At 53.2% G+C, this 70,150-nt stretch overlaps 1 protein-coding gene and 1 long non-coding RNA gene across 2 annotated transcripts; one reads left to right on the top strand and one right to left on the bottom strand.

Moving 5' to 3' along the window:
* Positions 1 to 29,630: 29,630 nt before the first annotated feature.
* LOC144247745 (uncharacterized) lies at positions 29,631 to 55,893 on the bottom strand. Its single transcript, XM_077789298.1, has 4 exons — positions 55,727 to 55,893; positions 38,308 to 38,396; positions 37,591 to 37,740; positions 29,631 to 30,011 (listed from the first exon to the last, which is right to left on the bottom strand). Exons 1-4 carry the CDS (start codon positions 55,891 to 55,893, stop codon positions 29,908 to 29,910), a joined length of 510 nt encoding a protein of 169 aa, XP_077645424.1. The 3' UTR covers positions 29,631 to 29,907.
* Positions 55,894 to 60,806: 4,913 nt separating this feature from the next.
* On the top strand, positions 60,807 to 63,134 carry LOC116184480 (uncharacterized). The gene is made up of 2 exons (XR_004149239.2): positions 60,807 to 61,126; positions 62,863 to 63,134. It is a non-coding gene; the product is annotated as an uncharacterized LOC116184480 (long non-coding RNA).
* The last annotated feature ends 7,016 nt before the right edge of the window (positions 63,135 to 70,150 follow it).

Raw genomic sequence — 70,150 nt, 5'->3', positions numbered from 1 at the left:
CGTTGCATCAGTTGCATCTCCCTCAGCAATGCCTCAGCTCCCCGTTGCATCTCCCTCAGCAATGCCTCATCTCCCCGTTGCATCTCCCTCAGCAATGCCTCATCTCCCCGTTGCAGCTCTCAGCAATGCCTCATCTCCCCATTGCAGCTCTCAGCAATGTCTCAGCTCCCCGTTGCAGCTCCCTCAGCAATGCCTCATCTCCCCGTTGCAGCTCTCAGCAATGCCTCATCTCCCCATTGCAGCTCTCAGCAATGCCTCAGCTCCCCGTTGCAGCTCTCTCAGCAATGCCTCATCTCCCCGTTGCATCTCCCTCAGCAATGCCTCAGCTCCCTGTTGCAGCTCTCAGCAATGCCTCAGCTCCCCGTTGCAGCTCTCAGCAATGCCTCATCTCCCCATTGCAGCTCTCTCAGCAATGCCTCATCTCCCCGTTGCATCTCCCTCAGCAATGCCTCAGCTCCCCATTGCAGCTCTCTCAGCACTGCCTCAGCTCCCTGTTGCATCTCCCTCAGCAATGCCTCAGCTCCCCGTTGCATCTCTCTCAGCAATGCCTCAGCTCCCTGTTGCAGCTCCCTCAGCAGTGCCTCAGCTCCCCATTGCAGCTCCCTCAGCAATGCCTCAGCTCCCCGTTGCAGCTCTCAGCAATGTCTCAGCTCCCCATTGCAGCTCTCTCAACAATGCCTGAGCTCCCCATTGCAGCTCTCTCAGCAATGCCTCAGCTCCCCGTTGCATCAGTTGCATCTCCGTCAGCAATGCCTCAGCTCCATGTTGCAGCTCTCAGCAATGTCTCAGCTCCCCATTGCAACTCTCAGCAATGCCTCATCTCCCCGTTGCATCTCCCTCAGCAATGCCTCAGCTCCCCGTTGCAGCTCTCAGCAATGCCTCAGCTCCCTGTTGCAGCTCCCTCAGCAATGCCTCCAGCTCCCCGTTGCATCAGTTGCATCTCTCTCAGCACTGCCTCATCTCCCCGTTGCAGCTCTCTCAGCAATGCCTCATCTCCCCATTGCAGCTCTCAGCAATGCCTCAGCTCCCCATTGCAGCTCTCAGCAATGCCTCATCTCCCCATTGCAGCTCTCTCAGCAATGCCTCATCTCCCCATTGCAGCTCTCTCAGCAATGCCTCAGCTCCCCATTGCAGCTCTCAGCAATGCCTCATCTCCCCATTGCAGCTCTCAGCAATGCCTCAGCTCCCCGTTGCAGCTCTCTCAGCAATGCCTCATCTCCCCGTTGCATCTCCCTCAGCAATGCCTCAGCTCCCTGTTGCAGCTCTCAGCAATGCCTCAGCTCCCCGTTGCAGCTCTCAGCAATGCCTCATCTCCCCATTGCAGCTCTCTCAGCAATGCCTCATCTCCCCGTTGCATCTCCCTCAGCAATGCCTCAGCTCCCCATTGCAGCTCTCTCAGCACTGCCTCAGCTCCCTGTTGCATCTCCCTCAGCAATGCCTCAGCTCCCCGTTGCATCTCTCTCAGCAATGCCTCAGCTCCCTGTTGCAGCTCCCTCAGCAGTGCCTCAGCTCCCCATTGCAGCTCCCTCAGCAATGCCTCAGCTCCCCGTTGCAGCTCTCAGCAATGTCTCAGCTCCCCATTGCAGCTCTCTCAACAATGCCTGAGCTCCCCATTGCAGCTCTCTCAGCAATGCCTCAGCTCCCCGTTGCATCAGTTGCATCTCCGTCAGCAATGCCTCAGCTCCATGTTGCAGCTCTCAGCAATGTCTCAGCTCCCCATTGCAACTCTCAGCAATGCCTCATCTCCCCGTTGCATCTCCCTCAGCAATGCCTCAGCTCCCCGTTGCAGCTCTCAGCAATGCCTCAGCTCCCTGTTGCAGCTCCCTCAGCAATGCCTCCAGCTCCCCGTTGCATCAGTTGCATCTCTCTCAGCACTGCCTCATCTCCCCGTTGCAGCTCTCTCAGCAATGCCTCATCTCCCCATTGCAGCTCTCAGCAATGCCTCAGCTCCCCATTGCAGCTCTCAGCAATGCCTCATCTCCCCATTGCAGCTCTCTCAGCAATGCCTCATCTCCCCATTGCAGCTCTCTCAGCAATGCCTCAGCTCCCCATTGCAGCTCTCAGCAATGCCTCAGCTCCCCACTGCAGCTCTCTCAGCAATGCCTCAGCTCCCCATTGCAGCTCTCAGCAATGCCTGAGCTCCCCATTGCAGCTCTCTCAGCAATGCCTCATCTCCCCATTGCAGCTCTCTCAGCAATGCCTCAGCTCCCCATTGCAGCTCTCTCAGCAATGCCTCAGCTCCCCATTGCAGCTCTCAGCAATGCCTCAGCTCCCCGTTGCAGCTCTCAGCAATGCCTCATCTCCCCGTTGCATCTCCCTCAGCAATGCCTCAGCTCCCCGTTGCAGCTCTCAGCAATGCCTCAGCTCCCCATTGCAGCTCTCAGCAATGCCTGAGCTCCCCATTGCAGCTCTCTCAGCAATGCCTCAGCTCCACATTGCAGTTCTCAGCAATGCCTCAGCTCCCCATTGCAGCTCTCAGCAATTCCTCAGCTCCCCACTGCAGCTCTCAGCAATGCCTCAGCTCCACATTGCAGCTCTCAGCAATGCCTCAGCTCCCCATTGCAGCTCCCTCAGCAGTGCCTCAGCTCCCCATTGCAGCTCCCTCAGCAATGCCTCAGCTCCCCGTTGCAGCTCTCAGCAATGTCTCAGCTCCCCATTGCAGCTCTCAGCAATGCCTCATCTCCCTGTTGCAGCTCTGTCCCTGCAGCCACCTGCCCCGTGCCACCCTGGCCACGCTGCAGGGACCCGACTGAAAGTGCTGTTGGCGGGGTGACCCTCGGGGACAGCAGGTCTTGGCCGCAGTGACCTCGGAGGGCGAGTGATTCTTGCAGCAACAAAGAGCCCCTGTGTGCCGACGGGCCGGAGTTGGTGTGCAATTAACTCCGGACAAACCAAGCAGAGCGAGCTGACGAGGCTGCGAGCAGCTCGGAGTTTGTGGACTTCGAGGGAAGGGGGATCAGCAGCCCCTGAGCTGCGCAGCCAGGATGAAGAGAGCCCTGGACACAAAGCAGGGTAGGAAGGGGAGCAAAACGAGGATTACAGCATGTCGGAACTCAAATATCCCTCAGACATTTTTGGAGGTTCCGGGCCCAGGTCAGAAGCATTTGAGCCCCTGGCAGGCAGCTGGAAACAGCTGTGATTTTGGGTTTGATCCGTGGAATGATTTACCAACCTTGCAGGAAGAGCAAGAAGTCACAAAAGTTTAGATATTAGAGTAGAAATAGTCACAAAGTAAAGAAAAGAATTTTTGAGTGCTGTACAGGGGGGTTTTAACTCCTGTACTGGGGGGTTTCTGTTTTGTACATGGGGGTCAGAGGGTTTAAGATGGATTTGGGATTTGGGCCTGCCCTGTCGTCCCTCTTTCTTCTTCCTCACCTCCATGTTCTTGGTGATGTTGGCACTCACAGATTGGTTTAGAGTGGAAAAGCACCATTTAATATAGGTAATAGGCATTGGGGAAAAACTGTAAACATGTAACATGTAATGTACCATATAAAAGATAGAAAAGCACCATTTAATATAGGTAATAGGCATTGGGGGAAAACTGTAAACATGTAACACGTAATGTACCATATAAAAGACAGCAGCAGCCCTGGGCGGGGAGAGAAGAAGCAGTCGGGAGTCAGAGAGGATGTCAGGGTGTGTGTGTGCCTCAAGCAGCCCAAGGAGAAAATCTTTTAGATAACTTGCAATAAACAACCATGAGATTGAACAACAGAGACTGCTGAGCCTTTCTTTGGAAGCACGGCTTGGAGGAGAAGTTTTCCACCACACGGAGCCACCCTGACCCAGGGTGAGCTCCGGCAACAGCAGGGTTTGGCTGACAGTGTCAGGCAGCAGGAGCATTTGGGGGGAAGAGCTGGAAGAAAAGGATCCCTTTAATTATCAATGGTTGGGCATCAGAGGAGGAAACACCTCATGGCTGAAGGGATGAGAGGGTCGGTGGAACATCCTCAGGGTCACGAGTGGGAAGGGTGGAAAAACCCAGGTTCTGCCACAATCTGTGGCCGGCCCTGAGCCGGGCACAGAGGGGTTGTTTCACCTCTCGACCTGCCCAGCACTGGGATCATCCAAATTGTATCCAGCCAGAGAAAAAAGAGGAGCTCAACATCACAAATGGTCCCCTTCCTCCCCAACACATCTGTCTCAAATGGCATCTTTTCCTCCTAACATACAGGGAAGGAAAAAAAGTTAAACTTGCTGAGTGGAATTCCTCAAGAGTTCTCATGCAGGAGCAACAAAGTATTTGGATTTGAATTGCACTGAAACGTGACGATTGCATGCAGAACTTTCAATTATTTGTGCAGTATGGCGTCACTGGAGGGGCAACAGACAGCAGAAGTTTACTGAAAGTTAAGCACTAAAGTACTTTATGATATGTTATGCTACCAGTCCTCAAGAAACACAGTGGAATATCATTTTACTGGGGTTATTCTGCTGCTGACAAGGAAATATTCACGTAAAATGCATCAATTTCATATCACCAACAATATGAACACGTCCTCTCCTGTCAGCCCTGAGCTGCTCCAAGCACAAATGAGCTCCACTGGGCTGCACCAAGAGGCCTCAGACCCCAGAAATGCCCTCAAACCCACCTTGCCCCCTTCTCTCACACGAACTGCATGCTCCAGCCGCAGCCCTGACCATCCCCTGCAGCACCCTTCCTTCAGGTGACACTTTGGGACAAAGCCACAACGCCAGTGATTCCAATCCCCAGCTTCGAATAATTTCCCTCAAATATTTTGCCTTTTTTGACTCATGACAACAAGATACATCCATGGAAGAAAATCAGAGGAAGAGAGAAGGCTGGAGAAAACAACCCCAGACCTTTGCTTCTTTTCGAAGCGATTTTTAATTAATTAATTAATTTTTTAGCACCCATTTCCTGGCTACTTGGCAAATCTGGGACTGCGGGTTCGGCTGGAGCCATGCCACGTCCCTGAGCACCGCTCCCCCTCTTCGCAGCCCCTCTGCAGCCCCCCAAAACGCCGAGCCCTTCGCCCAGCGCCGCTCTTTGTCCCCGGCGTGGAGGTTGGCACCGAGGCGTGGGAAGCGCGGCGGCAGCTGTGCGCCCTGCCAGGCCCCTGCGCCCCCAGCCCGGCGCCATCCCCAGCCCAGGGGCAGCTGGGCATCCTCGGGGAAGAACTGGAGCGAGGGCGGGTGAAAAGAGGAGCGGGGAAGGAAAAGAAAGGGAAAAGAGCCCCCTTTAAAATAAAGAGGAGGAGGAGAGAGCAAAGGGTGGTGGTGGTGGGGGGGGGTGGTGTAAAAATCGTTAGCACTAATTATCAGGCGCAGGGACAAACGATTAATTTGCAAGTCAATTAGTCTCAGATAGGTTCACGTTTCCTGTTCTCAGCCACTGAGGGGGAAAGAAAGAGGGAGACACAACTGCGGCCTTAATCCTCCTCAGAGGCGGCCATGGCGGGGCTGCCTGCCCGTGCCAAGGGGAGGGAGGGGGGCACAGCTGGCACGGCCGTGGCGAGGGGCGGCCGTGGCCGGGCCGTTATGTGCCAGTCATTGTGTGCCCTCAGAGCGGCCTGGCACCGCGCCGGGCCCTTCCCGCCGCCCGGCCGCCATTTGGGAGCCCCCGGCGCCATTTTGTCCGCGCCCAGCGAGAGCGGCCGCTGAGGCGGATCTGCCGCGCTCGGAGGCCGCTGCCTCCGTCCATCCCTCAGCGAGGGTGCTCCTGCCTTGTCCATTCCTCTATCCCTCAGCGAGGGTGCTGCTGCCTCCCTCCATCCCTCACCGGGGGTGCTGCTGCCTTGTCCATTCCTCCATCCCTTGCCGAGGGTGCTGCTGCCTCCCTCCATCCGTCAGCGAGGGTGCTGCTGCCTTGTCCATTCCTCTATCCCTCAGCGAGGGTGCTGCTGCCTTGTCCATTCCTCTATCCCTCAGCGAGGGTGCTGCTGCCTTGTCCATTCCTCTATCCCTCACCGAGGGTGCTGCTGCCTCCCTCCATCCCTCACCGGGGGTGCTGCTGCCTCCCTCCATCCCTCCATCCCTCCATCCCTCAGCGAGGGTGCTGCTGCCTCCCTCCACCCCTCCATCCCTCACCGAGGGTGTTCCTGTCTCCCTCCATCCCTCACCGAGTGTGCTGTTGCCTCCCTCCATCCCTCCATCCCCCACTGAGGGTGCTCCTGCCTTGTCCATCCCTCACCGAGGGTGCCCTGCCTCCCTCCATCCCTCACTGAGGGTGCTGCTGCCTCCCTCCATCCCTCCATCCCTCACCAAGGGTGCTCCTGCCTTGTCCATCCCTCACCAGGGGTGCTCCTGCTTCCCTCCATCCCTCTATCCCTCACCGAGGGTGCTCCTGCCTCCCTCCATCCCTCACCGAGGGTGCTCCTGCCTCCTTCCATCCCTCACTGAGAGTGCTCCTGCCTTGTCCATCCCTCAGCGAGGGTGCTCCTGCCTTCCTCCATCCCTCCATCCCTCCATCCCTCCATCCCTCCATCCCTCCATCCCTCCGTCCCTCCATCCCTCCATCCCTCTCTGAGGGTGCTGCTGCCTTGTCCATCCCCCACTGAGGGTGCTCCTGCCTTGTCCATCCCTCACCGAGGGTGCCCTGCCTCCCTCCATCCCTCACCGAGGGTGCTCCTGCCTCCCTCCATCCCTCACCGAGGGTGCTCCTGCCTTGTCCATCCCTCACCGAGGGTGCTCCTGCCTTCCTCCATCCCTCCATCCCTCCATCCCTCCATCCCTCCATCCCTCACCGAGGGTGCTCCTGTCTCCCTCCATCCCTCCATCCCTCCGTCCCTCCATCCCTCCATCCCTCCATCCCTCCATCCCTCCATCCCTCACTGGGGGTGCTCCTGCCTTCCTCCACCCCTTGCTGCCAGGCTCATGCAGCTGATTGTGGTGTTTGGAGGTACGGAATGAGCCAGCCAGGCCTGTGGGGACAGGCAGAGCTCTTGTCATCAGGGGCCCTGTGCTGCCAGTGCCCAAAGAAGTGGGGCTTCACCCAAAGTTGCCCTCTGAGATGCAGCAAAGAACCCCCGGGCTCCAGGCTCAGGATTTGGGGGGAGGAGACATGGGTGGTCAGTGTGTCCCCTGTTGTGGCCCTTGGTGTCACTAATTGCAGCACATCTCACCAAACCAGCAGATAAATCAGTAAAACAGACATTTCCTAGGGATGGCTTGAGGAGCCGATCAAACATCACCCATTCCTGAGAAACACGGGTGTAAAACTGAAAAAAGAAACGGCTCAAAGGATGGGTGAAAGCAACAGGGGAGGGAACTCCAGCAGCCTCCAGCTCCCTCCTGCAGGACAGGCAGCGCCCAGGACTCTGCCTACATGGTGGGGGTAGTGTCCAGAGCAGAACAGAGGATGAACATCTCTTCAGATTTCTCTCCAAGCTGATTTATTTAATTTCTCACCGGGTGCATCCGTTTTACGTGCTGCGTGTGAGGTCACACGCTGATTTGCCAGGTGAGATTGCAGAGGGGAATCTCCAAGCAGACTCCCTCGCTGCTCCAGTCGACAAATATTCAATTCCAGGAGCGGGCACCTGCAGGCACCCTGATTCCAGGCAGCCTGAGCGCCCGTGGCAGCCCCAGGGGAGGTTTGCGGTGGCAGTGCCCCTGCGCCTGTGAGCGCCAGCTGAACGTGCCCCGCGCTCCCCACGCTCTGCGCAGGGATATTTGTGTGCCTGTGGACACAACATGTCTGGGACCTGACAAAAGGCATCTGATTGACACAGAAAAGGGGGCTGACAAAAGGCCGAGCGGGGCTGCAGAGCCCTGCACAATGCCGGGCAAGGCTGGGGGATCCGGGCGGGCAGAGGGTGGCTTTTAAGGACACCTCCGCCTTCCACGTTAAAAAAAATGAAATAAATGCATGAAGAATCGTTCAGCTTCGCTGATGTGCAGAGTGGGGACGCTTGCGCTTGGCCAGGGAGGTTGGTAACACCATCCTCAGCGGTGCCAGGGACACAGGGAGCCCGCTGTGCCAGGTGAAACGCACGCCCAGAGGCATCACCCCCTGCCCGAAGCGTGCTGCAGCTTTTACAGCTCTTCCACGGGGTAAAATCCAAAAAAACCAAAGCAGAGCGGAGTGGCCTGAACGTGCTTCAAGCGCCTCTGGATCGGAAGCTGCCAAGCTCCTCTCCGGAGGGGCTGCAGCCTCCAGCCCACTGCCGTGCCCACCCGTCCCCTCCAAAGTCCCCTGTCCCCTCCAAAGGCCTCCGGTGCACTGGGTGGGCGAGAAAAAACATCCATTTTTTGGTTCTTTTTCTTGCAACTCCTGGAGCAAGGACCTAGCTGAATCCCTGGGAATATTTGCATTTTTCTAAGAAAATTTCTCAAAACTTTTTGAAGTTGTTTTTTTCTTTTAATTTTTACCCCCCTTTTCCTTAATGAGAGACAAAAGTATTTGAGAATTCCACTGCTGGAACGGCTTTGCTGCACGAGCTGCTGAGCAAGGACAGTGAAAGACACTATATATATTTAAAAAGTAAAAACTTCCCCCACTTTTTATTCTTTTGCTTTAATTGCAGTATGAAAATTGCAACCAGCTTCAGAACAGATTAACAGATGGTTTCAAGGATTGTTTGGCAATTAAAACTGGTTCTGAGCAGGACTGACACGCGTTTGAAAACTTTTGTTCAACCACACACCTGAGATCTCCTGTTTCTGTGTATGCGTGGAATAAGTTCCAAAACACAAACTCAATTTTTAAATTTTTTTTTAACTTTTTTTTTTCCAAGAGAAAAAATGTGAACACTAAGAAAATGTTTTGTTCACAATAAAGAATCAATCCAAATTCCTAAGAATAATAGGAAATACCCTGGGATGATGCTACACAAAGGAGCTAAATTGGTTCCCACCAGCTCAGGACCCTGTAAAAGCCCTGTTAAGAATTTTTTTTTTAAATGTGGATATTTAAAAATGTAATTTCAAATACGGTATCCTACTAAAAATAATTTCTAATGAAATGCTGAAATTTTAGTGCTTTCAAACATTTCTCAAATACTGTTCATTCTGTAAATGCACAAACATTCGCGGCAGGAATAATAAAGTGGCTAAAATCCTTTTTTTTTTTTTTTTAACTTCTGGGGGCAAATGATCGCTGCCGTTTATGCCCCCGGTGAAAAGTTTGGGGTTTTTTTCGGTTGCTAAATGAAGAGGCAAAGTGGGAGAATTACATTTAGTAACGGGCTTAAAACGGGATCCTGCTTGACCCGACAAATCCCGGGTAACAAGAGGCTTTGTCTGAGCGTGTGGCACGGGACATTTTACACTTCCTCCGCACAGAGCTGGGAGCAGACCCAAAACCACACGAAATTCCCCCAAACTTCCCCTCTTGGCTTTCAGGGGAGAAAATTCCACTTCAACGATTTTTAGAGTTAAAAAAATTAAATTAAATTAAAACACGGGTTGGATCCACTGAAAGAGTTTTTTGCTCTATTTGACGGGATGGGAAATTGAGGGGAGAAAAGGCAGAAAACGACGCTGAAGTTGGGCTGGGGAGGGTGGGGGCGTGGGAAAGTTCCCAAAATTCTCCCCAATCCCTCGCAGCTCCAGGAGGAGCGAATCCCGCCCGGGACGGTGCGGGGAGGCTCCTCCGTGAGAAATAAATGTTAAAAAAATAATAATAAAGAGAGAAAGAGGGAGAGAGAGAGAAAAGAAATGCCAAGGAATATTTTAAAAGGAGGGGCCGCGGGTCGGGCAGGGGAGATCGGGCTCGGCGCTTTGCACCCCCCCAAAAAATGCCATTTTTCTGCAGATTTTGGGTTTAACCCGGGCTAAACCAACTCCGCTCCTGCGAGTTCAACGCGGATCTTTTCGCTGCCGGCAGAACCTTGTTTGCAAATGAATTCTTTGAATTATTTGAATTATTTGAATGCACCCCTCACCCCCATTCCCGGCTCTGCTCCCCTCGGGACCCCCCCAACAACCCCGGAGGTTGCACCAAAAAAGGGAAGATCCCACAACTTTTGTGCCCTTTGTTATTTTTATTTTTTATGTTTTCCTCGTTCATAGGTTGAGTTTACTCCGACCAACTGCGTATCAACTAATTTAATTTAAAAAAAGCTTATTTTATAATCTGATTTGGGAGGGGGAAATCTCCATTTATGATTTTTTCCCCCCTCCCAGCCTGTCGGACGCTATCATTATTCTTGCATTTTCTAATGAAAAGCAAGATTACAAATTAATTGAATTGCTTCCCCTCCCCGGCCACCCCCTTCAGTCTGTCGTGTCTGGTAAATTTGGGGCTAATCGTAAATAAATTGCAAATATCCACGGCGAGGATGGAGGGTGGTTTATTTTTAGTTTTTGCTTTGGTTCGGTTTGCAGCAGCTCTCGGGGAAATCCCTGCATGCAGAATCCCCTCAGCCCGCAGGTCCCTCCCAGGCTGCCTCCCCATCCCTTCAGGGGGGAACGGCGCGAAAAAACACGGGGAAAAAAAAAATTAAAAAGGTTTGAAGGGCTGGAAGATGGAAATCGAGTTTCTCTTTTGGTTTTTGGGGGTATTTAGAGTTTTTTTGGTTGGGTTTTGTTGGGTTTTTTGTTGTTGTTTGGGTTTTTTTTTTTTTTTGTTGTTTTGTTTTGGTTTGTTTATTTTTTTTTTTAATAAACCGCACAACCACGGGGATTTTAGCCGATTACACAAAACACCCGGAGCAGCTCCGAAATGGTCCCAAAAGCTGCGACCCCCCCGAGCCGCCGGCGGAGCCGCCGCGGTCCCGGCGGGTCCCTCCCGTCCGAGCTCAGCGCCCCAAAAACCTCCCAAAATAATAAAATAAAATGTATTCATCAGTTCGTCATTTCCAGCTGGAAATGCTGGGAAATGGTAGATGATTTGGGGAGTTTTAGCTTGCCGTTTGGTCCTCTAATAGAAATGTCATTTATTTTAATTTTGCTCTCTATTTTTTGTAACATACCTAAATACAGGTCCTATATTTATAATCATAGGGATTAAATCTGGAGTGAATAATAATAATAATAATAATAATAATAATAATAACAATAATAATAATAATGCTATTATCATTATTATTATTACTTCTATTATTATTATTACCACAACTACTACCTCTTTTTTTTTTACACATCTGTTAGAAAACACTGCACCAAGATTCTTTTCATTTTATTTTCACAAAAAGCTTCGAATCTGTCCATTTTGCTTGCTGATATATTCAGTCGCTGTTTGATTAGACTTACTGCAAACATGGCATCGTTTTATATCACATAAAGAATCGCTAAATGTGATGAAAAGTTGTTTCTCCACCACACAACCCAGCACTGAAGCAAGAGGCAGGGTTGTGCCTCTACGCTCACGGCAGAGAATTTCACATTTCTGCCCGATTTATTCCATTGGCCTCGAATGAACGATTTTTCACCTTTAACCAAAAATCAGCGTGTTCCAGGATAGGAAATCCTTTGATAAATATATATATTGCTGCGAATTTTTGCTGCTGCTTCCCGGGAAGAGGCAGGAACGTCGTGTTTTCACTCTTGCAAGCAGCAGAAATTCAGTTTCTGGCAGAAGCGTCCCCCTGCAGGGCCGGGAGGTGTCCCCGCTCCCTCCGCATCCCCAGCTCCGAGCTTTTCACTCCAGGAACACTTGCCAGTTTTTTTTTTTTTTGCCCTCTTTTCCCTCTCCCTGCTTCTGTACAAACCCATTTTCTACTAAAATCTGTCACCAATAAGAGGGGGGGAAAAAAATAAATGAGATATTCTGAGTCCTGCAATGCCCGGCCCTGGGATGGGGGGAGCACCCTCCCTGCAGGGCTTTTTTACTACAGAGAATTCTTCCACCCCGTATAAATGCCACTGAATATTTGCTTCGAAAGTAAGGAAAACTGAACATTCAGCAAGTGTCATTTAGGGAAGCACTGGAAAGGCAGCACCTCCAAAATTTCTAGGATTTTAAATGTGGATTTTAATGTTTCCTTTGGAAAGTTTAGACATTTTTTTTAAGCTGAAGTGACTTGGAAACCGAGCATTGCTCCCAGCAGAGCTCAGCTGAGGGGTCACTAGTGCCCCCACAAAGCCAGCCCCGCATTTCCCCCTAAAATGGATTTTTAGAAAAGCCCAGCCTCAGGCTCACAAAGTCCCTGCCTCAGCCTGAGCCCTCTTTTCCTCTCTGGAAGTGCTGAACCACAGGCAAGAGTTTCACCTGGAGTCCATAGGGATTTGGGAGGAGGATTTGGGATTCCCCAGGACAGAGAGGAAAAGCTCAGGACAAGATCTGCTCCCTCTGAGCCCACACCAGCACCCACTGGCGCCTTTTTGTTCTCCTCGGACTGCTCCTCCTCTTCTGTGCCCTGAACCCCTTTTTTCCCTAATTCCCCCTTCGAAAGGAATTAAAAATCCATCCTCACGGGGAAGAGGATGAAGTCACACAGGCCATTTAATCATAGAGAAGGGATTTGAGGTTCTGATTTCTGTTCAGGGCTCCTGGGAGGTGTCCATGAGCACAGTGAGGTTCTGATTTCTCTGCAGGACTCCTGGGAGGTGTCCATGGGCACAGTGAGGTTCTGATTTCTGTTCAGAGCTCCTGGGAGGTGTCCATGGGCACAGTGAGGTTCTGATTTCTGTTCTGGCTCCTGGGAGGTGTCCATGAGCACAGTGAGGTTCTGATTTCTGTTCAGGGCTCCTGGGAGGTGTCCATGAACACAATGAGGTTCTGATTTCTCTGCAGAGCTCCTGGGAGGTGTCCATGAGCACAGTGAGGTTCTGATTTCTGTTCAGAGCTCCTGGGAGGTGTCCATGAGCACAGTGAGGTTCTGACTTCTCTGCAGAGCTCCTGGGAGGTGTCCATGAGCACAGTGAGGTTCTGATTTCTGTTCAGGACTCCTGGGAGGTGTCCATGAGCACAGTGAGGTTCTGATTTCTGTTCAGAGCTCCTGGGAGGTGTCCATGAGCACAGTGAGGTTCTGATTTCTCTGCAGGACTCCTGGGAGGTGTCCATGGGCACAGTGAGGTTCTGATTTCTGTTCAGGACTCCTGGGAGGTGTCCATGAGCACAGTGAGGTTGATTTCTGTTCAGAGCTCCTGGGAGGTGTCCATGAGCACAGTGAGGTTCTGATTTCTGTTCTGGCTCCTGGGAGGTGTCCATGAGCACAGTGAGGTTCTGATTTCTCTGCAGGACTCCTGGGAGGTGTCCATGAGTACAGTGAGGTTCTGATTTCTGTTCAGAGCTCATGGGAGGCAGCACCAAAACCTTTCTGGGGAATGAATAAAGCCCAATAATTTACACCAAAGGCATTTCTCAGCAGGGTGCTGCTTACCTGGGGATTTCCTCGGGTCAGTCTGACATCCTCCGGAGGCTCCCCCCCTCCCCACAGCGCTCCTGCTCCGGCCCCAGCTCTGGGATTTCGCACACAGGGGCTGCCCCTATCCCATGGAACTTCTGCAAGCTGGCAGGGAGATGCTGCGGGGCCGGGGATCGGGCACAGTGCAGGAGCCACGACCCCAGAGCCAGGGAGAGGTGGCACACACGGGGAGGGTGGAGGAGCCTCTTTCTCCATGCCCACCCTGTGGGAATCCAGAGCTTCCCTCTGGCTGCTCTGGGACCCTGGCAGGGGTCAGAACCCCCCTGGACAGAGCCCCCAGAGACACTGGCTGTGATCTCTGTCCATGGAAAAGAGCTTTCAATCCTACAGGATGAATTGCCAGCTCTGAGTGTTTGATATAAGTAATAATTAAGTGTGGCATGGGTGCAAAAGTAAAATTTTAGGATTCTAGATGAGGGGTCCAAAGGGGACAAGATGGAGGAAATTGGGTGTGCCTTGTCCTTTCTCTCCTTCTTCATGCCCTCCATGTCTCACTGTGGTGTTGGCATTTTTCTGTTGGTTTAAGCTAAGGACACACTGTTCAACGTAGATAATAGATATTGGACATTATAGACATTATAGACATTATTATAAATAGTGCACACATAGTTTATAATATATAATGTTTGTAACACCCCACTGAGGGATGTTACATTGGCACATTATTGTAAATCCAGCACAGGTAGTTTGTGGTGTATAATGTTTGTGACATTATGTACCAGATAAAATGTTTGTAACATTATATATCAGAAACTGGGGACTGGGTTTAGGCTGGGGACACACTGTCCAACGCAGGTGACAGATATTGGCACGTTCTTGTAAATCCAGCCCAGGGAGTTTCTGGTATTTAATGTTTGTAACATCCCACTGAGGGCAGAGCCCCACACGCTGCCCTGCAGGACAGAGCTGGGCAGGGCAGCAGAACATGTGAGAGATAAACAGAATAAACAACCTTGGAACCAGCACAGACCAATTATGGCTTCTGCTTTAGCAACAGAGCAAAAAGACAGAAACTTTTTACAATCTGAGAATCATCAATACCTCAAATTCGGACACCACCGCACTGAGCTGAGCACAGGCAGGAGGTCGCAGGAGCCTCTTTCTCCGTGCCCACTGCCCTGAGCTGCCCCACAGCCGGGTCTCAGGGCCCTGCCCGTGGGCTGGGGCACAGCTCTGGATTCCTGTGAAGCTCCCGGACTGTGGGGTCACTTAGTGGGGTGGAGGATTGCGTGGTGACCCCCAAATCCCAGCACACAGGGGGTCACCCCCCGAGGATGGCCCTGACCCCGCCGGGAGCGGGACCATCCCACACCCGCCCCAAACCCTGCAAAGAGTGGGCAGCTTTCCCTGAGGAGCCCTGGAAAACCCCAAAAACCCCGTGGAGGGGATGGCTGCAGACACCACCCCGAAAGCTCAGTGGGACCATCCTCTCCCCGCCGAACCCAGCGGCGTTGCCCGTGCCAGCAGCGCAGGGAACAGAGGGCAGCAGCTGCCAGGCAGTGCCCAAGCCGTGCCAGCTACTGGGGGGGTCGATGGGGGCAGCCGGTGATGATTTTTTTTTATCTTTTTTTTTTTAATTCATCTTCCTTTAAATAAGATTGCTCCAATTAACAAAGCGCTCGGCCAGAACAGGTGTGGGAGGAGAGGAGGAGGCGCAGGACGCGCCAGCCCCCCACACAAACAGCCTAAAAAAAGAGGAGCCCAAATCTATTTTTACGTGTCTGTCTCTCGCCTGAGCCGATCCACCAGCCTGGCACGGAGGCTGCGGGCGGGATTTCGGATTTCACCTCCGGGAGGTGCCCAGCTCATGGGCAGGGCGATGCCCGGGATGGTGCCAGCCCTGCATCCCTCTCCGAGCCCCTCTTGCTGTACCTGCCTGGGCCTTTTGTCTCCTGGCCCAGCAGCAGGAGTGGCCGGAGCTTCGGTGCCATCAATGTCCAGAAAATAAATGGAAAATAAACTCTGTTCACAGCCGAATCACCACATCCCACCGCCAGCCCCCCGCCCCATTCATACAACGCTGAGCCACTGACAAATATTCCCTTTAAAAATGCCAGCGCACTTGGAAAGGGATTTGTTTTCATTTAGGGGAGATGGGTGATTTTTGTTTTCATAAGTGTTTCTCCTCGTTTACGCTGCAATAGGATATTTATGAGGGGTCACTGGGTATCAGAGCCGTGGCAGCAGCAGCACAAACGGTGGCAGGGCTGCCGTGCTCTGTGCCTCAAAACCAGCTCAACACTCTATTATGCTCTACTCAAAGATTTATTAATACTTCATCATATCTAAAAATTATTAATTTTTGAATTATTCTACCTAGGGAGCACAGGGAATTGCACAGCAATTGGTTATATTTAGAGCTGGTCAAAATATTTTCAGTTTTGTTTTTTTTTTTTGGTGTTTTTCCTATATTTGTGCCAAATGCTAACTAGGATTATGTGGCTATTGCATGGCCAAAAAAAAAAAAAAAATCTGGTTTACTCAAGGAGATTTTTTCCTAGTTTAAATACAGGAAACTATTGATTTTTTTCTTAACAAAACTTTAACAGAATTCCTGTGTTCCATTAAAAAAATTTAACTGACATCCCCCTGTCTCCTCCTTGCCACTTTTTTTTTTTTCCCCGAATTTTTTTGCAGGTGAAGAGAGGGATCTGCTGCCTCACTTGGAAGAATTATTTCAGCAATTCCAACAATATTCCCAACCCTGCCCTCTCACAGCTGTAGCTGCTCTCTGTGCAGCAGAGCCCTTCCTCCTCTTTCCCCTGGCATTTGGGGTCTCTTTTTCCCTGACATTTGGGGTGTCTTTTCCTGTGGAATTTGGTTTCCTTTCCCCTGGAATTTGGGGTTTTGTTTTCCCTGGAATTTGGGGTCCCCTTTCCCCTGGCATTTGGGGTGTCTTTTCCCCTGGAATTTGGGGGTTTGTTTCCCCTGGCATTTGGGGTTTTTTTCCCCTGGCATTTGGGGTGTCTTTTCCTCTGGAATTTGCATTTGGGTGTTTTCCCCTGGCATTTGGGGTTTCTTTTTCCCCTGGAATTTGGGGGTTCTTTTCCCCTGACATTTGGGATTTCCTTTCCCCTGGCATTTGGGGTTTCATTTCCTCGGGAATTTGGGATTTTGTTTCCCCTGGCATTTGGGGTCTCTTTTCCTCTGGAATTTGGGGCTTCTTTTCCCCTGGCATTTGGGGGTCTCTTTTCCTCCGGAGTTTTGGGTTTTTCTTCCCCTGGCATTTGTGGTTTCCTTTCCCCTGGCATTTGGGGTCCCCTTTCCCCTGGCATTTGGGGTTTCCTTTCCCCTGGCATTTGGGGTCCCCTTTCCCCTGGCATTTGGGGGTTTTCCCCTGGCATTTGGGGTTTCCTTTCCCCTGGCATTTGGGATCCCATTTGCCCTGGCATTTGGGGTTTCTTTTCCCCTGGCATTTGGGGTCCCCTTTCCCCTGGCATTTGGGATCCCATTTGCCCTGGCATTTGGGGTTTCTTTTCCCCTGGCATTTGGGGTCCCCTTTCCCCTGGCATTTGGGGTTTCCTTTCCCCTGGCATTTGGGGTTTCTTCTCCCCTGGCATTTGGGATCCCATTTGCCCTGGCATTTGGGGTTTCTTTTCCCCTGGCATTTGGGGTCCCCTTTCCCCTGGCATTTGGGGGTTTTCCCCTGGCATTTGGGGTTTCCTTTCCCCTGGCATTTGGGGTCCCTTTTCCCCTGGCATTTGGGGTTTCCTTTCCCCTGGCATTTGGGGTCCCATTTCCCCTGGCATTTGGGGTTTCCCCTCGATTTTTCCCTGTGAGGATTCCGGCTGCACTGCAGCTCCAGGGCCAGGGCCAGCAGAGGCTCCCAGAGCCGCCTCCTGCCCTGCCTGCTGCTCTGGGCAGCTGTGCCACCTCCCCAGCCCCAAACTGGGAACCCCACACGGGGCACCCCAACACCAGGCGGGGTTTTGGGGCTGTGCAGCACGGGAGAAGCAGCCAGCCCCCTCCTCGATGGCACAAAGCCACCACTGCTGCTCCGCTCCCCACTTTTTAGATCTTCTGTTGTCAGCCAAAGGGCTCAAATATTGGGGAATAGGAAGGCACAGCCCCATCTGTTTCCCATCTGATTTTTTTGGGGAAAACCAGACAGTTAGGCCTTTAAAAAATAAACCTGTCTCTGCACCGAGTCAAGCATTTGGCAAGAAGAACTGAGAGAGTGCTGGGCGTTCCTGCTGAGAGCTGCTCCCTGCTTTCTGGAGGTGATTTTTGTCCAGCTTTTGCCTTCCCCATGCCCAGGTTGGGTTTGGGCTCTCTCAGAGGACACAGCTCGGCAGGGTCTCGTGCTGGGGCACAGAATGAGCCCTCCCTGCACTCTTCAGGTGCTCAGAGGTGCCCAGACAGGCAGGAAATGGTGCAGCCCCATCGCATCCCTTCCACCCCAAACCCTGGAGCACTGCTGAGGTCACAGTGGGGACACCAAAAGTGGCTCTTTTGGTGACCTGGGTAGCTTCAGTTGCCCATTAGGGAATGAGCACAAAAACCTTCAGGAATCACCTTCCCTGAGCCCGGAGCTGCTCAATCCTTCCCAAACCTGACAGAGGCGTGAGGGCAGCACCATTTCCTGCAGCCGCGGGGCCAGCTGAGCATTCCAGGTGCTGCAGAGGTGGAGAAGTGCTCACAGACCACCGGAGTCCAGAGGTGAAAACATCTGAGTTTGGACACAAACATCCCAAACCCAGCCGAGGCTCAGCACCCCGAAAATACCCCGGCACTATTTTGGATTTTGCTGGTGTCCACTTGGGGATCCAGCTCCAGCCTGGTGGAGGGGTGGCAGCAATCTTTTAATCCTTCCCAGGGGACTGAGGAGCTCCCCTCTGCAGCTGCTGGGATATCACCAGGGAACGGCTTAGTGGGTGGAGCTGGCGGGACATTTTTCTGATGGAAAATGACAATTCATCAAAAGCAAGATGTCATGCCTAAACACAGTCCGTTCCTACAAAGAGCTTGTTTTGAAAGAGAGATGGTGAGGGGAGAAGCACTGAAACGAGATCAACACATTTTGCTTTGGGCTTTTCAAGAAGGAACACTGAGCTTGTTGAAAAAAAAATCACTTTTCGTTTTAGTATTTCACATTATAGAGTCTAAAGTAATTTACTTTGCAATTTCACTCTGAGAAAAACATTGAAGTTTCATCTCTTGTTCTTCCTCAGAAGTGGAAGAAAGGGGGAAGGAGAAGGGAAGAAAAACTTCAAGTATTGCCAATGAATTTAAAACATCCTCTTCCCCTTCCGGCTGTCTTAATGAGATCAGGAACCCCGCTCAGGAAAAATCTCATTCCAAATATTTTCTCAACAACAACAAAAGATTAGGGATGGAGATGCCCACGGGAAAGGAGCAAGTTGGTGACCATTTTTTTGGTGAGGGAGCTTTTGGCGAGGACGAGGTCCCCTGGGATGGGGGAAGGGCCCATCTGGAACCACTTGTGGTCGATCCAACATCACAGCAGATGAAGCGTGTGGGGATGCACCAAACCCCCTCCCTTCAGTGGGAACAGCCCTGAACCATGAACAAAACCAGCCCAGGGCTCACCCAGCCCTTTCCCTTTGGAGGAACCAGCCCTGAACCATGAACAAAACCAGCCCAGGGCTCACCCAAACTCCCTCCCTTCAGTGGGAACAGCCCTGAACCATGAACAAAACCAGCCCAGGGCTCACCCAAACTCCCTCCCTTCAGTGGGAGCAGCCCTGAACCACGAACCAAAACCAGCCCAGGGCTCACCCAACCCTTTCCCTTTGGTGGGAGCAGCCCTGAATCACCCACCAAAACCAGCCCAGGGCTCACCCCAAGCGCAGCACTTCTGTCTCTGGCTGCACCCGGGAGCACCAGCTCCAAACCTTCAGCCCAGGGAGCTGCTGATGGAATAGGAAGCGTTGGAGAAAAGCAAAGTGCTCCTGGATGAGGTGGAGCAGCAACTCAACCTGCAGCTGCTGGAGAGGCAGCAGCTGAGCAGGGCCTGCTCCAGCTGCTTCCTTGAAGGAGGATGCCACAAGATGTTGGAGATCTGCGGCAAAATTGTGCCCAGGTGGGTGATCAGGAGCTGTGCTCAGGCTGCTGCATCCCTGAGGACAGAGCTGGGGCTCCTTTCCACCCAAAGTGCCACCGTCACACCTTCTCAGATCCCAGGAGAAAGCACTGGGGACAAGGAGGTGCTTGCTCCTTCCCACGGAAGGATTCAGTGCCAGGCAGCCCCAGGAGGAGCCGTGCAAGAGGAGAAACAATCCGCCAAACCAACGCTTTCAGCTGATCCTCTTTTGGGAGAACACTCCCAACCACGGGCAGTAAAACACGAGAGAACTGGAGGGACGGGCAAGCCCTGGCAGACACGGTGCCCTGCTCCTCCTCGCCAGCACCTGCCTGGGGGCAGCTCTGCCTCCTGCTTCCCCGGCACATTGTCACCACCACAATGGCTCGGGCACCGGTGCCGGGCCGGTGCCAGGCACATCCCGGGCTGAAGCTGCCACCCCTTTTGTCCGAGGCCATTAAAACCCCAGAAACGTTGGGGCGGCGGTGGGGGACCGGGGGCTGTCAGCGCGTGATGAGTGGCTGAGCGGCGTTGCCCGTCTGGCAGCGGTGCCCCTCGCCGCCAATGCCATTGGCACGGCTCTGCACAAACAGCTTTTCAGGGCTCGCCTGGCTCTCCCGGCTGCCATAGAAACCCCCGTTCAGCTGGAAGTGTATTAAAGGGTGGCGCTGAATTCATCACATTGTATTCCGCTAGGGGAGCAAAGGGAAGAAAGCCCACCCCTTTGTGCCTCTGCCTTCGCTTTCTCCGGCCGAGGGAGATGGTCCCCCTCGGGTCCATTTGGTGTTTGCGGCTCCGTGCCCCTCTCCCCAGGCGTGGCACAGCCCTGGGAAAGACAGCTTCACCCCATCAGGCCTCCTCACACTACATCTCCTCAAACGGCACCAAAATGTTCCTCAGAATAATTGAAAAAAGCAGATAATTGAAAACGTGGCAGTAAATCCCTCCTTACTCCTCCGGCCTGCTCTTCTCCATCCTTCCTCCCCAGTGCTGCACACAGCCGTAGGATACAGGGGGAGCTGCAGCCAACGGGTCCCAACAGGGGTTTTTGGGAAGCAGAGACATTTGGGCACACACATCCCCGTCCTTACAGAACCAGGCTGAGCGGGAAATTTCCAGCTTGAACAGCAGCTAAACTGCCATGGAGCACGCCTCAAATACAGATGAAATGATACAATTTGAAGAGGAATAAACTCGATTTTGCCCAGCTGCTGAGCAAGATGCCCCCCTGAGCTCCAAAGCCTCTCGGAGCTGTGCGGAGCAGCTTTGCCCAGGGGAGCCTGGGGGCAGCCCAGAGGTAATTTAGTCATTTCAGGCACATGGCGGCGCGAGCTGGGAGTCACCAATTCAAGCGGATTTCATGCCCTGCCACTGCCCGAATCTCTCTATCAGGGAGGCCAGCAGAGACCCTGCAATCCATGGTGGAACTTCATCCTCCCCGGCACCACCGAGCCCTCGTTGCACCCCAGCCAAAGCCCGGTGAGCCCCAGGACGTTCCACACTCACACCGAGTCGGAGGAGTCCAACTGTGAGAGTGCAAACCCGGCACTTTGGGGTTATAACTGAGCTTTCGCTCGCAGAAAGGGAAAACCTCCCCGTTTCTTGCAGAGTTTGCTCGTGTTTTTTAACAAATTCTCCTCCAGTGTCGTCATGTCCCGTTCCACCCCCGCCCCCCGCCCCGAGGATTTAATTTTTGTTGGATAATTCCTCCCAAGGCTTTCCACTCCTGCAAAAAGGAATCAGTTTTGCTCAAATTGATTAGCCTTTGTTTTTAGCCAGAGCAGTCCTCAACCCTAAACTGACCTCACTCCTCATTGCTTACGCCAGCGCCCACAGAGGTGCCTGAGCGCAGTCGCTGCCTCAAATCTGCCGTGAAAGCATTGCTTAAATTTAAAAAAACCCTGGCACCAATTTAATTTTTAAACCATTTATTTTACCTCCACCGACAATAAAAGCAGAAAGGATCAAAGCCAAGCCCTTTTGTGGCTCGGGGTGCCCCTTCCATCAGCGCGCTTTGTTTGAAACACCCTCAAAGAAACTCTCATTTTGGTCAAGAGCCAATTATAAAAATTGGGTTGGGGGTTTGCTTAGCTTTAGAGGTGCAAAATTGTCATCACATCTGTAAAGCTATCAAATGGCCCTGCATAGGCGGTGCAGGAGGCAGAGGGAGGGGAGGGTGTGGATGGAGGGGATGCTCAAAGGCCGGTGCAGGAAGGCAATTTCTCCTCCGTCCTCATCCCTCCCGCACGGCAGCATCTCCCCTTCCAGGGCTGCCTCCTCAGGACCGCAGCACGGAGTTTCTGGCCTCTGGCAGCTCCGTTGATCCCCACGGACACCCTGGGGGTCTCAAGGTGGAAAGAGGTCCCACGTCAGCGCGCACAGCCCCGCAGAGCCCAGCAGCAGCAGCAGGAATGGCCCGACACGGGTGCTGCAAAGGCTCACGCGTGGCCAGGGGGTGCTGGTGGATGCCCAAGGGCCCATCCCACGGCCAGACTCGCTGCCAGGACATTTGTGCCCCGAATGGTTTTGGTAACTCGCCCCCCTTTGTGCCACACCTGCGACCGCCACCCCATGAGCCCGCAGAGGGCAGAGCCCGGGGTCCCCCCGTGTGCCAGGGGGGCACAGGAGCCCCACTCGGGGCCATGCCGGCACATCGCCCGGCTCCACGTCACCGTGGGGGGACCCTGCCACGCTCGTCTGGCCGCTCTCCGCCCATCTGCATCACAAAAGCTCCATTCTTGTGAACTTGGGCGACCTCCCGACCTCGCCAGCTCGGGGAGTGAATGGCTTTAGTCTGCCACGACCATCATGTCACTTTGATTAGTGCGTGAATAAACTCTCAATCCCGGCCTGGGGGAGGCAGGGCTAGCAGCAGCCGCTCCGCTCGCCGCGCTCGCAGTCCCGCACCCCGGGGTGGCCCCGCACCCTCCGCACCTTCCCCCCTCTAAAACCACAGCGCCCTGCCCTGCCCGCACCCATGCCCAGCCCAGCCTCTCCCAGCGCTGCCCGTGGCACATCCCCGGGCAGCGGGGCGGGCAGGGTGAAATGCTGGAGGATGCGCAGGGAGATGCTCCGAGTCTCCCTCATCGGCTCAGGGCTCCAAACTCAGGCGGCGGCAGCTCCCAAAGCACCGAGGGAAGCTCCCTGTGCGAGCAGCCTGCGCTGGAGCCACCCAAATTTCCAACCAGCACCTGGAGGGGTTTGCAAAGGAGCCTCTGAAGCGTCGGACTTTCCCAAATTGCACAGGGGGAGGGCAGCCAGGGCATCCACCTCTGCCCATGCCAGGGCAGGATCTCCTGAGCACTCGGGTGCTCTGGGTCGGGGTGAGGTTTTTGGGACAGCAGGCAGCCAGTGCCGCTCCCCCAGAGGAGGGATGGGTGCTGTGGGGTGCTCCAAAAACGCTTTCAGCTCCTCCACATCCAGCAGCCATTCCCAGCTCCACAGGAATGGCCACACACCCCCCCTCCAGCAGCTTCCTCTGAAAAATCCAGCATCATCCAGGGCATCGAAAATCCCCCAGGAGCTTCTGGCCAGGCAGACATTGGTGCTTTTGGGGGAAAACCTGGGAATCTCATCTTCCAGAGATGCACCTCAATTCAGAAGCCAGGCTGCAGAGCGTTACCAGGCTGCTTTTGAGGAAAAGCTGAACTCCCGCGTGTCCCTCCCACGCGGAGCACGCACCACAATATCTCATAAAGCCCGAGTTGCTCAACACCCATCAAACCTGCCAAAATATCACCATTTTTAAGTCTAAAAATGCAAGATCTGTAGAAAAGGGTGAGGAAGACAGTAAATTAGGCCCTGCACGAAGGGTTCTACATGGGAAGCTAATGACCTTTTGTCTCTCCTGTCTGCAGACGGGCCTCATTTGCATGTATGCAGTTGGAATAATCTCGTCCATATTTCAAGCGTGTGGCTGCATCCCTTCGTCCTCCTCCAGAGAGGTTCCCTCCCGCTGTGCATGCCATTATCTGAGTGCAGCCACTTCAGGCTGCCTTTAAAGCCACCTAGACACCAGGCAGCCTTCTCCAGCCCCACAGGAGCCCCTCCCTGTGGTGGGGAAAGAGTTGGAGCCCCCAAATGTGGCAAAACAGAGGAGCCCTGATAAAACCTGACACCCCGAGCTGCGAGACCCCAAGAGCAGTGCCCACACCTCAGCTCCGGGGAGCATCCCTGGGCTCTGGGGGAGCTGCCCCAACCAACAGCCACCCCTCTCCTCCCCTGGGGGCTGATCTCAGGTTTGTGGGCTCCAAACATCTCACCAGATCCCTCTGCTGCGAGCTGAAGTCCTGGCATGCCCTTTGTTTGGTGCTTTGAGGATAATTTTGGTGCGGTTCCCAAAGGCCAGGATGGAAGTAGAAAATCCGGGTGTCACTTGAGGTCTCTCCTCACCTCTCCCTCCTCACACTGCTCTTCCTCAAAGCCTCTCAGAGCTGGTTTGGGAGCCCAGGGGGAAGCTGTGACCCTGCCTGGGGCCGGCTGATGTTTTCTGAGGCCAAAGCAGCTTCTTGCAATGTCCACAAACGCAATACCCGCTCAAGGTGAGGGGCAGCCAGGTGATTTTGGCAGGGCACACCTGGCCCAGCAGAGCCCCTGGCAGCTCTTGGCCTCTGCCAGCCTCACCCACCCGCCCAGAGAAGGATCAGCCCCAGCTCAGAGCACCCCGGGCTGCAAGAACCAGAGAAATGCCACCCCTGGAGCACCCTCTGTGCCAGCACCCCAAAACTCTGAGCCTCAGTTCCTCCCCAGCGCTTTCCAAGGCTTCCAGCAATAAAGAGAAAATCGTTCCTATTTTGGGGTGTTCCAGCGAGCCCCAGGAGCTGGGCAGAGCCCTGGCCGTGGGGGCACAGAGCACCCTGCTAACAACGACTCCTAAAAATAAAATTGTTCCCATTTTGGAGAGTTCCAGTGAGCCCCAGGAGCCGGGCACAGCCCAGCTGTGGGGGCACAGAGCACCCCACTAACAATGACTCCTAAAGATAAAATTGTTCCTATTTTGGGGTGCTCCAGCGAGCCCCAGGAGCCGGGCACAGCCCCAGCTGTGGGGGCACAGAGCACCCCATTAACAACGACTCCTAAAGATAAACTCACTCCCATTTTGGGGTGCTCCAGCGAGCCCCAGGAGCCGGGCACAGCCCCAGCTGTGGGGGCACAGAGCACCCCATTAACAACGACTCCTAAAGATAAACTCACTCCCATTTTGGGGTGCTCCAGCGAGCCCCAGGAGCCAGGCACATCCCAGCCATGGGGGCACAGAGCACCCCACTAACAATGTCTCCTCCATCCTGGTGCTGGGAAGGCAGCGCCCTGGCAAACACAAACCCTCAGACAGGCAGAGCTGTCAATCTGGCCCCCATCTCTCAAAAGATTGATTAAGGACAAAAAAAAAAAAAAAAAAGAAAAAAAAAAAAGAAAAAAAAAAAAAAAACAAACAAAAGAGAAAGGAGAACTTATGGACATGAGCTGAGAGGCGGGGAAAGAGGGGAGGGGAAATGAGCCGGGCCAAGTTAAAATTCCGACAGAGAAGTTGCAGCTGAACTATAGAGTCTAGACAAGCATTCACAGCCCCGGCCCCGATTGTTATAGAGCCTCTATTGTCTTAATTAACCATTTTAGCTGCAATGGAAGCAGACAAACCTTTTCTTCTCCATCCCACCCCTCCTCTGCTGCACACTCATGCAGACAAACACCACCAAGTCAAGTGCTTTGATTTAAAAACCCCTCGGCATATCCACACACACCTTCTTTCGGGGCAGAGCTTTGCGAGGTTCGTTGAGAAAATCGCTCACCAAACAAGCGAGGGGAGAGGGCCGAGCTGGAGGTGGGGAAAAAAAGAAATGCAAATCCTGACGCAACATGAATGGGAACAAATGGGTTGATTCTTTTAATCTCCTAATGTGCTTAATAAAGCATTATTGCAATGCAAATTTTATTTTAATGCTGTACATATTTTATTTGACATGCTGGTAATTTTAGTTGGCTGAACAACCCGTTGCTTTGTTTTACTGAGTTATTTCTGTTTGGGGGGATATTTTTGAGGGTATCATGGGACCTCTGCCAACCAATACCCCCTGGGAATCTCTGCAGCACTCTCTTCAGAGGCTTAAGCTAAGAAAAAAATAAATAATTAAGAGGGCCAAATTCTCCTCTCGTGACCCCGATAGAAATGCAGGAGCAATGCAGGAGCACATCTCACCCCCCTCTCTGAACCCTCACGAGCTTCACAGCCACTTTTCACTCATCCCACTTTGCCCTCCTGCCATCCCATCCCATTTGCACTCTTTAAGTGAGTTGAGTGGGAAAAGCCTGATGGTTCCTCCTGCCAAGGGCACCAGTGAGGATCTACCCCAGGTGCCCAGGGAAGGGGCACCTACCCAGAGCCCTGCTGGTCCTGGGATGCTCCAGCCCAAACCACAGGCAGGGAAGAGACTTCCCTCCCCAAATCCAGCCTTCTCTAGGGTGGGTTTGGGACTTGTCTGCTCATGAGTGTGACTGCCCCTGCAGAAGGGGTTTGCACGATGCATTCCCAGTCCCTGCCCACAGTGGTATTAATATTGTCCCTCTCCCACCATCAACCAAAACTTGACATCAGCAGCAGCTTCCCTGAAAGAAATCAGGGGCTACAAACATTTCGAGAGCCAACCTCGCCTCGAACGGGGGGAATCTGCCTCATTTGATGCCACAGTGTCAAGGTACAAACCTGATTGCTAAAGAAAGAAATTAGTGACAATTATAATCATCGTGCTGGGCTGCAGCTCTCTAATAGAAAACTGTCACTTTGGGATAAATACAGCTCAGGAGCTCTGTGTGTGTGTGTGTGTGTGTGTAAGCCTGGGAGCACTCCTGAGTCCACTCAGAACGGAGCTTTATTCAGGACAGCTGAGCATGAAACAGCCTCCCACAAGTGAGAACTTTACATTTGATATAAGGAAGGAGGTTTTTACAATGAGGGTGCTGAGGTCCTGGCACGGCTTGCCCAGAGAAGGCTGTCCCACCTCTGGAAGTGTCCAAGGCTTGGTTGGACAGGGCTTGGAGCAGCCTGAGATACTGGAAGAATGAGATGGGTTTCACAGCACCTTCCAACCCCCACCATTCCATGATTCCATCACTGAACTCAGGGATTGCTCTTCTCCCACATGAGATGAGCTGAAGGCCAGAGAAAAACCACATGAAGCACTTTAGGAGACGCGAGGTGGAGAAGCACAGGAAAGGGATGCAAAAGCACGTGTGGGATCCTGGAGCTTGAGATCCCTACAGCAGAGTCTGCAACCCCTTCCCATGTCACTGAACTCCTCCTGCCACCTCTTCAGGGTAGGTGCAAGCACAGCCAAATCTTTTGCAAAGGGCTGGAGTGCAGAGGGAGAATTCCTTTCTGTAAGCCGGGAAATCCAGCCCCCAAATTTGCGTTTGGGGTCAGTCAGGAATCTCTCCCTGTCCTCCACTCGGTGCCCAGGCCTTGCAGCAGGAGGTGTGGAGACCAGAGGCACACAGGGAGGCAGTGCTGCTCCCTGGCTCTGAGGAGCTGGGATCCCTCTTCAGCCAGCTGCAGCAGTTTAGAAATGTGGCAGGAAGCCTTTCAGTGCCTGAGCACCAGCAGGGAAGGGCTGCAGGAAGGATTAAGGGGATTAACGTGGTCCCGGAGCTACTTCCAAGAGATTTGCCACATTGGAGAAATCTGGGCTGCAGTGCAGGAGGGCTGAGCAGGGACCCTTGCCCTTGCAGAGGGAGCGGGGAGTTTCAGAATCCAAAGAGGTCCAAAACACATCCTGCCCTGTACTGGTCCTCCCTTAAGACCTGCCACAGATGTTCAAAGGCACTGAGCTGCCACTGGTGAGCCCAGGACGCAGAGCAGCATTTCTGGGGAGGAAAATCCAGTTCTGCCTAGCCACGTTCACAGCCACGTCTGCAAACCTGTGAATTCCCACACGCGTTGTTCCTGCAGGAACGAGGAGCAGAGAGACTCCTCACTTTGTGCTGGGGAGGTTGGGGAGCACGAGCCCAAAGGTGCGAGCTTGGCCTCCAGCCACCCACTACAGGGCAGCCAACAAGCCCAGCTGGCACGTCCCTTCCCACCCACATCACCTTCTCTAGCTGGTGGCCACTCCTAGCGCACCAAAAGAAATTTCCTGATGGTCTTCCAGAAGTGGAAATCCTAGAGAAAAGATTGGGGTCATCAGCACCCTCAGTACAACCTTTGACACCATCCTCAACACCAGCCAGAGCCTTTAGATCACAGAAACAGAGCGGGGAGAGTTGTGGTTCTGGACAGGCTACGGCATGGACACCCACCAGGGCATGGACACGCACCACGGCATGGACACCCACCAGAGCATGGACACCTACCATGGCCTGGAAACCCACCAGAGCATGGATACCCACCATGGCATGGAAACCCACCACGGCATGGACACCCACCATGGCATGGACACCCACCATAACATGGACACCCACCATGGCATGGACACCCACCACGGCATGGACATCCACCATGGCATGGACACCCACCACGGCATGGACACCCACCACGGCATGGACACCCATCACAGCATGGACACCTAGCACAGCATGGACACACCACCACGGCATGGACACCCACCATGGCATGAACATCCACCATGGCCTGGACACCCACCATGGCCTAGACATCCACCATGGCCTGAACACTCACCATGGCCTGGAAACCCGCCACAGCATGGACACCCACCATAACATGGACATCCACCATGGCATGGACATCCACCACCGCATGGACACCCACCACGGCATGGACACCCACCATAACATGGACATCCACCATGGCCTGGACACTCACCATGGCCTGGAAACCCACCACAGCATGGACACCCACCATAACATGGACATCCACCATGGCCTGCAGCATGGCCAGAGACCCACCATGCCTTCCTGACAATCAGGCAGGCCCTTGCCATGATGGTTCGTGGGTCCTAGGTGGCATCTCCTCAGACCCACAGGTGGGATCACAGCGTTTTTCTGCCACCCAGCTGCTGGCCCTCTGCTCAGTGACCACCCAGAGGCGTGCTGGGGGCCCGGAGCAGGTGGACTGACCATCACATGCAAGGTCCATTGTGTGCATGCTGCAACCACCATGTGTGTTCCACCTGTTCCGTGTGTCCCATCTGTTCCGTGTGTCCTCCAACCTCTACTTGTGTGCTCCATCCAACACATGTGTGCTTGGTTACGTTCATGCTCCACCAATTACATGTTCTCCTGTCACCACGAGTGTTCTCCAACCATTGCACACACGTTCCAACCCTCACGTTCATGTTCCATTGACCACCTGCATTCCCCAACCATCACATCCATCCTCCAACCAACACATCCATCCTCCAAACATCACATCCATCCTCCAAGCAACACATCCATCCTCCAATCATCACATCCATCCTGCAACCATCACATCCATCGTCCAACCAACACATCCATCCTGCAACCATCACATCCATCGTCCAACCAACACATCCATCCTGCAACCAACAGATCCATCCTGAAACCATAACATCCATCCTCCAATCATCACATCCGTCCTCCAACCATCAAATCCATCTTCCAACTAAAACATCCATCCTCCACCCACCACATCCATCCTGCAACCATCACATCCATCCTCCAACCATTGTGGGCATCCTCCAATCATCATGGGCATCCTCCAATCATCACATCCATCCTCCAACCATTACATCCATCCTCCAACCATCACAACCATCCTCCATCCATCACATCCATACTCCAACCATCACATCCATCCTCCAACCATCACAATCATCCTGAAACCATCACATCCATCCTCCAACCATCATGGGCATCCTCCAACCATCACATCCATCCTGCAACCATCACATCCATCCCCCACCACATCCATCCTCCAACCATCCCATCCATCCTCCAACCATCACATCCATCCTCCAACCATCCTGAGCATCCTGCAATCATCACATCCATCCTTCAACCATTGTGTGCATCCTCCAACCATCCCATCCGTCCTGCAACCATCATAATCATCCTCCAACCATCCCATCCATCCGGGCCTGGCCTGGGGAGAGCACAGACAAGTCCTCTGCCCTGCAGAGGGGCTGGAGGAGCCCAGAGGATGGCAAGGCTGTTGTTGGTCCTGCACGGTGCATGAGACGTTTCATCTTTGCTGAAGCCTCCGGGCATGCTCTTAATGTTACCCCTCTAATAATAATATTTCATCTGCCTTATCTGATTAGGTTATGCTCATTTGATTTTTGCAAAACACCTTTAATCACCTTGCAAATTCCCCATCATTGCAAACAGAACCACCACAAACATTATCGGCAATCTGAGTTTTATTTTCAGCAATCTTTTTTTTTTCATATGGAAGAAAGACAGTTGTAAAAAAAAAAAATTTAAAAATATGAACAAGACAGAGGCTGAGAAAACATTAACAAGGCCCTATGCTTTCTGCTAAAGTGCCTTCATTTCATTATCATTAAATTTGCCTAGTAATTAGATTTCGGTGCATGAATATTTTAAAAAAATGTAACAGACAGGCTGTCAAAAAAAAGCACGACAACATCAATTCGATAATTTTTTAGACAGAGACATTCATAAGCAATTAACACAGATTTCCTGGGGTTGGCGACTCTTTTTCTTTCTTTTCTTCTTTTTTGTAAAAAATTTTCCTATTCTTCCAGCCTTCCGTTCTTCACCTGAAATTACAAGAAAAATAAAATTACTGTAAACATCAGCCCATTCTGCCCTTTTTCCCTGTTTGCTAACATGATTCCAGTGCCATTTCCCCCTCGCTTAGCATGCTCCAGCACTCCTCCCCCCTCCTCCCAGCCCAGCCTTGCTAAACACGGGCAGGCACAAGGTTGGGTCATCCATCAGACCTCCCCACTCCTGCAGGACCAGATTAAATTAAGGTTGCATGAAGCTTCTGTCTTGATCTTCAGGCATTTCTGCTGAAAACAGTGATTTTGATCACTATTTGCATAATGTACAGTTACGTATTCACCGGCTCCCTAATTATACGATCTGTGTTCGACACCGCTGCAGACGCGGGGAGGCTTGTGCAGGGCATACCAACCACTGCTCACGGCATTCCTGCTCCTGCTCCGGCTCCAGGTGAGCCCAGGAGGATCCATCCCCTCCCCACAGGCCTCCCTGCAGGCCCGAGCCACCGGCCAGGGGTGGCCACGGCCCCGTCCGCCCTTCCCACCTTGTTTGTGGGTGACACACCGAGAGCGGTGCCGGTCCCTGCCTTACAGCTGCCAAAACAGAGCCATTGTCCCCTCATTTTCGTCCTCTCATTTTCGTCCTCTCATTTTCCTCCTCTCATTTTCATCCTCTCATTTTCATCCTTTCATTTTCATCCTCTCATTTTCGTCCTCTCATTTTCATCCTCTGGGATGCACAGGAGGCCCACAAGCCTCTCTTGCTCATCCTGCACTTTTCCAACAGCTTCAGAAGGTGGATGGAAAGCAGCACAGTCCCAGTTTCCCCCCTTTTTTATCTCCTCAGCAGAAGCTCACATCCCAGAAGAAAACTCAGCCAGGGGCTGTTTGCTGAGATGATTCCAGGTCCGAGCTGCTTTGGAGGTGGGAGGAGCACATGGGAGGTTGAGTCCACGGACCCCAGCCCACATTTCCAACACGACTGATGCGGTGCCACTGAGCCCATGGAGATGCCCAGAAGGAGCTGGTTGCTCACCAGCAGCTTCTTGCACCTGCAGGAGCCAAGTTCCCACTCCCTCCTCAACTCTTCATTTGGAAACCAGCGACATTTGCAGGGATTTTCGTAGAATTGTGGAATGGTTTGGGTTGGAAGGGACCTTAAAGCTCATCTCATTCTACCCTCTGCCATGTCCAGCCTGGCCTTGGACTTCCAGGGATGGGGCAGCCACAATCTGTTTCATTTCAGACAGAGCTTCCCAAATCCCTGTGTTTAGTACTAAATCAGATCCAACACCTGAAATACTCCAAAGACCCTCTGCACAGGTCCAGCCCAAACTTCAGTGGAGCCCTTGGAATGCCAGCAGACCTGGTGTGAGGTGTGTGGTGAGCCCAACCTGGGTCAAAATTACCTTTTCAAGTGTTCAAGAGTATGAGCCAGAGCTACAAGGTGTGCTGAGAAGACAAAAAACAAGACCCCAAACCACAATTATTTGACCTAAACATAGATAGATGTTTAAAAGCCGTTGTTTGTGTTATTTTTTTTATTATTGTTATCATCATGATCATCATCTCTGGCAAATTAGGAATTCACAAAACAGCCACACACAAAGAAAATCCCAGACCTCAACTCAGGTCATGCCTTCCTAAAATCTCCTTTGCAAGGTTTTATCGGCAAGAGCAGGGAGTAGAAGCAGTTGGTACAAGCAGCTGAAAGACCAAATCAAAAGCATGTGAGCAGATTAAAGAATCAATCTCTCCGTTTGATGCAGAGGAAATCCCACTAATTATAAAGAAGGGGCTTATTTCCTGGAGTCACTCTGTTTGAAGTCATCAAAACTAGTAATACTTAATTACTCTACTTTATGGAATATATAACATCGAGGCCCTCCGCCACTCGCCAGCCCACTGCTGCCATTTCTGGCGCTGGGTTTGCAGGGGGCTGTGGTGATGTTCCTCCTCTACCTATGCCCTTATTTATTCAAATGAAGCCCTTAACAGCCCCCACATGAGCCTGCGGGGAAGCATTTAAATGTGCTTTAAAAGGAGGTTGTAATGAAAAAAAGCCTGGAGTGATTTAGCCCTGCGAGTTACCTGGCTATTAGTGAGATGTGTGTGTGCCAGCAGACTCCTGCAGAATCAGGTACTGAGGATTAAACCAGACTGAAGGTATTTGCCTCATCCTAATCCTTGAGAAGGGAAGGGAACTGACAGGGCTGTGACTGAAACACGGCCCTGCAGACCTTGCTGAGCCAGCTTTGAAGGTCCAAGAGCGAGCTGCCAGCTTCTGCTTCATGGACACATCCAGGTGGCATCCATGGATGGGTGAAAAAGCACAGTCAGGTGTCCTGAGGAAATGAAAGGAGGCACAAAATCTTCTCAGAAGTGCTATGAGGAGATCTAAAATGGAGGACACGCAGGGAAAATCTGGTTGGATGGGCCAACACCCCCCAGTCTCCTCACACACCATGGCAAAGCTTGATTTTCGGGCACTGGGTGATTTGCATAGAGGGGAATCACAGATTCCATTAAAAAGTAGTGATGATCCTATTTCTACAGGTTGAGAAAAACCTTGGAAAATGTGACCCAAGAGGTTCAGGCAGGGAAAGGAAAGTAAGTTCCTTTTTGCCATTCCTGGTGTGGTCTCAAGCAGATCTGAGTATTCCCAATTGCATCCCTGGCCCCGATGCTGCTCCCAGCACCTGAGTCTGCAAGCAACGACTTTCCTGATATGGGAGCAAAATCCCAAAACTCTCTCCCAGGATACCATGAGGTTCCTTAAGTCCAAAACTCTTCTAAAGGCAAACTGCAGGGAGCAGGTATGGTGAAGAGCTGCCCAATTTCCGTGGCTGAGGAGCACCAGAAAAAGCCAGGTATGGGTTTGACGTGCTCAGGTCTGGCTGGTTATGAGACTTTTCCCAAATTGCTCTTTTTCCAGCTAAGCTGGTAAATGTTGCAGGGGAGGGACAGGAGCACAACTTCTCCTTCATCAGCACCTGCACACACCCACCTGGGGCTGTAGGAGCTGCACAGGCACCACCATTGGCAGTGGCAATGCCAATTATTACCAATGGCAATAATGAGTCTCCTGCTCCATCCTGGAGCTTCTTGCAAATAACTGAGTCCAGCAGGGAGAGCACATGGAGGTGTGGAGCCATGAGCCTCTGTCTGAAATCCTGCACATACCATGGCATCAGGAATGTCCCAGGAATGCTGCTTTGGAGTCATGAGGCCTCGCAGCCAGGAATTGTGGGTGAAAAGGGTTTATTTCCCCTAAGACAGAAGGGAAAGAAATCTGCTAAGCCTTGGTTTGACCTGACTGGGAAATACAACTGGGCTCCAGACTAGCTCGGCTGGCCTGAAAAATCCCTGTTAAGATGTCTGAGCCTTGTAGAAGCATAACATGTCTCCAAAAAAACTTCTGCCTGCATGAGGCCCCTTGCAATTCTGCTGCTGCTGGGAGGATGGGTGGGTGCCATGCTGAACAGCACCCACAGGACAGGGAGCATCAGCCCCTGCTGCTCCCCCTGCTCTTGGCTGTGCTCTCTCTTGGTGGGGATCAGGCTCCAGAGAGCACTGCTGGGCTCCGTGGGAGGATGGGAGTGCACTGAGGCATCCACAGAGATCTGGGGGATGAGGACCTAGTGGCCAGCCTGGTCACAGCCTGGTCTGCTCTGGCCCTAGCAGGACCTTCCCTGCTCGGTGCTCTCCTTTGGAGAGCAGGAATCCATCTGGAGGGGCACAGCTCAGAGCTGTCTTTTCTCTTTTACATGCTTGAGGGTTATGAATCAAAATATTTCCCCAAGCAACATAGAGAATTCCAGCATTTCACCCGTTGCGGGTGGTGGGAATAGTTCAAGCAGGACCTGAAATAAAACTCTCACATTTCAGTCCCTCTGGAACTGAGAAACACCCACAACAAGCCTAGAGCTGATTTTTTTTTTTTTTTTTTTTTTTTTTTTTTTTTTGCCTCATTTCATCAGCTCTAAGATATCAAAGGAGAAAAAGGATCTGCTGCAAGGCAAATATTCCTATCTTTGCTGGCTGGCAAGAGACCAGCCAGGAAGGAGCTGTGTTTTATCCAAAGAGGCTTTCTAGGGCTGGACACGGCCTCCCCTGTGATCTGTCATGGCTCAGGCAGGAGCGAGGGGCAGACACAGACTGCTCTGGGACTCAGCCCTGCATCTCCACCGCAGCCGTGGCAGGGATGACCTGCTGCAGGTGGGCAGGAGCCTGGGCTGCATCCCTCAGGGCTCTGGGCACAAGGATGGATTCAAACCCCTGGTTCTAGCCCTGTCCTAGGTCAGAGCTCCGAGTTGCTCTAACAGCAGAGCACAAACAAAACTTTGGGGGCTGCTGCTCTGAGACCACAGGCAATGGACTTTTTTTTTCTCTACACCCTCAAAAGGTGGGCTCAGGCACAAGTGGGTTCTGTGCCTGCAAAACAAACACGCCCACAAGAGCTAAACCTTCCTGCAAGGGAAGGACAAGGACGTAAATGCTCTGCTCAGAGGTGTGCAAGGGGGTCCGGCTCTCCTGCTGGCTGTCCCCGGAGGAAGGGGTGAGCTGGTCCCCATCACAGAGTGAGGACCTCGCCACAGCTCGCTGAGGTCTGTTTGTCACTTTTCCTTCATTATTTGCAGTTTGTACACAGGCGTCATTAGGGATTCATTCGGTTTCCCTAGCAGCAGGCATTAGTCTGGCTTCCCTTTCCCCCTTCCCTCGCCAGCGCCCTTTATTTTTAGTGTCTTATTTACAGTTTGACAGAGTAACTGTAACCCTTGCAAGCTACTCCAGCGGCTTTAATCGGGGGAATAATGAGTCCTGTCTGGCGATGAATAGAATTTAGGGGACAGATTGTTCCACACTCGCCCGGTGGGGTAATTTATTTATGTGCGCACTTGTCAGGAGGAGAAAGGGACGGGGGATCTGTATGCGCCGAGGACATCGCCGGCGCTGAAAGGGAAGGGAGAATGGAGCCAAGCGCCCCAGCTCCCGCTCACCCCCCTGCCCCTCCGGCAGCTGAATGCCTCCGGTGGCCGTGAACTTGGATGGGCCGAAAGGCGCATTCCCAGGCCCCCGGCACGTCGGCGGGGCCGGCGGGCAGCGGCACCGGGCCGGGGCTCCAGATGGGTCCGGCCGCGGCCGCCGCCCTCCCCGGCGCTGCCCGCATAGCCGCGCCGCGGCCCGCGGCCCCATAGCAACCGTACAGTAGCGGCGGCGCAGCGGGGGTCTGGGAAGGGAGGCAAAGCCCTCGGAAAAATACAGGATGGGTCCAGACAATGGCTCTCTCTCTCTCATATCATAAATTACACGGCAGCGACAAAAAAAAAAAAAAAAAAAAGCAAGCAGCGGATCCTGCCCCTCTTCCCCCGCCGCTCCCACAGCCCGGAGCTCGCTGCACGCCACCGCTGGGCATCCCCCGGGCATGGGGACAGCACCAGGGCTGGCCGAAGGGGAGGTGGAGGCATTGCACCTCCCAGCCCACAGCATCCCCTTCACCTTTTCCCTGTCCCCTCAAAGCACATTTCCTTTGCTCCACAGTTGTTTGGGGTTTTTTTGTACCATGACTCTGGTCCTTCAGCCAGTGCTGGCCGTGCCCAGGATCGGGGAGAAGCAGCTCCTGGTCCAGAAGCAGGAGGGTTTCTCCTTCTTCTGCTCTCCAGGGAAAAGGCCCTTTCACTCCCTTTTCATTCTCCCTGTCTCAAGGCTGGGAGCGTTCTGCATCGAGAGGCGAGGGCAGCAAGGTCCCAGCTCAGTGTCTTCCAGGAGATGGCTGGAGCTGGATCAGCTGCACTGCAGCATCCCTGGGCTCCCGTGCAAAGGAGGACACTGGGATCCACCAAGCTTCGAGGCCACCTCAGCCAGGAGATGGCCACCACTAGCAGGAAGGATCCACCTGGCAGAGACACCGACAAGAGGCAGCACAGGAGTGCAGGGGGTCTCTTTGCACCCCCAACTGCCAGGGTAAAAGGGGGGGGCTCAGGCTGCTCACCCCCACTCAGACGTGGAGGGGCTCAAGCTCCACCTGAGCTTGTTGCTGATGTCCCTTAAACCTCCCCCTGCTTGGCCCAGCTCCCACCTACACTTGGTAACTTTCCCTTACAAAACCTCAAAGTTAGTCTAGAATTACATTTTCTACCTAAGTGAGAACACATTTTAAGTAGCCGGTGTGGCATCAGGACACTCCTGCCCTGGCACCCTTTTCGCACCCTTTTCACACCAGTGTAGCCGTTCTGGCTGCAGGGATTTCTTTCACTGCTCTGTCAGTAGAGTCAGGAATGAAGCAGCCGCAGCCACAGACTGATCCTGGTTACCGTGATGGTGCAGAGAGCATCTTCCTGTTCCTGGATTTTACCAGTTTACCGGCATACTGGGAGAGGACTGGGTGAGCCACATGGCTCTGAGCCCAAGCAGTCACCCAGACACACGTCACCCAGCTGGGGTTCCTCTCACAAGGACCACGGCTTTGGGCTACCTTGAACTTCAAACCATGGAAGCAGCAAGTTAGTGGCCAGCACAGAGGACTAGGCCAGGTAGAAAGCACTGACATCACATCTCCAAGCCACGGAACAGAGAACTACTCTGCTCTGCATGTTCACTGGAGTAGAAGTCGTGTGATGGTCCTGGCACTTTGTCACCACAGCCTGGGGCCGAGGGCGATACAGCAGCTGCTTGGGAGCAAAGCTCTGACCAAGGGTCTCCAGCTGCAGGGAGCCCTCAGCCAGCACAAGCACCTGAGGTGCACCTGGGGGTCTGGCAATATGGGGACAGGGTCTGCCCAGTCCCCCAGGGACCCTGCACCAGCCCCTGGCCCAAGGATGCTCCAGCCCAAGGGCCGGTTCCAGGGCAGCCCCCTTGGCAGAGAGGCTGGAACCTCTCCTTGCTCAGCTGAACTCACGGTGGAAAAGAGTCCTTAAGAAAAGCAAGGAAAGGTCTCGGCACCGGGAACCGGTCTCTGCCCTGCCGAGTGCTCCGGTGGCTGCCCCGGGGCTGTCCCTGCCCTGTCCGTCCTGCCGAGGGAGCCGAGCGGTGCCGGTCCCAGCCAAACCTGCGGCAGCATCGGCCCGGGGAGGGGGAACCTCCTCCGGGTACAATGACTGTCTATTCTGCTGATCACAAGCCTAATCCTCTTTGGTTTTTAATTGGCATTTGGGCTAAGCTGATTTAAACCTCTTCACCTTGTTGGGTCCCCCCTCCCCACTTCTTTCTTTTCTTTTTTTTTTTTCCTTTTTTTTTTCTTTTTTTGTTTTTTTTTCCTGACCAAATAACAACGCTGCCATCACCAAGTCCCCGGCACAATGACAGCTTTGTGCAAGGGCGAGAGGAGAGGAAAGGGAAAGGGAGGGGGAGAAGGGAAATGTGCTGAACACACTCGGAAACAATGCAGAGTTTGTGATTCAGACTTGACCACTGGCAGAGCACCCGCTTCAGCTGCGCCTCCATAATAAACGCACTGTCCCTTCCCAGCACCTCTCCCCTGCCCATCACCTCCTCCTCGGGCCAGCTGCCCACGGTGTGGGCTCTACCTGCCACCCATGGCCATCCCTCGAGGCCACGGCTTCCCCACGCCCCAGCGTGACCCACCACGGTGGCAGCACGTCCCCAGGCTCACCGGCGAGTGGCCCGCAGTGCAGTGGGCAGGGTGGGCACGTCCCGGTGTCCTCTGCAGCCTGGCTGTGTCCCCCGGTGCTGGTCAGCAGCCCTGGGCAGCCTGGACAGGCTCTGCTGTAAATCAGGATCGCATCATGCTCCAGGCCAGGCTCTGCGGGCAGAGCAGGGAGAGGAGGAGGAAGATGAGGTGGGATCAGCCGTGGTGAGGGGCTTCTGCTGAGGGTCCCTGGAGACAAGGTCCTGCTGGCAGCTCCTCGTGCCTTTTGGAGGGTGGGGCTTTGCATCTAACCCCCACTCCTGATTCACAGAGTAATGAGCCAGTCTGAGCTAAAACCAAACACAACAGAAACACCTTTATTATCTCCTTGCCATTTAACAGGTAACCCCCCCTCCCCTGTTTTTGTTTTCCTGGATGAGACAGACCTCTCCCCGGGCTTGGGCATTACGAGTTAACAAACCCACAAAAAAAAAATGTTAAACACAGAAAAAAATCCAGATGCTTGAGACCTTGGGCCAAGTGGTCAGCAAGGAAAGTGCTGGTGGCCACAGAGATTTTGGCTCCTCTTTTTCCCCACGTGGTCACCATGGGCTCTCACTAGTCCCCACACACTTGCCATGGAGGCTCTCAGCCCATCCTGGCAGCCTGTTGGTGCCAGACCCAGGGTAAGTTTAGGAAAACTCTTTCTTAAAAATCCAAATTTTTTTAAAATTCCCTTACCAGGATATGCCCAGTGAACTCTCATGACCAGAGACCTACAATTCATCAGCCAGAAAATGAGCAGCAGGTAGGGTGAACCCACGTCCAGCCTAGCAAGAGAGAGAAAAGAGGATGTGAAATGTCAGCACCGTGTTCTCTGGCTGGATTACACCAGGATAGGGAGATTACAGCCACACTTCTGACACGAAAGGGGAATGAGGAAGAGAGAATTCATCTGGAAAACTCTCAGCATCTCTGAAACTGGGCTGGTTTCCTAACTTGAGATGCCTCTGTGGGGCTTCAGCCTTGTAGGGAGCAAGAGGAGCTGGGGTCTGCTCTGGGGCAATTTGAAATAGCTGTTGGAAATGAAATGAAATTTGAAATGAAATGAAATTTGAAAGTTCTCATTGCCCATTCTAGCCAGCATCTAACAGCAGCTGTGTAGCAAAACCAACTCCAAGTACTAAAAAGCTACCAGCACGACCAAACCCTCTAAATTTAAGTAAAAAAAAACACCTTCTTTGTACTTTTTTTGTCTTCTGGGGAGCTGTGTTCTCCAGGTCTCCCTCCCTGCCCAGGGCAGTGACTGCTCCACCAAGGCCCAAAGGCAAGCCCAGAGCCCCCTGAGGCTGGGGGATTTATCCTGGCTGTCCTGAGCACTTTGCTGTGCCCAAGCACAGGGAGACCCATCCCCAGCCAGAGCCTCACTGAGGAAAGAGTCGTGGATCAAAGTGTGACTGCCACCCTCAATGCAGCAGGAACCACGTGGCAAAGCTCCAGCACTGCTCAACCCTGCTTGAAAATGCCACAGGTGAGCAGCCCTGACCCTTGGGATGCTTTGGAGTATCCTTACAGAATGATTCTATATTTTTATAATATGTTAATAGTCACTTTATGCATTTTCCATGTGTATAAACTCTGTGTAGTGGTTTTGGTTTGTTAATTTAAGATTTCTCTGTCTCCAGCTGTGGCTACTCATGGATTTAGTGCAAAACTGACCTGGCTTAACGGAGGAAGGGGCAGAGAAAGAATTTGTTCTGCCGGCCATCAGTCCCATAAATCATCTCTAACACTACAGAAATCAGAGACAATCTGATCCTGGGAAAATTCAGTGGTGCCAAGCCTGTGAGTGGCACAGGTGGGAGCAGAGCAGCAATGCCCACACCCATCCTCTCCTTCCAGCTCTGCTCCCGACACATTCCTGCGCCCCATCCCAGGGAAAGAACAAGAAAAAAAGAAGGGGAAAAAAAATCCCCCAGCACAGCCTGAAGTTTCTAAATAAAAGCAGTGAGAAATGGACTAAGTAGCTGCAGCTTAGCCCTGGAGCTAAGAGCCTTAGCGCATTTTTGCCAGTTTTAGGGAAGCATTTCCCACTCCTGACTAAGCACGTTTGGCAGGCAGAGAGGAGCGCGTGGCTGCGCGCCCTTCCCAGCTCCAGCTGAAGGGTTCCATGGGTGACAGCCAGCCCTTCCCCACCCTTCCCCACCCTTCCCCACCCTTCCCCACCTCACAGACCCCACCAGGCGCCAGCCGCCTTCCCCACGGGGCTGCCCCCAGCCAGGTGTGTCTGGGACTCCGGCATCAAAAATGTGATTTCTTTTCCTTCTAGGGATAAATTTAGAGTTGGCTTTTAATCTGCTTTCAAAATTCCCGTCACACCAGGGTTAAACTCACTTAGCATATTTAGGCTTTTAAGTTTCCAGGTCTCATGGCAACAGAGGGATGGGGAGAAATTAAAAAGAACAACAAACGCGGCCTCATGGAACACCAAGATTTTCACCTAAACCACAAACCTCTTGCAATGGGAGTTCAGATAAAACACCCCAATATATTTCAGGTGCTGTAGTAAAATTAATCACTTCCCACGCCACCAGTTGTGTGAAGAGATTTTTTCCCCCTCTCTCAGATTAACCTGAGCACAATAACTTTGTGCCCACAGATCGCTTGGACCAGGCGAAGCCTCTCACGCCTCAGCCCAGGAGGGGATGAAGTCACTCTTGTTTCACACTGCTTCTTCCCCCCTTTCTTAAACAGCCAAGAGATGCTTTCAGCAACAGAAAAAATGAGGCTATTGAATTTTTCTAGTCCAAAAGAAGGAGGAGGGGTAAAAAAAAAAATAATTAAACAGCTGTTTAGCTAACGTTATCACAGTACACAAAGAATGGAACGTCATCTAGTGCATCTAGGAAAAAATTCTGCAGCCAAGCCTCAAGCCCCACAGGAGGCACGGAGGGCACTTTGAACAATAATTTTTTAAAAATACGGTAAAAAAGGAGGATAGAGCTGGTGCAAAACCTGGAGAGGAGTGGTGAAAAGAAGCTGATTTTTGGTGGTGCAAAACTCGAAAGGAGTGGTGAAAAGAGGCTGAATTTTGGTGCAAAAGCTGGAGATGAGGTGAAAAGAAGCTGATTTTTGATGGTGCAAAGGCTGGAGATGAGGTGAAAAGAAGCTGATTTTTGATGTTGCAAAAGCTGGAGATGGGGTGAAAAGACACTGATTTTGGGGTGTGGGTTGGCTGGGGAAAGAGGCATGAAGGGTACTTTGAACAATAATTTTTAAAAAATACGGTAAAAAACGATGATATAGCTGGTGCAAAAGCTGGAGACTAGTGGTGAAAAGAAGCTGAGTTTTGGTGGTGCAAAACCTGGAGACGAGTGGTGAAAAGAAGCTGATTTTTGGTGGTGCAAAACCTGGAGATGAGTGGTGAAAAGAAGCTGATTTTGGGGTATGAGTTGGCTGGGGGGTTTGGTGGCCATGATGCCCCAGCGAGGCCGGGAAAAAGGAAATCCCAAATCCTGGCGAGGGCAGGAAAAGGGAAAAGTGAAATCCCAAATCCCGGCAAGGCCAGGAAAAGGGAAATCCCAAATCCAGGGCGGGAATAGTGAAATCCCAAATCCAGGGCGGGAAAAGTGAAATCCCAAACCCCAGCAGGGCTGGGATGAGCCCCTAGAGGCCGAAGGCCCCGCGGTGAGGCCGAAGCGCCACCCGTGGCTCCATCCCACGCATGGAAGGCGTTGGAACGCAATGGAAAGCACCAGAACGCGATGGAAGGCGCTGGAACGCGATGGAAGGTGCCAGAATGCGATGGAAGGTGCCAGAACGTGATGAAAGGCACAGGAACGCAATGGAAGACATGAGAATGAGATGGAAGGCGCCGGAACGCGATGGAAGGCGCCAAAACGCGATGGAAGGCGCCAAAACGCGATGGAAGGCACAGGAATGCAATGGAAGGAGCTGGAACATGATGGAAGGCACCAGAACGTGATGGAAGGTGCTGGAACGCGATGGAAGGCGTCGGAACGCGATGGAAGACACAAGAACACGACGGAAGGCACTGGAACACAATGGAAAGCACTAGAACGCAATGGAAGGTGATGGAATGCGATGGAAGGAGCTGGAACATGATGGAAGGCGCGAGAACGTGATGGAAGGAGCTGGAACGTGATGGAAGGAGCTGGAACATGATGGAAGGCACGAGAACGCGATGGAAAGCACTGGAACGCAATGGAAGGCGCCGGAACGCGATAGAAGGAGCTGGAACGCGATAGAAGGAGCTGGAACGCGATGGAAGGAGCTGGAACGCGATGGAAGGCGCCAGAACGCGATGGAAAGCACCGGAACGCTCCCGCCTGCGTGGCCAGGCCCAGCCAAGGGGAATCGGCCATTTTACACTCAGCTGCCTAAAATGGTGGCTCGCACCTCGCTGTGCCCGCAGCACGCATGCACCCGCCGGGAGGGGAGGGCCGGGCCGCAGCCCCCCGCCAGCGCGCAAGGAGCCAAGATGGAATTAGAGGCAGAAATTAAAGGAGGGGAAGGGGGGCAGGCGGGAGAGGATGCGCCCGGCCCCGGCGATGGCGGTGGCGGTGGCTGGCTTTGTGCGAAGGCCTCCAGGGGGGAAAAATGGGGGGAAAGAGGGGAAGGAAAAGAGCGTTTGGGTGAGGATGGCGAGGGGCAGGGATGCAGGGGGGGAAAAATCTTCCCTTCTTTCTTCGCCAACCCCCCTTCACCCTCCCCGCAATCCCGCTTTGACTTTTCCCACAGAAGTAGCCAACCTCCAAGAATGCAAATGACATTCATTATGCAAATGCATGCAAATCAGGTTTAACTATCGGAAGAAGGGCTCGGAATTTCTAATGGGTTAACTCTTTCCTGCGCGGCCCGGATAACAAGAGCCCTCGTGTCTTCCTTGGGGCTTTGTGCTTCCCCAAGCATCGCGGGCACCCCGACCCGCACCCCGCGATGGGCACCGGGGTGGGGAGGGCGAACAAAGCCCAGGAAAATACCAACAACAACAATAAAAACCCTACTGGCGTGGGAGCGGCTGCCCCTTCCTTCAACGCTCCAGCAGGAGACAAGACAAAGCAGGCTTAAGCGCGAAATTGGGGGGAAAGATGGAAATTAAAATGGGAAAAGAAAACAAAGGGGGGAGGAATAGGAAAACAACAACAAGAACAACAAAAACATAAAGGAAAAATGAAATGGAGAGAAAACGGAACAATAAAAAGGAAAATAAAAAGGGAAATAAAAAGGGTAATAACGAAAAAGGAAAATTTAAAAATTAGATCAGAAAATAAAAATTAGGTAAGAAAATAAAGGAAAGGGGAAGGGAAGGGAAGGGAAGGGAAGGGAAGGGAAGGGAAGGGAAGGGAAGGGAAGGGAAGGGAAGGGAAGGGAAGGGAAGGGAAGGGAAGGGAAGGGAAGGGAAGGGAAGGGAAGGGAAGGGAAGGGAAGGGAAGGGAAGGGAAGGGAAGGGAAGGGAAGGGAAGGGAAGGGAAGGGAAGGGAAGGGAAGGGAAGGGAAGGGAAGGGAAGGGAAGGGAAGGGAAGGGAAGGGAAGGGAAGGGAAGGGAAGGGAAGGGAAGGGAAGGGAAGGGAAGGGAAGGGAAGGGAAGGGAGAGGAGCAGGCCACTCTTGGCAGAAGGTGAAACCCTCCGGTGGTGCAGCAGCAAAGGGTCCTGGCAGCCACAAGGGTTTGGCTGCTCACTCAAACCCACTCACTGGACTGGCCTTGGCTCTTCTTCTAATGGGAACAAAGTCACAAAATGCACCAAGATTCCATTCTTCTTCTTTTTTCTTTTTTTTCTTTTTTTTCCCCCAATGTTTTCATTGAGGAAAAAAAATTAAATTACAATTTCCCCCAGTGCCGGCTGAGCCCGTGGTCCTCGGGGGAGAGAAGGAGGGAGGGAGGAGCAGAGGGTGGCACTGGTGGCACTGGGGTCCCAATCCACACCCCTGTGACCTGCCCAGCATCCTGGCATGGCCAGAGTGCATTCAAAACGTGTGTGGCACCAGTGCCCCACTCCTCCAGACCTTTGGAAAAATCCTGATTGCTGCTCCCTGCCCCAAGGATGAGAAGGCCCCGGTGCTGGGAACTGAAACAAGGAAGTCCTGGGTAGTGCTCACTGAACGTTGGGATTGCAGGAATTATGACTATTACAGAGGAATAGATACATGGCAGAATTCTAAATATTTTATAGCAACATTGTATTGATTCACAATAATAAGCACTTCAGGATTATTGCTGTTTTGCCCGAGAATTTTTCCTTGCTATACCTCCTTTTACATTTGATCTTTTTTCCCAATCTGCTCAAAATCTCTTGTTCTTTGAGCTGCAACGTGTTAAATGCAGCAGCAATAATCTGTGCAAGTTCAAGAATTTCCCAAATTTTAGAGTTTTAGGTTTGAGATACCACAAAAATTATTGATTTAGAGTAACTTTGCTGTGCTCTGAAATGCACAAGCCCAGAACTACTGGTCAGTTATAAAAATATAAACCCTTTTATTTCATTAAGCGGTTTCCAGCATAATAAGGCCTCTGCAGAGGGTAAAATATACTTGAGGTGAGTACTTTGGCAAATTCCTTTCTGGAAAAGGAAAAGGAAAAGGAAAAGGAAAAGGAAAAGGAAAAGGAAAAGGAAAAGGAAAAGGAAAAGGAAAAGGAAAAGGAAAAGGAAAAGGAAAAGGAAAATAAGAAAAAGAAAAATATATATATAAAAAAAAGGCACCACTAATTTGGGTTTCTTCTGGCCTCCAGCCCATTGGAGCAGGAGCCTTGCTCTGCTCCCCTCATCTTGTTTTGACTCCAAGCCCAAATTTCCAAGTTCACACATCATTTCAAAACTGGAATTTGGTGATTTTTCTCTTTTTTAATTGGTTATTGGAAAGCATATATTAAAAAAAAAAAAAACTAACAAACACACACCCACCCAAAAAAAAAAAAAATATATATATATATATATATATATTAAAAATAGGAAAAAGGGCTGGAGGATGCTGGTGAGTGCAGCCATGCCCAGGCCTGGCCGGAGCTGCTCATCACAAACAATGCACAACTGCATTTTCCTGCCATGGGGCTGCCAGGACAAACTGCTCAGGAATTGTCATTCCATGAGCAGCTGAGCACCCAGAAATTGTCCTTTCCTGGCCCAGCGAGGAGCAGGACGCATGAACGGATACCTGGTGTCCTGGGCATCCCCCGAGCTGCGGCAGGACGGGCCTCGGGCTGCAGGACACAAAACGAGGTTGAGTTTAGCACAGAAACACGAGGCTCAGTTGGCAGAAAGCAGTGCAGAAATTGCTGGATTTATAAACTCCAAGTGGAGGCATGTGGAAAGGGGTTCGGCGCCGTCTCCAAAAGTGATTTTTACATTTTTTTGATTTTTTTTTTTTTTAATTTACAAGGCCTCCTGTTCATTCAGCTCTCTTTGCCTTCACCTTCCCTCTCGATCAAATTTCACCATTCCTGTCTACATCTCTTTCAAACCCATTTGTTCTGGTTTTCTCCCACCTTCTTTGGCCCTGGCAAACTCCTGAAGACACCCAACTGCAGCCTTTGGGTGCAGGGTGGCAAAAGAGGTGGCGTGAGTATTTACAGCCTCTAGATCCCCCCTTAAAAACACAACTTTCAGTACATTTTAATCCCTTGCCATTAGAAATCAATAACGCAGTGAGGGTTTAGCCACACAGGGGATGGAATGGACCCTGGCAGCTTCCACAGTAAATTCTTGTGTGGAAAGACCTGCAGGATCTCTGGGATGAAGGAAGAAGAGGGAGGGGAGGAGGTGTTGAGAAATTACAGTGGAAATATATTTCTTGAAAATATATTTTGCACCATAATTTCAAATGGCTTCTCAGTGAGGTGCAGAGGCTACACACCCCCTGGGAAATAAAAAACAGGAACGCAGTGACCCCACACAGCCACTTTCTCCCCCGTTTCTCCCACCAGCCACGTTAAAAGCCATCTTCGCCAGGTGCCATGACATTTTCTGCCTCAAAATCCCTTTTTTCCCCCCAAACCCCACGTTCCCTCCTTGCCAGAGGCTGTTTTCCAGGAGAGACACTCAGCAGTAGGTTTTGCACACCATGGGGTGAAGACGGGCTGGAGAAGGTCTTTGAATGAATTCAGTATCATGAAAAATCAGCAAAGGCAGCAAGAAAATATCCTGGACAAACGTAAAAACCACATTCTCATGGTGGGATCAACAGTGCAGCAGAAGACACCAACAGGGATGACCCAAACCAAACTTCCCAATGGAAAAGAGCTTTTAAATTCCCAAATTGCGACGGCAAAACCTCTTGGTTTTCCTGCCGAGCGGGATGTCGGGTGCTTTCAGGAGGATGTGGGGTTGGAGCTGGCACAGGTAGAAGCAAAATTCCTTCCTGCATGTCCCCTGTGCTGCCAGGAGCCACCTGACACCAATTTAAGCACCTGAAGGGAGAATCCCAACTTTGCAGCACTCCTGTTAATGCTGAGAGGAAAAGAGAAATTTTACAGCAGCCACTCAGACTGTCCCGGGCTGACTGGTGCTCGTCTCCTCTCAGGGTGCAATGGGATGTGAAAGCATCCTTGGACCACAGAGGAATTTCCCACGGAATCGGAGAGAAGATTTGGGTTTGGATTGTCAGGCCTTAAAAGCTGCAGGAGGCACAGGCTCTCGATACTGTTATTTTTGGAGGGCTTCTGATACTGTTATTTTTAGCCAGTTTTACTCATCTCACCAAGCCCTTTTTTCACAGCCAGCTCACCAACCTTCCAAGCTGGTTTGGGTTTTTTTGGTTTGTTGGTTTGTTTTTTTTTTTTTTTTTTTTTTTTGCCAGACTCAATTCTCCAGTGTCCAGGGCTGCCAATAGTGCTCCAAAAAAAAAAAAAAAAAAAAAAAAAAAAATTCGCCCCCAAAAAACACAACACAAAAAAAAAAAAAATCCAATCCCACCACTTTTTTTCTTTTTTTTCTCCTTATTTTCCCAAAGAACTGGGAGGCGTGAGCACTCGAGAGTCAAATTTGCCCAGGACCCGCGTTCCCTAAGAAAGCCGGGCTCATTCGCCTTCCACAAACTCCGCAGTGGCAACAAAAGTCCCTTTCAAGCCCTTCCAGACGCAAGTCCTTCAGCTCAATTAGTCAGGCACACAGAGACACAAAAAAGCCTCCCATTCAGGCTAGTGGCTGGCTGTGGAGGACAAGGGCGAAGAAAGGATCTTTCTCCCACGCTTTCACTGGGTGTCATAACAAGCAGAAAGCCCTCTTACGGGGGGATTATTGGAGATAAGAGTCCGATGGAGGGGCTGGGGCAGGAGCTGGGGCTGCAGCAGGAGGGGAGGAGGGGATGGCGCTGGGCTTGGAGGTCGCAGCTCCCAGGGGCGGGTGAGCGCGGCCGCTGACGGCATCGCACTCCATCAGAAATGGGGTTTTTAAAAAAAATAATAATAATAAAAAAAATTAACAAAAATTATGATATTCCCCCCCAGCCTGTACACACACGCGCAGAATAATCCCGGTTCTCCATGGCAACCTGCTCCGTGGCCATCCCTCGCACCAGAGGAGGGAGGCAGCTTGCTTTCACTCCGGAATCTCTGCCAGCTTGTCCCCATCCTGTCAGAGCCTCAGCTGAGCTGGGCAGAGGGGCTGGACTGGCTTCCTCCCGCTCCCTCACCTCCAAAAATCGGGATTTTCTACCGCAAAGGACATCCAGGGGATGCAAAGGACATCCAGGGGATGCCCAGCTCCGTGGGAAAGCTCTGCCTCCAGAACCAGCCAGCCCTGCTCCTGCACACGGGTGGGTTTAATGTTGAAAAGAGCTTTTTTCATGAAAAAGAAGAAGAAAAAGATGTGTGTGTTCTTGCAAGTGGTGAAACAAAGGGAAAGGAAAGAGAAAAATCTTCAAGGACTGGAGTTTGTCTGCAAAATTGTGGAGTGGGGCAGTGGCCCAGGGCCACCCGTCCTCCATGGTCCTTCTCCAGTCCGGAGCCCTCAAAGGGCCCAGAGGGGGAAATTTCTGCACCTTCTGGCCAGGTCCCAGCAGGAAGAAAACTCCTCTGGATTCTGACAGTGCCCTGCAGGATCCACCAAGTTCCTGAGTGAATCCCGTGCCTAATTCCCTTGAACAATCCAGATTATACTGTTAATTCCCCATTGCTTTTCCATTGACTCAATAAAAAAGCCGGTGCTCCTCCAAATCTTTTCAAAGATAAGGTCCCTCTGCCACAAGAGGAGTCACATTGGTAAATTCAAAGCAAATGCCAGAAAATTTGGCTTTTTTTCCCCTCCTGCCCAAGCCCCTGCCAGTTGCTGCTGCTGTGGGTCCCCGCTCCCGGCACCGTCAAGGAGCAGGTGACAAGAACATCCAAGTTCAGCAACATTTCCCAAGGATCAGGGAGGGAATACAAACTCTCCAGCCCGGGAATGGAAAGCCAAGAAACTCTCTTGGAATACATTATCCCATAATTGTAGGGTTTCAAGCACTTTCCTCCCAAGCAGCTGGTGCCTGCTGATGACAGAGGAAGGTTGTTTGGCTCAGACACATTCCTGCCCGGGAATCCCTGAAACAATCCACTCCTGTGGAATACTGTAAAAGCAGGATGTTTCACTCAACCAAAATAATTCCACTCAACTAAGCAGAAATTTACTAAAAGACGGAGGGGAAAAGGTAGATGAAACAAAGCAGATTCCTTAGGGACAGCCCTTCCTCCTTCCCAAAGAGTATTCTGTGCCTCCAAAAGGGTGATCTGAAGGACCCCCTTTCCTTTTCCCAGAGCTCATACACTGATCCAGAAAAGCTTTTGTGGTTTGGTTGGTTTTTTTTGTTGGGAAAATTTTTGTGTTTTCTTTTTTTTTTTTTTTTTTAGTTTTTTGGGGTTTTCTTTTGGTTTTGGGGTTGTTGTTGGTTTTTTTCAATAAAAGATGAGCTTCCAGCAGGCAGGAACCTGCTGAAGGTCAAATTAAACCTGATTTACCTGCCTTGACCTAAACAATGCAAAGCCACAAGATGAGCCAACAGCCCCCGGAGCCACACAGGGCTTGAAAGCAGGCCAGTCCAGCACCAGTGAGAACCCAGTCTTTTTCATTCCTGACACTTATTAATCAGCACTTTTTCCCCTTCCGAGAACTGCCTTTTCTCCCTATCCCAGAGCAAGCTCCACCTCATGTCCTCTGCTTGCCTGTAAAAATGCATCACACGAGACAAGCAGTTCAAGCCAGCAGAAGCACCCAACATGGATGCTCCCTCCTCCTGCACCAGATCCTGGCACTGCTCCTTTTGTCCCTGCTCCAGCAATATTCAAACCCTGCGAGTGGAATTACGATTCTTTCTACACCTAGCCTGGGCTGTCAAAGTGGAAGCTCAAGCCACGGCCGTCGATGCTGGGGGAGGATTACACAGCCTTAGCTGCACAGTTACAGATGCCAGGTCCGAGGCTGCTCTCAGCTGTAGCAGGATAAATCCTGGAGTTACAGAACGAGCAAGGGGCCGTGATCCCTGAGAACCAGAGTCGGCAGTGTCGGTCCAAGACCTCCCCATCAGCCTTGCAGACACACGGGCACCGAAAACCACAATCCCAGGATTGGGGCGTCGCTCTCTGCAGCTGCCACGGGGCCCCTAAAACAAAGTTTCCCGTCTTTTTTCCTGCAAAACCAGGCAGGGCATCGCAGCCTTGCCCGCAGCACACCCTGCCCGCGGCCGCCAGCTCGGCCAGGGGAGGTGGCGGGGCTCACACGCACGCGTCCCTTTCGGTATCTGTCGCTGGAAATCCCGCGGGGCGATCCGGAATGCGGCCCCAGGATTCGATCTAGATTCGATCTAGATTCGATCTAGATTCGATCTAGCCCCCCCGGCGTGCTGGCAGCACAAGCCCGGGCCAGCAGGACCTGCCGCGGCGATGGAGAGCGGAGCTGCGAGCCGCGGCTCCGCTTCCACATCCCATCGCCCCGGCGGCATCTGAGCCAGCTGCCCGCCGGCGCCCGCTCCTCCCGGCAGCCCGAGGACACGGAGCTCATCATTTCCCTTCGTGCTGTGCTCCCCTGGGCCACTGCCACCGCCTTCCCCCGGGCAGGGTGCGGGAGAGCCAGCCCCGTTTGCTGAGCATCCGGCAGCACCTTCGCACCCTTTCAAGAAATGCTCTTTCCTGCCGTACAGAGACGGGCGCCGGCACCCCGAAATCACCCCAGGGCGCCTTGCCGAGTGCCGTGCATCAGAGGCACGGCGGGGACAAGGACAGGGTCCTGGCCACCCTCCCGCAGGCTGTGCTCCGCGCCGGGGCCGGAGCCCCCACGGTGAATTCCGAGCAGCGCCGCAGCCTCCGTTCCCACACAGCGCCGCTCGCTGAAATTAAAGCAGGGCCTGATCTGATTCCTATGGCGGCTTAGCGCGCCCACTCAGCCGGTTTATCATAATCCCGACATAAAAATCGCTCCCTTGAAAACGCTCAGGGGTTTGAAGCCCTGATTGTTTGAAGAGGAAAGACTCTGTGCTCAGCACAAAGATGTGCTCCCCTCTCAGCCCCGGACCGGCAGCTGGAGGCTTCGAGCAGCATTTCTGACCCTGTAGGTGCCCATGGCAGGAGCCCTCACGCTTTCCTTGGCACAGAGACGCCCCCCAAACCCAGGTCGACCACCCGGGCCGCGCGGCACCCCAAAAAGAGCAGAGCTTTGAGGATTGGTGCCGGGAACAAGCATCTCTAAAATCCATCCCCTCTCCCTCCAAATCCGGCTGCCACTGCTCGTGGGAAGGAATGACATCGAGCATTTCAAAACGAAATAGATCCATGGAAATTTCTGTCGTCTTGGTGTGATTTCTTTGTGGTGGCACTGCAGTGCTATTCCACACCTGCCCAAGCCAGCGTGCCTGGGATTGGGCTGCGAGGACAAGGGACACTTCATGTACTAGGGAGACCTCAAAGGGCTGGAGCCATCAGGGCCTCCTTTTGTTTTCAGTTTAAACCTGTAAAAGGCTAGCAGAAAATTTCCTCCATGGGGAAATGTCTGTTTTCCTTGAACACTATAAAATCAATATCTTTAAAAAACCAATTTTTTAGCTACTTTTCATCATTCCGGGCTGAGAATCGTCAAATACAAAATTAAAAAAAAATAAACATTTTATCCATCACAAAGTAAAAGTTCATACCCACTGGCAGTAGCAAGCAGCACAAGTATTTCTGCCCTTTTGGCAGCCCCCCGACCCGCATCGCTCGCACGATGAGAACGGTGCTAAAGGGCTTTGGCCTCAGCAGCAAACTGCTCTGCTGCATTTCTGCACTGCCAACACAAGCGTTAAAGACAGAAGCTAAAGGGGATCCACTGAGACAAATTAATAATTTTCAACAATTATATTTGTATAGGCTCGTTCTCCTCAACAGCTCACCGAATCACGGAAAAATTAGTATTGCATTTTCTCCCTTTTTTTCCCCCTGATTCTAAACTGCTGCTAAGCAAGAGAGCAATGTGGAGAGCTGATAGCTCGCTCCTGAACGAGTGTATCTCCTATTAATGTCTCCAGCAGTTACGTGGCCAGAAGGGAGAGCAGAGTAGACAGTGCTGAGTGTTAACCAGTCAAATCATAGTGTCCAAGCAAGCTTAAACGGCCACATGTAAACTGCAATTTGGATCAATGTCATGCAAACACACAGGGTTTACTGCTAGTGCACTCCAGGAGTAAATCAGGGAGAAAAGGAGGGGGAAAAAAAATTAAAAATCAGCTATTTGTAAGATTATTCCAAAGCCCTTGGACAGAGCCCAGCTCACAGTCACACAGATACTCCTACCACTGGACATGGTTATCCCCCACAACAAAAACTCAAATTAAAAAGAAATTCTACCCGACCAAAGAGTGGCATGCTCTGAAAGCACCCAGAGACCGCAGCGAAGCTTGTGGCACCAGGGACCCCCAGGGATCCATCCAAGGGCTCAGGGACAACGAGGGGACTGGAAGTGGTTCCCATTTCCCTCCCAGGCTGGGAGCACGCAGGGACGGGTGATGAACGTGGAGCTGCTTTAGCCCCGCAGTGTCCCCACGTCCCTGAACCGCAGTGGGGGGCACAAGCATTTTCAAGGGAGGTTTTGCAGCTGGGAACGAGGTGCAAAAGCTCCAGAGAGCCAGCTTGGGCCTGGTGGGCTTTAAACCCACCCTCTCCATCAGCAAGCAGCACGGGCACCTCCTGGCCCTGGCTCCAGGCCCTCCACACGCGGTTTGCTCAATTCTTGGAGAAGTTTCATCCTTGTCCCAGTTTACATCCCCCCCCTCCTGCTCGTGCCTTTGTTACAGCCAAGAAGTGACACCATCCAAAGCAGCCTATGGCAGCGCCGCAGAGCCCAGGATTGGTCACCCAGGAGCACCAAAAGATGCTCCCAGAGCCCCGCTGCAGGCCCTGATTGGAGAAGAGGCACTTCTCCCCTCCTTGAGGGAGCCCCGGGCCAATGGTGGATGGCACATGGCAGCTTCCCCGTGCTCGCCCGGAATAAAAATCCCTCGTCCCCCTTGGAGCCACCGCGCCCCTGCACAGCCAGACTTTGGGCCACCGCTCGGGGCCCACATCGGCCCTCAGACACATCCTGGACCAGCAGCCTGGCCGGGGTGGCAACCAGGAGCTCTCCTGGCTCGCTCTGCCTGGGAAGGAGGAATGAGGAGAGCTCCGTGCCGAGACCTTTGTCACCGCTTTGTCACCAAAGCCAAGGGTGTCCAACTTCACCCTGAGCTGCGCAGGGTGCGAGCATCCATGGAGGATGTCTCCCCCTCCTTGGAGGATGTCTCCCCTTCCTTGGAGGGTGTCTCCCCCTCCTTGGAGGGTGTCTCCCCCTCCTTGGAGGGTGTCTCCCCCTCCTTGGAGGGTGCTCTCCCTGGCCGTGGAGCAAAGCTCCTGGAGCTGTTCCCTCTGCCCTGTCCTCTGCAATGTCCCCCTCTGGCTGGGGACAACCCCTGGCCAGGAGAACACTTCGCTCCCCACGGGGAGGAGCAGCAGGATGGCAACAGAGAGCAGGGCAGCAAAGCAGAGCCTGTGAAAACTTCCCGACATCCCTGCCAGTGCCCACATGGGCGGCGGGGACAGCGCCGGGGACAATGGCAGCACCTCAGAGGGAAGAAGGGAAGAAGGTTCTCCCGAAGCCTTCCCCGAGCAGATCATTCCAGAACTCCCAGTTAACACTCGTGCTAAATTATTCCCAATTACAGGGCCATGGGTGAAGGGGAATAATGCCTCGTTTATTCATTGCAAGCAGGATAAACCCTTCACGTCACACCCAGCACTCCAGCCCTTCCCCGAAGGAAGCGCCAGGACAGCTCCTGCTGCCCTTTTGGGATTTTCAAGATCCCGAGGAGCGCACGAGCGAAACGAGCGGGTCCAGCACAGGCCAAAAGTCAGCTCATCCCTACATCTCTCACAAGAGCGTTTTCAGAAAGTCACAAAGCTATAATTGCTCCTTTCCAAAATTAGTTCAGGTGCCATCACCCACATTAGCTCTTTATTATTATAAAATCTTTTTTTGTTTGGATTTTTTTTTCCCCTCCTTGGAATCACCGTTCTGATATTATTTTATCTTAATCCACCATGAGATCATTGTGTTCCTCTAAGCAAGATCAAGACACTTTTTCAAATAGGTTGCTGTGTTTTGTAGGTGGCATCTCAGGCACCCAGTCTGACTATCAAAAGCAAGTGGGAAGCACCCGGTTCACCTCTTTGACTCAAAATTCCCATCTACAGCAGAGCAGATTAAAAAATCCCAGTTTCCATGAGGAAGAGGTTGACGCATAATCCATTAAAGAGGGATAAGAACCAACATCAATTTGCAGAGAAGATAAATTAAGCAAAATCAAGTTCCCCAATTAGTCTCATGCGGTTCCACACACAAGTTTTACACACACACACATATATATATATATATATATATATATATATATATATATATATATATATAATCTCCTTCGTAAATCCCCAAATGAGAATCTTGAGTCCATTCAAAGCAACATTCGTAAACAAAGGGTTAAAAGAAGAAAGAAAGCATTTGGATAGAGACACGAGGGAAGAAAAACAAAGAAAACTGCAAGAAACCATTTTACAAATCACCATATCCTTCTTTCTAATACTGATATCAAGTTATAGCTGTCAGGGAGGAAAATTTATGTATCTGTATAAAAGACAGGGAAGAGGGGGGAGGGAAGGTAGAAAAAAGGAAAAAGAATCCAGCACTCGTATTTGCAAAACAACCATTAATAAACGTTGCTCTGTTGCTGCTTTATTAAACAGATAATCCAGCACAGTAATCTGTATTGATTTATGGATTCTCTGATGCTCTACGACTGGTTATGCAATGAAAGTTCATCCTTGATCTGTAGTCTGGGTCCTGGACTTAACTAATTCATAATCTGATTGGAAGTTTTACTTTGTTAATTCAATTACAGCTAACGGCCGAGGAGAGAGCGGCAACATCTTTGTCTTTCCCAACACAGACGGTTTCTTCACATGCCCAGAATCAGTAAACTCTTAAAATCACAGGAGGAAAATAGGTTCTTAAAAAAAAAAAAAATCCTACCTCGGGTTTTAATTCCAGTCTCTGAAAGTTGTCTTTTCCCTCATTTTTTCCGCCTCTCATTTCCTTTCTCTTCTTTTTTTTTTTTTTTTTTTTTTTGGTTTCTTTTTTTTTTAATATTTTTCTTTTCCTCCTCTTCCTTTTGATGAATTTCCTTTCTTCTCCACATCCTCCTCAGGCGTGTAATGGGGTTATTTTTACTTTCGGTTATCTAGCTTTATGAAGAATCGACACCACTCATACAGCTAGATAACCAAAGATAACAACCAACCCCTGGAGTCTACAGCATCAGCAGGAAAAATCCAACCTCCTCTTCTCCAGGGGCTCGGGGGCACGTGGCTTTTAAGGAAGGAACGAGGGAGGAAAACGAATAAAAAGAGATGCAAATATTAGCAGCCGGATCCAGAATATATCTCCACACAGCTCCAGCCCCGGCCCTGTTCCTGCAGCCCAACCAGCCCAGGGCACAGAGTCCTGAGCATCGCTGGGACGGGCAGGATCAGGCCCCTAGGAAACACAATTTGGAGCAGAATTACAGGATAACCACGCGAGGCTGCCTATTTTCTGCCGAGTTTCAATTTGTTTCATTTGCAAACCAAATGATATTCTGCAGGTGCCGAGAATTAAGCCCACATTATTTTTAATAACTATCAAATTAATGCATTCAAACTGGTAATAATCAAAGCAAATATAATTTGCACCCACAACTTCAAATATGCATAAAAGACCAAAAGGACATTTCCCCACCCACAAATGCGTTTAACGCTCTCTAAACAAAATGACTGCGAGAAAAACCTGCCGGTTAATATAAATAGTAACTTGTGATGCTTTGGATTCAGCCAAGATCTGGGGGAATAGCGAGGAATAAACACAGAAAACACAGAGGAAATGATGAAAGGGAGGGAAGGGAGGAAAGAAGGAAGGAGCGACTCCTGCTCGCGGCTCAGGACCCCGGCCCTGAGCAAGGACCGCGCATCTCGGGCAGGGACCGGGACCCGGATCCCTCCGTTCGCTCGCCGGGAGAGCGCCGCTTTCCCCGCCAGGGAACCGCATCCCTCGCTTTCCTCTCCCCGTATCCCTCCGTCCTTTCTTCCTTCGCGGGGAACACGCATCCCTCCGTCCTCGCTTCGGGGGCTCTGCTTCCCTCCATCCTTCCTTTCTCCGGGGGTGGGGGGGAACCCTCATTCTTCTCCCCAGTGACCTGCGTCCCTCCACCCTTTCCTTCCTCTGGGGAGGAACGCACATCCCCCGCCGCTCCTCCGCTCCAGGGCAGCCCGCATCCTTCCATTCCTCCGGGAAGGAGCCCGCATCCCTCTCCTTCCCCGCGGCACCCCGCATCCCTCCCTCGCGCTTCCACCCCCGCGTCCCTCCCCTCGCCGAGCGACCTGCTCCGCTCCATCCCTCCTTCACCTGCATCCCTCTTTCACCCTTGGCGCTGCGGGGAGGCGCGGAGCCCTCGCTCCGCCGAGACACCGCGGCTCCTCCGCCGCCGCCCGCGCCTCTGCACGGAGCGGAGCGCCGGCAGCGCGGGGGGCCGGGGCCGGGGCCCTCGCGGCGGCTCGGCGCGGCTCGGTTCGGCCCGGTTCGGCCCGGCGCGGCTCGGCTCGGCCCGGCTCGGTTCGGCCCGGCTCGGTTCGGCCCGGCTCGTACCTGCTGCCCGCAGCCACTGCCCGCAGCCTCTGCGCCGGGGGGAGCGGCGCGCGGCACTTTTCATTCATGCTTTCACACTCCCGGCCCTCGCCGCCAACGCTGATTGGCCCGAGCCCGCCTGACGTCACCCGGCCCGTTCCCACCCCTCTGCAGCGCTCGCCGTTCATCAATGGGCTGGGGAGGGGCCGCGCGCACACGCGCGCCGCCGCCGCCCGGACCCCCGTCCGGACCCCCGCCCGGACCCCCGTCCTCGCCATCGACACCCGGACCCCCACCCGGACCTCTGTCTTCGCCATCGACCCCCGGTCCCTGCCCGGACCCCCGTCCTCGCCATCGACACCCGGACCCCCACCCGGACCTCTGTCTTCGCCATCGACCCCCGGACCCCTGCCCGGACCCCCGTCCTCGCCATCGACCCCCGGTCCCTGCCCGGACCCCCGTCCTCGCCATCGACCCCCGGTCCCCGCCTGTCACCCCCGTCCTCGCCATCGACCCCCGGTCCCTGCCCGGACCCCCGTCCTCGCCATCGACCCCCGGTCCCCGCCCGGACCCCCGTCCTCGCCATCGACCCCCGGTCCCCGCCTGTCACCCCCGTCCTCGCCATCGACCCCCGGTCCCTGCCCGGACCCCCGTCCTCGCCATCGACCCCCGGTCCCCGCCCGGACCTCTGCCCTCGCCATCGACCCCCGGTTCCGCTGCCTCGCACCCCCGTCCTCGCCATCGACCCCCGGTCCCCGCCCGGACCTCTGTCCTCGCCATCGACCCCCGGTCCCTGCCCGGACCCCCGTCCTCGCCATCGACCCCCGGTCCCTGCCCGGACCCCCGTCCTCGCCATCGACCCCCGGTCCCCGCCCGGACCTCTGTCCTCGCCGTCGACCCCCGGACCCCAGGCTGTCACCCCGGTCTTCGCCATCGCCCCCCGGCTCCGCCGCCGCCGTCCGGCACCCCAAACTGTCACCCCCATCCTCACCACCGACCACCGGCTCCGCCGCCTCCCGGACCTCCGCCTGTCACCCCCGTCTCCTCCATCGCCCCCCGGACCCCCGTCTGTCACCCCCGTCCCCGCCATCGCCCCCCGGCTCCGCCGCCGCCCGGACCCCCGCCTGCCCCATGGCCGCCTCCGCCGCTCTGCTCTGTCCCGCCCAGTGCCACCGCCATCAGCACCTCCAGCATCACCCTCATCATCATCCTCATCATCATCATCACCCTCATCGCCTGGCCTTCACCAGGCCCCTCATTGCCGTGGCCATCGCCACCACCCCACGGCCAGCGGCCACCGCTCGTGGCCACCGGTCCTGGGCAGCACCAAGTGTGTCCCCCAGCAGCCGTGCCCACCGTGCCACCACCGATCTCTGTGCCCCCGGCTCAGCCTCCCTGGCTGCCCCTTCTCGGGGAAGGGGAGCATCAGCCAGCCCAGGGCCAGGGCCTGGCCGCGCTGTGCAGATCCCGGATGGAACCAAACCCTGGTTTACCTCGTTAGTTGTAACCCCACCATTAGTTACCTTTTGATTTTCCTGCTATAATACAGATCCCATTAAAAAATAAAAATAAAAACCGCCATGATTTTTCCTTGGAGAAGAACACAGAAATGGGGTGGTTTTTTTTTCATTTTCTCTTAAATGTTTCTTTACCTTGGAATTATTTTTTTCCCTAGTGAAAAGCCAGCAGCTTTTGGGTCTGTGAGTTTGGGCTGGGAAGTTACTCATGGCTTTTGTCTCTTTCTGGAGCTGGATTTTCCCGCTGCCACCACCAGTGCAGCAAGTCCAACCTGCCAGGGCCCCCTCTCCCAGCTGCACCCACTGGGAAAATAGGAACCCACTGGGAAAATAGGAACCCACTGGTCTGGCCCCCATCAGGCCCGGAGTGGGGAAAGGGGGATGTGGAAACAGCCCCAAAATAGCCTCTGCTCCTCAGCACTGTCGCTGTTCTGCCGACAGCCCCTGCCCGTGGCTCCTGCCCGGTTCTCTGTGAGCCCCCCCTGCACAAAAGGGGTTTTGGGGGGTGCTGCGTTGCACCTTTCCCCTTTTCCTTCGTCCACTCCAGCCTTGGCTGGGGGGAAAACGCAGATTTTTGGAAGACTCTGTGGGTGCTCCTGGGAGAAGGGAGGGCACCCAAAGGTCCTCTCACCTGCACCCCCTTCCAAATTACAGCCTCCAACTCCTTTTAGGACGGGGGCCCGCCCCGACCCCTCCCGGGGCCGCTCGCAGCCGCGGTGGGCGCTGCCCGTGATTTCTCCCTCCGTGGGTCCCCATCACCCACCTGGGCCGCGGCTTCTCCTCCGTGGGCAGAGCGGGGCCGGGCCCGGAGCCGGAGCCGGGGCTCTCCTGCAAGAAAAGGCCCAGAGGGGTCGGTTAAAGAGGCGGCAGCCCCCGAGCTGCCCACGCGGCCCCCGTGGCCGTGGGGCAGCTCTGCGGGGTCCCGGCGGGGCCAGCTTTAACCATTCTCCACCGCCACTGAAATGGGATTTTAGGGACGCAACCTCACGCCTTGCCCCTCTTTTGATTCTCCTCTTTATTAAATTCACGCACATTTTTAAATTCTTAATTTCTATTTCAATCCCCTCCAGAAATTATAATTTTTCTTTAAAAACTTGATAATAGAAGAAACGCGACGAATTTTGCGATTTATCCTGAAAAAAGGCTGCAAAGACAGGGATTTCGCTTTCAAATTTGGATTCACCCTGGGATTATCCCGATGACAGTGCATTTTTATTTCTAATTTTATTTAACATCGCGTTAGAACCAGGCCGATCTGGGAGGATTTAGGGAAGGGCACGAGCGATTTGCAGAAAATGCTCGAGTGTGTTTTGAGTGTCTTGACAAATAAAAACCTGCTCCGTGCTTCGTTGTCTTTCTGGAGGAAAAAAAATTATCCAAACCGCAAGGAAGCAGAAGGAGCCGCCGCCGCAATCGCGGGATCTCCCTTTGAACGGCAGATTTGAGGATTTCCAGCCTTAAAACTTCCACGCACACCAGTGCATATATAAAAACTTAATTTCCGGGAGCTAAAAACGGAGCCGTGCTGGGCACGACCTGACCCGGTGGGTACCATGTGATTTTTTTGCAGACGGGAATCCACGTATACGACCCGAAAAATAACCCAGAATAAGCCCAGGTTGATTTTTACCCGCGCACTCTTAGAGTGCAGCTTCTTCCCCTCGCTGAGGAAAGAATTAAGAACAGACTGCGGGGATGAGGCTTTTTAAGACCAAAACAAATCAGCATCAACAACAACAACAACAACAAAAAAAGACAATAAGAACTAATATATAAGTTAAAATAAAAATTAAAATTAAAATGAAGATTAAAGATTCATTGGCAGGGGAAAAAAAAATAAAAATTAAAAAAAAAAAAAAAAACCAAAAAAAACCCCAAGAAAACCCAAGAAAACCCAAAACCATGCAGGATTTTCCATCAGGATTGGAACACTCGGGCCCGCTGCAACCGAGAGGCGCCTTTCGGCCGGGGCATCACATTTGGTTTCAATAACTCCTAAAAAAACCCCTAAACCCATTTAATGTGAGTGCCCTGCGCGGCCTGATGGAGGGGAGGCCACGCCACGGGAGGAATTCTCGGGGTTTAGGGGTTTAGGGGTGTTCACGGAGCGGCTCCCGCCTCGCTGGGGTGGGGCAGAAATTTCGGGAATGGTGCGCGGGTGGGGAGGGATCGCTGCCCCTCGGGAGCTCTGCCGCGGGAGGATGCGCGGAGCCTTTGCCCTGGGTCTAGTTCCACGCTCCTTTCGTTCGCTGGCGTTCGCTTATGCCAAATTTGGGGCCCGGCTCTGCGCATCCCACCCCTCCCAAAATCCTGCCAGTGATGGGGGGACTCGGGCCCTCCTGTCCCCGCTCACACGGGTGTCCGTGTCCCACGCCGGCCCGACCCCCGGAGCACCCCCGGAGCACCCCCGGGCTTGCAGGAGCGAGGATTTGGGGGTGCCTCCGCCTCCCCCCCACGGGAGGCTCCGCGAGCATCCCCTGGAGCAGGGCGCAAAGCGCCGTGGGCTGGCGGGGAGGACACGCGTGGAGCGGGGACGGGAGCCGGGAATGGCCAGGCCGCTGCCATCTCCTGCCCGGGGCACAGTGGGGGGCTGCAGGGAGACCCCCGCACCCTAAAATCGGATTCTGGAGCCGGCACAAGGTGAAGGAAGTGAATCCCTCCCCCAAAGTGGCTCTGGGTCACCCGCGGGCCCAGGGAAGAGCACGGGGGCGTGGGGTGGACGCGCTGGGCCGTGCCCGAAGTTTCTTAGCTCGGCTGCTGGAATGCCGCGGGACGGGAGGAAAGGAAAAAGGGAAAAGGGAAAAGGGAAAAGGGAAAAGGGAAAAGGGAAAAGGGAAAAGGAAAAAGGGAAAAGGAAAAAGGAAAAAGGGAAAAGGGAAAAGGGAAAAGGGAAAAGGGAAAAGGGAAAAGGGAAAAGGGAAAAGGAAAAAGGGAAAAGGGAAAAGGGAAAAGGGAAAAGGGAAAAGGGAAAAGGGAAAAGGAAAAAGGGAAAAGGGAAAAGGGAAAAGGAAAAAGGAAAAAGGAAAAAGGGAAAAGGAAAAAGGAAAAAGGGAAAAGGAAAAAGGAAAAAGGGAAAAGGGAAAAGGGAAAAGGAAAATGGAAAAAGGAAAAAGGAAAAAGGGAAAATGGAAAAGGGAAGGAAGTTCCCCCTGCCCCCGGGGCTCTGGGAGAAACTCCGACCCGCACCCCCGGCCCCAGGCAGGAGCCGGCCCCGCTCCGGGAGCATCTTTCCCCGGCCCCGCAGCGCTGCGGCCCCCAGCCCATAATAAAGAAGCTTTGAGAGTCCTCTCCCCCCTCCACCCCCGTCCCCCCCTCACTTTTTTTTTTTTTATTATGGTTTTCTCACCGAGTCCAATAAATCGCGCGGCTCGTCTGGCCTCAGACGTGTTCAGCAACCCAAGCCCCGCCGCTTTTGTTCCGCCAAGTCTCACATTGTTTGTCCGGCTGCGCGGGGCGCGGGAGCTGCGGGGGCTCCGCGGGGGCTCCGCGCCCCGGCCCGGCCGCCAGCGCGGGGCGGGGGTGGGCGGGCGATGCTCGGCACCCCGGGGCTCGCTTCTTTCGCCGGGGTTACCCCGGCTTCTTCACCCACCTGGGGGCGGCCGGGTTTGCGCCCGGCGGCCGGTGGGTCCCGCCTGCGCTGGCCTCCCTCGCTGCTCGCCAGCCCGGACCGCTGCCCTGCCTTCGCTGCCCTGCATGCCAGCCTGGCACGGCTCTGTGCCCTCGCTCCCCTGCCCTCTCTGCCCTGCCCTGCCCTGCTCTCACCTGCCCGGCTCGCCCCGGCCCCGCCGCCCGCGGCTCTCGGCGGTGGCCCCGAGCCCGGAGCCGCCGGAGGAGCGGGGGCCGTGCCCGGCGTAAGGATATATAGGAGCGGCCGCGGAGCCTCCACGTAGCCGATACGTAAAGTGTACGTGGGAGAGTTAAAAAAAGTTGGGATGCAAATGCGGGGCCAGCTCCATGGGCGGGGGGGCTGCCGGGGCGCTCCGGGGCTCGGGGGGAGCTGCGAGCCGCGCTATTGCCAAGCTTCCTTAACCTCTGGAGCGCTCGAAATCGATCAGCAAAGCGCGGCGAGCCTGGCAATTAGGAGCTCATTACCATATATGCAAATATGGCAACCTCTCTCTCCGCAGCCACGGAGGCGCGGGGAGAGAGAACCGCAGCAGCCTTTGGGGGTGGGAACCGGGGTGAGGCGTGCGGGGGAACGGGAGCAACGGGGGAAAACCGGGTTATTTGAGGGTATTAGGGTGGTTTGGAGGGAAAGCGGCCGAGCCGCGGGGGCACGAAGCGCTCGGGGGCGCAGACACGTGCGGCTGGGGCCCGTGCGCCTGCTCCGAATGTGCTCCTTAATTGCAATAAATTTTTTCTCCCTTTTTGCCATAAACGGCTCGGCCCGAGGGGAGGGAGGGGTTCCTCCGCCCGCCCAGGACCCGCTCCCAAAAATTCCCGCATCCCGGGAATTGGGGCACCCGCGGAGGGGCCGCTGCCGGGCTGGGACCGCTCCAGCCCCGGCCCCAGGGAGTGTTTCAGAGGCAAATGCGGACTCCTTGCATTTTATTCATGTCAAACCTCCCACCACAAAGCGGACATCCCCGGCACACGCGCTCGATCCCGAGTTTCCTTGTTACCTGCGATGTGATAAGCATGGCAGGGCTTTTTTTTTTTTGTTTAATAAACGCAGATTAGGGGCAAAGTGTCCCTGGCATTTCCCGAGTGTTGATTACAGCTGGGGGGTCGCGGCAGGAGCAGCGCAAGGAGCGGATTTTGCCGCTCGCGGCGGGCAGCGGAGCGTTTTCGCCGGTGGCATCCCCCAAAGTTTCTCCCTCGCTTTGGAAATCGACTTTGTTTCCCTCCTTCCACGAACTGTCATCACGGCGTATTAAAAAATAACGCCCGTTCCACGTTGGGCTCCGATTTGCTTCCCTGCTGAGCATTATTTTATTTTTCCCCCTAATAAATAACATTTTCTCCGCTTTTGCCCGCCGTTCAAACTCCGAAATAACGAGAATGAACTCAAAATCAGGAATCAGTTCCCTGTTTTGTGGTTTAGTTTAAGGGATAAAAATACTGATAAGTGAAGAAAACCTCCGCGAGGGATGGGGCGGTGGGGGTGGCAGCAGCCCGGCCCCGGGGCACGGCAGCGTCCCGAGCGCCGGAGCCGGCTTGGAAACGGAATTGCGGGTGTCTCCTCCCTTCTTTCTTTCTAGTTTTGAAGATTGATTTTATTTATTTATTTTTTTAATATTTGGGAAAATCCTTTTTCTGCAGTTTCCTTTCCACCTCGGCTGGTCAACCGCTTTTCCCAGCCCCGTCCGGGTCGCTGCTCTCTGCATTCCTCTACCCCGTTCCTCTTTAATTCCCGACTCAACAGGATTTTTAAATTGTTTTTTAAATTATTACCATGAATATTCTATCTGAAAAATCCATTTGTTTACTGTGAATGCCCACAACCGATGGAGATCCTGCGCGGCCGCGGGCAGAGGAGCCGCGTGTTACTCCGACCATTTCTGTCCGTCCCGGTTTTATTATTATTATTATTATTATTTATTATTATTATTATTATTATTATTATTATTATTATTATTATTATTATTATTATTATTATTATTATTATTATTATATTTTATTAATTATTATGGATTTCAGCCGACGTTCCTGCAAAGCTCCCTTGAGTTTGGAAACGTGGACAACGCTGGATGGAAAGGGAATTGAAACATTTGGAATTCCCTTTCTGTTCGCCCTCTCTTGGCAAATTCGCAGCTCCTGACGCCCAGCGAGAGGAACCGTTTTCCCTGCAGAAATCCTCACTACCGACCCGAGACTCTCTGGCATCACCTCCCCATCCTCCAGCGAGGACGGCGGCTTCGCCCACCAGATTATGTTTAAAAAAATAAAAATAAAAAAAAAAAAAGGTAAAAGTGGATTATTATTTTTCTCCTCCTTATCCCAAAGTAGCAATGAAAGAAAGTGGGAACCTTTGCCTTCCTTCCGCTGGGACGCGCGGTCATTTTTTGGGTCTCAAAGCGCCTCTTTATTTTCCCTGATAGTGAACTTTAAAGAGGAGGGGTTGGAGCAAAGCGGTAGAGAAATGGATCCCTTTTTTTTCGGAATTCTCCTTGCATTGCTGGCTCCACCAGTGGAAGGCAGGCAGCCTCCCGCTCAGGAGCTTTGTGCCCATCTCATCTCACGTTTATTTTCCCAGTGCCAGCCGCTGCCACAGGGCACGGAAAGGAGCGGTAGTGCCGCAGAACGGGCGCTTTAAACTTATTTTTTGAAGAGAGTTTTTGCTGGAAGGCAAATCCCGGGCTGCGGCGGCGGGGGCGGCCACTCTCCGACGATCCAGGGGGATTTTCCCCTCGGGAAGTGGCGATTTTGGGGGTCCCGGCGGAGGGAGGCACCCCCGGCCCCGCGCAGCGCAGGAGCCGCCGCCCCTCGCCCCGCGCGGAGCCGCACCCATTAAAAATGTAAAAAACCCTCCAGGAAACCCAAACAAAGGCGCGATTCCCCCCCAGGAGGGCCGGGTTTGCAGCGTGCGGGGCAGAGGCGAGGACAGCTCTCACCCGGTTTGTCCGGGGGATCTTTGCGGGCACCGCCGTGCCCCGGGCGCGGCTCCGTGCCCAGCCCCAACCCCTGCCCCAGCCCAAGACGTGCCAGGATGAGACTCAGGCAGAGGCCCCGCACAGCAGAGCGGGAGTCGGGGCGCAAATTCAGCAGCAGCACCCCCAAAAGCGGCCAGAAAGCTGCGCCTAAAGCTGGGCGTGCCCTAGCTAGGTGTGCCCTCCTGGTGCGTGCCCTACCTGTGGGCACCTCCGCGTGTCCCGGCGTGGCACACGGGAGGGGCAGGAGCCCGGTGGGGTTTTTGCACCCAGCTGCACACAGGCACCAGCTCCATCCCCCCCTGCGCCAAGGGAAGCTGCAGGGAGATGTTCTCCATGCCCCTGGGCAAAATGCCCTCTGCAAATGCCCTTCTCCTCGTGGGCAGGAGCAGAGGGTGCTCCCTGTCCTCAGGGGGGGTGCTGGGCACTGGGGAGCACCCCCCGAGGTGTGGGGTGCAGGGCCCCAGAGGGGAGCAGCTGCAGCTTCCCCGCTGGGGATTTTTAAGGAAATTCCCTTTTTTTTTTTGCCTGCCAGCTCGGAGGTGTGGGAGATGCACGAGCTCCGTGAGAAATGCCACGTTTGGGTCAAAGAGGATTTTTGGCTTTTGAAGAATTTGCACCGAGACGTCCCCACGGATGGGTGGCTTTAGACAAGCCGTGGGTTATTTTCTGTAAGCCATGCCCACACAACAGGCCCTAAACGTGGGTGTGGCCGCTGCCCTGGCACTCCCAAATACAGGATTTTGTTTGGGATCCTCCCAGCAGCGCCAGTCACCCCAAAATCTGGGGTACAGCTACCTGAGCAGATGAGTGGCTGGCAGGTTTGGGGCAAGGGGAAAGGCTCTGGAGCTGGGTGGTCTCTAAATAAATGTCTTTGTCTTGGTGCCAAGCTCCACTCCACGATGGCATTTTCCTGCCTTCGCTGGGCACTTCTGCTGCTGCCTGGTGCCACCGCCTCAGCGTCCTCCAGACAAAGAAAATGCCAACAAAAGCTGCGTGTGGAAGCTAGTGGGTGCAGGCTGAAGGACAGCGGCAGAGAAGCTCCAAAGGCATCCCCGGGCTGTGCCAGCCCTGTCCTGGCAGCTCCTGCCCGTCCTCAGCCTCAGTCCTGGGCTCCTGCAGCAGCCGGGCTGGGCACCCACAGCCTCTGTCCCGGCTGTGGGAGCGCTTTGCTCCATCCTGGACCCCACAGCCAGACAAATTCTCCTTGCCTCAGGGCTGGAAAGCCTCGTGGCTTCCTCCTGGCTCTGCCCAGCAAGTGCTTCCTACCTCAGGTGGAGGGTTTAGTAGCTCAGGGTATTTTAATGGTTCACCCCAAAAGGCTGAACAGCAGCTCGATGCCGTCAAAGGCACCCAGGTAACCCAGCAGCTTCAGGGGGAAAGGGGCTGAAGCCTGAAAACAAGGAAATTCACTTTTATCAGATCATTTTGGCCTCAGATGTGATGTTATCCTCACCTCCAAACCAATGTGAAACAAAACCCTAAACCAGGCAAAAACACCACAAACCCCAAACCTAAACCGAATACCAAAATTCCTTCTTTCTGTACAGGCAGGGAGCTCTGTTCTGTCTTGGTAAAATTGGGTGAAGTGTCTCCCCAGCACCTACCCCGGCTCAGCTGCCTGGCGTCCTCCTTCCAGCAGGTGCCTTTTCTTCTGCCTCAAAGGGCTTCGATCTGGACAGCTCTTTTGGAGAACGGCTGCTCTAAGGGATGCCTGGCACGAACACGGCCTGATTACAGCCCAGCTCGTTAAAAAAATGTTCCCTAGGTATTGAAGGGGATAACAAGGATATTTAAACATTCCCAGCGTGCACCTTTAAGCGGCAGAAAATAAGGGAAATTGCTATCGTTTAATTCAGCATTGCTCCTTTTGAACTCCCACTGGCTCTGCCTGCAATTGTTCCTTCGCCGGAGCCGGGAGCCGGGGCTGGATCACAGCAGCATCAGGGCTGCAGGTCCAGAGGGCTGGGAGGGCTGAGCACAGCAGGACCAGCTTCCCTACATGGCAAAAGGCTGATGGGGCTGCTCTCCATTTGGGTTTTGAAAGATTTCCCTCAATAGCCCAGAGCAGGGTCTGGGTTTGAGGCCCAGAGCCCCAGTTTGTAATTACTCTCATATTTTGTGTGTGCCAGGGAGAGGGAGGAGCAGCATTTCTTTTTTGTCTGTATCTCTGAGGAAGCTTTTTCCAAAGCGAGAGCAGAAGAAAAAAAAAAAAAAAAATCCACAGCTGGTGTTGGTGGATGAGACACTCAGCCGTGTTCTGGTAGAGGGAAAAAACGCAAAGTCTAATTTTAGATGTTCTGAAATGCTTACAACATGCATCCCTCCAACGGCCTGGCACGGGCACCCGTGGTTATTTCCACGCCAGAAGGAGAGAAGGGGACTGGGATCTGCTGGGCCTTGCCCCAGGTGACCCCCAGGGATCTCCCCTTTCTTCCACATCAATATTTACAGAGAGCAGCTGCTGGGCAGGAGAACGGACAGGGCTCCTCTCATTCGGGGCAATTTCCCCACATTTTGGCTTGGCCGCTCCCGGCCAGAACCCCTCTGGGAATGCCTCCATCGCCCCAAAAGCAGCTTCGGGAGCCCCACTGGTGAAAACCCCAATCCTGCCCTGACGGGCCGTCGTGTGACAAGCAGCTCATCGTTTCCAAGTCCTCTCCCCTCCAGCCCTGGGTGCCCCTCCCGCTGCCCCCAGGGCTCCTCTCCAGCCCCGTGCAGCCCCAGCCCGTTCCCCCCTCCCAGATTTTCCTGCCACCCTCGGGCATTTGGGACCCGAGCAGGTCCTCGTTTTCCCATTGCACCCCAGAAGAGCTGAGCTGAAGCATCACAAAATAGGGGAGAAGCTGTAGGGAGAGCAAAGCCCCCACGCTCCCGCCCCGAAAGCGCCCGGGAGGCGGCACAAAGCGGCTCGAAGGGGTGCAGCCCCTGGCCCAGCCCAGCCTCAGGGGAGGGTGAGGGTCTCAGCTTACCCGGCCCCTCATAAAAGTCTCCTCCATTCTAGCAAATAACCTTTATGTGCAGGGACTTGCAAAGTTTGCTTTCTCCCTCCAGGGTTAGTCACAGCAGGGGCGGCAGAGAAAGCGGCCGCTTGTAGGAGGTTCCCGTGCACAATAACCTCAGAGGAGTTTAGGTCTAAAGACTAAAAGGCTCTATTTACTTTCACTGACAAGGAACAATCTAAGCAGATGTCCTTTGATGGGATTAGTTATTAATCCTTGAATCATGGGTAAATGGGAAAATGATCCATTATTTTCTGCAAAATCCTTCACTGCTTTAGATTTCAAGGATGGGGTGGAGGATTGTTAGCAGCAAGGTCCCGACCTGTCTGTTTTGGACATTTTAAAATGTATTTTTACAGTTTGTGCCATGGAGCGTGACTCTGAAATTAATTTTTTTTTTTTTTTTTAAAGAAAAAACCTCAAGGAAAAGGGGTTTGATTCCACTGACAGCCAAGAGCTGCTGGACACACAGCAGGGATGGGCCTGGGCATTCCTTGGCTGAATACTGTGAGGTTTATAGAAATAATAATAATAATAGTAATAATTTAAAATATATAAATTAATAATAATGATGATGATGATGATATGATGATGATGATATGATGATATGATGATGATGATATGATGATGATGATGATGATGCCACTTCCCAAAGCTCTTTCTCCAACCAGCTTTGGTGGCTCTGCCTGAATGTTTAGAGCCTCCCAAGACCTCTGTCCTGTCCACTGCAGCTCAGGTGTAGTTCAGTATCTGCTGGGCATTCCATAAATTACTAATAATAGTAATAATTTAAAAATATATAAATTGATGATGATGATGATGATGATGATGATGATGATGATGATGATATGATGATGATGATGATGATGATGATGCCACTTCCCAAAGCCCATTCTCCAACCAGCTTTGGTGGCTCTGCCTGAATGTTTAGACCCTCCCAAGACCTCTGTCCTGTCCACTGCAGCTCAGGTTTGGTTCAGTATCTGCTGGGTATTCCATAAATTACTAATAATAATAATAATTAAAAAATACATACATTAATAATAATGATTATGATAATTATTATTATGATGATGCCACTTCCCAAAGCCCATTCTCCAACCAGCTTTGGTGGCTCTGCCTGAATGTTTAGAGCCTCCCAACACCTCTGTGTGCTGTCCACAGCAGCTCAGGTGTGGTTCAGTGTCTGCTGGACATTCCATAAATAACCCGGGCGGGTGGGTGCACTGATTGGGATGGGGAGAACTGGTGAGACTGGGTTGGCTCAGGGCACTCATCTCCCAAAATCACTTCTTGCTGGGAGGGGAGGCGCAGCCACACGAGCTCTGCCTCCCAGCCTCCCGTGCAGGGAACGCAGGAGCAGCTCCCGATGAATAATTTACTCTGCTTTCTTTTGATTTGCCTTCTGATTGTGCACAGCGGTGCGGGCTCGGAGGGGGAAACATGTCCTGATTAAAGATTTATACCGGGCCGATAATTTTGTTGTTGTTGCTTAAATCTACTTCAAAGTGTGAGCAGGGTGGGTGTGGAATACACACTCGGCAGCCGCCGGGAGCTTTCGGAGCGTCTCGGGTGCGAGTGCACACACCAGTGCAACGCGTGGCATTCCAGGGATGGAAACCTGGTGCTCTGCAAAGGTGCTCTGCTCCCAGGCACCCTCCTCCCACCAAATGCAGCCAAAAAGGGATTGAAATGGCCTCTATTCCCTCCAACTACTCACTCCAGGCTCCTTCTCCTGAGCTGAGACCACATCTCAAAAATGATTAAATATAAATTGGGGTTTTATTCTTTTATTACTCTTTCACTATTATTTTACTACTCCTTTTCTATTTTTCTACTGTTCTTTGAGCACACAGACAGCAGTTTGTGGCTGCAGGGAGTGATCAGACCTGAAGCTGGAGAGGCTCTAACCAAGGGTCACCCCATACACAGAGAGGAAGTAAACTGCAGCTTCCACCCTCGTCTGCCACTGAAACTTGGAAACACAGGCGAGAAAAACTCCAGCTCCTTCCCAGGCTGCCAGCTGAGTGAGCAGGGCAAAGGATTTTCTGGTTTTTCTCTCCCTTTTCCCCTGGCTGCCGCATCCCTGGCGGGCAGAGCCACTGCCCAGCGCAGCCAGAGAGCACCTCTGGCACAAAGGGAGCGTGAGACAAGCACAACCAGCCACGTTCCCAAAAGTGCCTTTGCATAAACCCTCGGGTTGCCATTCCCAGCTCCAGCTGGCCAGGGAAGAGCCAGAGCTTTGTGCAGCTTTGTCCAAGGGGCCTGGCTCCCGCGGCTCCCAGCCTGCTCCTCGGAAAAGGCAGATTGCATCAAACGGCATTTTCAGCAAAAATGTTTTGTGGAGTATTTTGGGGCTGGCTGGCAGAATTCAGCCAGCAGGACACGTGGATACAAAGCCCTGCAAGGAGCCTCTCAGAGCTAGCTGGCTTTGATTCCACTTTTCAACTATCTTTCCCAGGACTGGGAAAGCAACCTCAGGGAGTGGTGGCTTCTCCGAACGCAGCCTCCGAAGGGAAGGCAGGTGTGATCCAGGGCCTTGCATCACTCACTCAGGCTGCAAATCAGCTGCTGTCACTGTCTCGGTCAGCAAAGGGTCAGGGGATGGTTTGGGTGGAGAGGGAACATAAAGCTCACCTTGTCCCAGCCCCTGCCATGGGCAGGGCACCTTCCAGGATCCCAGGTTGCTCCACGCCCTGTCCAACCTGGCCTTGGACACTTCCAGGGATGGGACAGCCACAGCTTCTCTGGGCAGCCTCTGCCAGGGCCTCCCCATCCTCAAGAACTCCTTCCCAATATCCCATCTAACCCTGCCCTCTGGCACTGGGAAGCCTTTCCCCTTTGTCCTGTCCCTCCCTCACCCTTGTCCAAAGCCCAGAGCCTTTTAGGCAAGGAAGGGGCTCTGGGGTATGTCTGGAGAGAGAGATGACCACCCCCAGCTCTCCCTGCCTCTCCAGAGCAGAGGGGCTCCAGAGTCCTCAAATCACCCCCTGGACTCGCTCCAGCAGCTCCTCGTCCTCCCTGTGCTGGGGACCCCGAGCTGGGGACAGCTCTGCAGAGCAGAGCAAAGCAGGGCAGGGCAGGGCAGAGCAGGGCAGGGCAGGGCAGGGCAGGGCAGGGCAGGGCAGGGCAGGGCAGGGCAGAGCAGGGCAGGGCAGGGCAGGGCAGAGCAGAGCAGGGCAGGGCAGAGCAGGGCAGAGCAGGGCAGGGCAGGGCAGAGCAGGGCAGGGCAGGGCAGGGCAGGGCAGAGCAGAGCAGGGCAGAGCAGAGCAGGGCAGGGCAGGGCAGAGCAGAGCAGAGCAGGGCAGGGCAGAGCAGGGCAGGGCAGAGCAGGGC

This window comes from Lonchura striata, chromosome 33, assembly GCF_046129695.1.
Source record: "Lonchura striata isolate bLonStr1 chromosome 33, bLonStr1.mat, whole genome shotgun sequence".
NCBI classification, from domain to species: domain Eukaryota; kingdom Metazoa; phylum Chordata; class Aves; order Passeriformes; family Estrildidae; genus Lonchura; species Lonchura striata.
This window is presented reverse-complemented; position numbering and strand designations above follow the sequence as displayed.

Excerpts from the sequence above, each read along its gene's own strand:
- LOC144247745 (XM_077789298.1), bottom strand. The coding sequence starts at position 55,893 with ATGAACGGCGAGCGCTGCAGAGGGGTGGGAACGGGCCGGGTGACGTCA. Across the intron at positions 38,397-55,726 it reads GCAGTGGCTGCGGGCAGCAG|GCTGGACGTGGGTTCACCCT; the intron begins GTACGAGCCGGG and ends CTCTCTTGCTAG. Across the intron at positions 37,741-38,307 it reads AGTTCACTGGGCATATCCTG|AGCCTGGCCTGGAGCATGAT; the intron begins GTAAGGGAATTT and ends CTCTGCCCGCAG.